Source organism: Sus scrofa, chromosome X (genome assembly GCF_000003025.6).
Source record: "Sus scrofa isolate TJ Tabasco breed Duroc chromosome X, Sscrofa11.1, whole genome shotgun sequence".
In the NCBI taxonomy this organism is placed as follows: Eukaryota; Metazoa; Chordata; class Mammalia; order Artiodactyla; family Suidae; genus Sus; species Sus scrofa.
Genome location: NC_010461.5, coordinates 98,955,919 through 99,028,007, shown reverse-complemented (window position 1 = coordinate 99,028,007; position 72,089 = coordinate 98,955,919). Strand labels below are relative to the sequence as shown.

At 40.7% G+C, this 72,089-nt stretch overlaps 1 protein-coding gene and 1 long non-coding RNA gene across 3 annotated transcripts; one reads left to right on the top strand and one right to left on the bottom strand.

Annotated features, from left to right (window-relative positions):
• On the bottom strand, window positions 16,872-37,580 carry LOC106507021. 2 transcript variants are annotated; one of them, XR_001302687.2, is made up of 4 exons: window positions 35,150-37,580; window positions 18,271-18,339; window positions 17,517-17,639; window positions 16,872-17,249 (listed from the first exon to the last, which is right to left on the bottom strand). It is a non-coding gene; the product is annotated as an uncharacterized LOC106507021 (long non-coding RNA). The 2 variants fall into 2 exon arrangements; XR_002340619.1 differs by lacking the exon at window positions 18,271-18,339 and having other exon boundaries at window positions 35,150-37,572.
• Window positions 43,268-49,372, top strand: LOC102165589 (cancer/testis antigen 47A-like). The gene has a single exon (XM_021079920.1). The coding sequence runs from the start codon at window positions 47,967-47,969 to the stop codon at window positions 48,873-48,875; it is 909 nt and encodes a 302-aa protein (XP_020935579.1). The 5' UTR covers window positions 43,268-47,966; the 3' UTR covers window positions 48,876-49,372.

Here is a 72,089-nt window from a genome sequence, read left to right as displayed (position 1 = left end):
GAGGAGTGGAAACAAACCCAACTAGTATCCAGGAGGACATAGGTTCAAGTCCCTGGCCTTGCTCAGTGGATCAGGTATCCGGCATTGCTGTGAGCTGTGGTGTAGTTCACAGATACAGCTCAGATTTGGTGTTGCTGTGGTGTAGGCCAGCAGCAGAAGCTCTGATTCTATCCCTAGCCTGGGAAGTTCCATATGCCAGGGGCAGCCCTAGAAAGCCAAAAAAAAAAAAAAAAAAAAAAAAAAAAAAAAAAAAAAAAACAAACAAAACAAAACAAAATTAAAAATACCCTAAAGTTCTACCTTAAGAAATTAATCATGAAACAACTCCTAAGGCAAGCAGAAGGAAGAAAATAAAAGAGTGAAGTCAATGAAATAAAAAAAAGAGAAAACAAATAAACCAAAACTGATTATTTAAGACCAATAAAATTGATCAAGCTCTAGCAAAACTGACAAGGAAAAAAAAAAGATATTTCACCAAAGAGAATAGACACATGAAAAGATATTCAACATCACTAGCAATTAGAGAAAGGCAAATTAAAATCACAATGAGATAGCACTACACATCTATTAGTATTCTAAAAACATTTAGTTGTACCCTTTAAATCAGTGAATTTTATGGTGTGTAAATTATTTCAATAAAGGGTTGAAAGTAAACAAAATCAAAACATCCACCTCCAAAATCATGCTAACTCCAAACACTAGTGAGAAGCTGAAACTGGTCTCTCTTCCTTCACTGCTGGGAATATAAAATGATATAGCTAACTCTACAAAAGAGTTGGCAGTTTCTTTAGGAAAAATAAAAAACCTAAGCCTATGTTTATCATACCACCCAGCAATCACATTCCTCAGCATTTATCTAAAAGAAGTGAAAACTTAAGTTCACATAAAAACCCATACATGATTATCCATAGTAGCTTTACTTGCAATTGTCAAAAAAAAACCAGAAAAACACAAGATTTCCCTCAATAAGCGAATGGTGACAAACCATGGTAAGTTCATACCATGGAATACTACTCAGCAATAAGAAATCAAGTAGATGAATGCTATAAATCTACAATCAGTAGACATTATTATTTCCTATTTTACAGATGAGAAAAGTGAATTTCAGAGAATATAAACTTATCCAAGATGATAGTATCAACAAGGGATAAATGCAGTATTTTCACCTAAATTTGACTCAAGTCTGATGTTCTTCCAAGTATCAGTGTGTCTTAACCATGGCTTTGCATGAGAATTATCTCAAGAAAATTTTTTAGAGTGTATTTTCCTGGGCTCACCCCAGACTCTGAGTCAATGTCTGGACTGAGATCGAGTACTTTGAACAAGCTCCCCAAGTAATGCTGATGTAAAGAACCATTGGGTTAAACCTTCATCAATCCTGGTATTTCAATCAGTAACCAACCTTCCAAATGTATATTATATAATCAATAATCATCTATCTTCTCCACAGAAGAGTCATGAAAGACTGTCCAATTCTCTATTGAGATCTGGGTCCATCACAGATAAATTACATCTACAGTAGTGGAATGAAGCAGAACCCTGCACACCCTCCCCCACCCCAACCCCACCCCCAAGTACAAAGCCCCCCCCCCCACCTCCATGTTCCCTGCCTCTTGTTTGTAATAAAAGCTGAAATCTCCCAGGCTGCCTTTGGTCACAAAAGAGCAGGTTCAGGCAGTTAAGGATTAGGACAATAGAGTTATGGACTCAGTGTGTGATGAACATTCCTGAGTCATTTCACAGATATTGTAACTGCCAAGAGAAGGAAAAAGCTAACATGATGACAAGACTACAGCCATGATATAAGCGGCTCCATCTTAAGCAGTACTAAATCTATGGTTACTACAGTTCCAAGAACTGGCCTTAAGAAAATGGGATTAACACTGTTGCTCACAATAATCTATCTTCGTGGGCATCAAAATAACTGCAGCTTGTTCTGCCCGTATATGTAAATGGGCAACTACAACTGTCAGAAAAGAGATGCTTTGAACCCATGTCAGTATCTTTTTACCTTAAGACCTTGATGCCCTTTCTCAGCATGAACAAGTTACATAAGATGGACTTTTGTCCCTAATCCCATAGAAATGGAATGATATCTGACAGAGGTGAGGGAGATTTGTAAACAGCTCTTTGCAGGAGAGAGACCACCCTGAGCAGGAAACGCCTTTTCTTGTAACTTTAGCAAAGCTGTGTTATAACTGAACTTAAACCAGGCACCCCATGCTCCGCCCACTTCCAGCCCTAGCACAGCTATCAAATCTTTTGATCACACAATACCTTGCCTAACTTGTCAGTTCCTTCTATAGATCAAATAAGGAGAAATGAAGAATAAGTAATTGACAGATTATGAGATCTCTTCCCTAGTTTCCCCTTCAGTAACCTCTCAAAGAAACTGAACTGTGTGAACAAGATAGCATCTGGAGAAAGATCATAAGGAATTGACAAGCCTGCATGCAATGGGGGATGGTGATGACTCCATCTCAATGATTTCACTGAAATGACTTCCCCATTTCTCTTTAAAAACTGCTAGGGTCAGAGTTCCTGTTATGGCTCAGTGGATTACGAACCTGACTAGTATCCATGAGGATGTGGGTTCAATCCCTGGCCTCGCTCAGTGCATTAAGGATCTGGCATTGCCATGAGCTGTGGTGTAGGTCACAGATGTGGTTCGGATCTGGCATTGCTGTGGCTGTAGTGTAGGCCAGCAGCTGTAGCTCCAATTGGACCCCTAGCCTGGGAATCTCCATATGCCGCAGGTGTGGCCCTAAAAAGCAAAAAAAAAAAAAAAAAAAAAACTGTTGGGGCCAGAGTTCCGGTTATGGCTCAGTGGGTTACAAACCTGACTAGTATGCATGAGGATGTGGGTTCAATCCCTGGCCTCGGCTCAGTGGGTTAAAGATCTGGCGTTGCCATGAGCTGAAGTGTACGTCGAAGATGCGGCTTGGATCCCACCTTACTGCGGCTATGGTATAGCCCAGCAATTTCAGCTCTGATTCTACCCCTAGCCTGGGAACTTCCATATGATGCAGGTACAGCCCAAACAAACAACTTTCATGGCTGAACAGAGTCTTTGGAGGTGGTTTTTGGGGGACATTGAGTCCACCATCTCCCCAGATTGCTAGAATTCTGAAAAAAGCAACTTTCCTTTCTACCAACATTTGCCTCTCCCTCAGGTATTGAGTTTCCAGGAGAGAGCAGCTGGACCTGAGTTCAGTAATAGTAGCATTTCCTTAACCCTCCAAGTCATAATTTAAAAATAAAACCATTCCATGATGAAATATGATTGAGAAACCCAGAAGACTCCCCTTTGGGAGTTTCATAGTTCATGGTAGCCTATCAAAGTCTCTGCAAAGTACTCTAAAGAAAAAACTTGGTTTAGCACAATATTTTATAACTTATTTGACCATAAACCCCTTTATTATGTGGAATCCCAATCCATGGAACACAGAAGTTTTGGCATACAGAGTCCCCCTTATCTAATTAACAGGGTCTAAAAACATTATCACCAAGTAAGAGGTATTATGTTGTGGCCTATTTCATGACTACTTGAATTCCTCCTCTTCTTCCCTTTCTCAATAAATGGCATCACCCTCCCTCTGACTAATCAAGGCAAACAGTTTAGCCATCCTTAACTTATCTTTTTTCCCCTCTTCTCACACAAATAATCAAAGAGACTTATTGATTCTTATCTACACATTATATGATAAATTTTTCTACTTTCTATCTCTTCCTCTGTCACCACCCTAAACTAAAACATCACCACTCACTTCAAAAGCCTAATTGGTCTCTCTCTTCAAGAGCCTCCACTCTTTTCGCACTACAACATATAGTTGACCCTTGAAAAAAATAGGTTTAAACTGCATGAGTCCACTTATACATGGATTGTTTTACAATACATACATAACATAGTACTATAAGATCTGTGACTGGTTAAATCTATGGTTTCAGAACCATGGACATGGAGGGTCAACTATAAATTATGTGCAGATTTGACTGTATAAAGATCAGTCCCCACTTATCCCCATGTTGTTCAAGGGTCAACTGTATTTTCCACTCAGTAACCACATTATGTCACTCCCCTGCTTAAAACTCAACAATGGCTTTCTATTAAATTTTCCAAACTACCTTCAATGCTGTTTCATGGTCACATAGTCCCATAACTGGCCCCAGCAAACCTCTCACCCCCTTACTCATTCTGCTCTGGTTACACTAACGTTGATTCTATTAAGTTAAACCATATAAAACTGCCATTTTTGTAGGCTCCTTAACTCTGTCCCATGTCTGTAAATAGTTCTTTCATTAAACTCTCTTCCCTCAATCCCCTTAAATGTGTCATCCATTTCCTGTTGGGACTCTGACTGATAAACTCTCCTCTTCATGAAACCAAGCAGGACCATGTGGGCCCTCCCAGACATAAAAGCCCTTCCATGTGCCCTGTTTCTTGTTTGTAGGAAAAGGACTTTCAGCCTCTTAGATTTGTCCTGAGTTCCAAAGGAAAGAGTCAAACAGTTTCTAATTAGGGGAGTAAAGGAATGCAGAAACAGAGGAGGAACAGTCAAGAAACAATAGTGCAGTGATAAAGCAGGGTCCTGGTTCCTCCTCAATGCATATACATAACCATCTCATACATAATTCCTGTGGAAGAACTTGGAGATAAGACCCCCACCCAGGTGGAGGCTGGTAACTTCAGGCTGAGCACCAACACATGGACCCCAAACTGGTCAAAACCAGAAGGCTCATGATTGATATTCCTGGAGCACCACCCTGTGACCTCACCACCAGCCAATCAGAGGACGGTCACACACTCCATCCCAAACTTGCCTATAAAAACTCTTCCCTGAAAACTATCAGAGTTTGGGTCTATTGAGCATGAGCTGCCCCTTCACCTTGCATGGCCCTTGAGATAAACCTTTCTCTGCTCCAAACTCTAATGTTTCAGTTCGTTTGGCCTCACTGTGCATCAGACACACAAAGTTGGGTTCGACAACATGAGTAATCTGTTCTAAAACATTACTTGCGAAGTTCTTGTGGCACAGCAGAAACAAATCCAACTAGTAACCATGAGGTTGCGTGTTCAATCCCGGGCCTCACCCAAATGGTTAGGATCCGGCACTGCCATGAGCTGTGGTATAGGTTGCAGACATGGCTTGGATCCTGCATTGCTGTAGCATAGGCTGACAGCTGTAGTTCCAATTTGACCCCTAGCCTGGGAACCTCCATATGCCGCAGGTGTGGCCCTAAAAAAAAAAAATAACATACTTCTTGCTATAGAAGTTGAGTTTACAAGCCTATATAGTTCATAGAATCGACCTTCTCTCCTTTGAAAATTCAGACAATATCTGTTCCTCTCAGTTTCTTTACAGACCTAGTCCACTTTTCATGATTCCTTAAAGATCACAACACAAGGCTATAATCCCATCTCAGATCAGCCCCCTGGGGTATAAAGTTAAAGTCACAAGCTCATCTTTTATCTTGACATTGGATTCCTTCTTACCAGGGTTAGTTCTACCTTTTGTAATGCAAACAGAAACCAAATGAAATTTGAGTAATACTTCTCTCTTACAACAATATTAGCCTTAACCACCAGACCCTTGCCTTCAGTGGCCCTCAGAGCAACTCTTTAAAGCACCAAGACTCTAGAAGATAGAAAATCATTGTACTAAACTATGCTGCCTCTTCTATAGCAATAGGAAAATCCAAGGCTCCATAAGCTCCACGTCCAGCAAGATTACCTTCTCATTGTCTGACCATAGACTATTAACTTGTGCCTAGGGTTTGCCCTCCTATTACAGTTGGCCCTCAATATCCATGGGTTCTGCAGCCATGGATTCAACCAACTACAGATCAAAAACATTTTTTTTAATTCCAGAAGGTTCCAAAAAGCAAAACTTGAATTTGCCACACGCTTGTAAATATAACGTAAATGCTATGTAAATAGTTGCCAACTATTTACATAGCATTTACATTGTATTATTATAAGTAATCTAGAGATGACTTAAAGTATATGGGAGGATGTGCATAGGTTATATACAAATACTATGCCATTTTATTTAAGAGTCTTAAACACAGATTTTGGTATCTGTGGTGGGGATGGGGGTCCTGGAACCAATCCCCCTAGGATATTAAGGGATGACTGTATATTCACTTGCCTGAACATCCTAATGAGTGACAGTGGAATCATCTTATCTTAACCCCCCAAAAATGTGATGTCATAATGATGCCAGGAAGATGTTACCAGCATCTGGGTTCTTGTTCATGCAGTCAAAGAATGAACTCTGAGAACACACAGGCAGCAAGCAAGCAAAGTCTTTATTATAGGAAAGCAAAGAGCTCCCAGCACAGCTGGGAGCGGGGAGAAGAGAACCCCCATCCCCCCACCCCGCTCTCTGTTGTCCTATAGGGGTTTTTATCCCTTAAAGATGGGGGGGTACCAATGTGGGGTCCAGAAAGATGTGGTTTTCTCCTATTGGCCTTGCTCAATTACTTTTATCAGTCCTTGTCCAATAGGGGTCTTAGGGGTGGAAATGTCCCATAAATCTCATAGTTTCTTTGCCCTTTTCTTCCCATAAACTGAGTCACAGAAGATTAGGGATTAATGTCCATCTGGGCATAGGTACAATTCCTATACTAAACAAGGCCTGTGGGGATGTTACTCCCTGGAGTCCATAAGCCACGAATTTTAATCCTAGCCATATCAAAGAATGTATCGAAGCTCATGCTCCTACACTGACTACCCGAGTTATTATTCTGCCTCAATCTCCCCTTCTAGAGTTGGAGACTCTAACTGCAGGGAAAAGGGGCAACGACCGCTCTGACTGCTTCCTGCTGAAAAGGGGTGTCGTTAGGCAAAAGCAGTTAGGTCTCCACTCATGGGATGGTCGAATGGGCTTCGATACATTACATGGGTACCCCTTATATCACCATTTGAATGTTGACAGCTTTTAATCAGGATGTAATGAAGTGAGAAATACAATTAATTAGACAGGGTCTGAATAAAAGGATCAAGATCACAATGAATATGGTGAGAAAATATTTTCACCAAGAGGTCAACCAGTTCCAGAGGGCAGCTCCAAAAGCTGGAGCTGGATCCAACATCTTATGAATCTGCTGCTGGAGATCTAGCAGGGAATCAGACACATTCTGTGAATAATCAGGAATATAGACACAACATTTAGATTTTATCATGTACAGGTACCTCCTTGAGCTGCAGTGAGTACATCTAAGGCCATTCAGTTTTGTAGCACTACTTTTCTTATTGTTATTGTTCCATATTTAGGGTTGAAATGGCTTCTGCAGTATCATTAAGAGCTTGTTGAGTAAAATTAGTTAAGGCTTCCACCTGCAGCATTATGTCAGTGGTGCCCAATGAAGACACAAATGTCGCTGCTAAGTAATCATACTGGCGGAACACTGATCTGGCCCATCTACCATGTAAATAGGGAAGGTTGGTTGGTGCTCAGCTCAGAATTTTTATAATGTTGCTATGAGCAAAAGCCAATCACAGAGTGTAGTGCCCTACCCATCGTGGGGGCAGTCAAGACAACAGATTAGTTCCACATATTCAATAAATTCCATTTGGGGCTAGCTAACGTACTCCAGGATTAAATCCCCAGTCTGTCTCAGGCCATACAGGAGTCTTATCTGGATTGTATGTGACCTGGATGATTTGTAACCAATGTTCAGTTGCTAAACATCCTAAAGGTTTTAGCTCATTAGAGGATAGGGGTCGCCCCTCAAATCCGACATAATGTTTATTTTGTTCCCAGCAAATAGATGAAGGCTGGGTTAAATAACCCTTTTAAGGAGTGTTCCACATATATTCATCCCATATTTGATAAAATTGATTAAAATACCTATAACCTGTATGATTTTTCTGATTTCTCTGGATGGTCATGAAATATTTGTATGTCATTTCTTTAGTCAGTGTGTAATTGAAAGTTACCTTATGTCCTTGTGAGGAGCATGATTTATGGCACCACCTGACATTTAAAATTAATGGTTTTTTTTTTTTTTTTTTTTTTTGCTTTTTAGGGCCGCACCTATGGCATATGGAAGTTTCCAGACTAGGGGTCAGATAGGAGCTGCAGCTGCTGGCCTACACCACAGCAACTCATGATCCAGGCCACATCTATGACATATACCACAGCTCATAACAACACTGGACCCTTAATCTTTAACCCACTGATCAAGGCTAGGAATCAAACCCACATCTCCATGATTACTAGTCAGGTTTGTAACCCACTGAGCCACAATAGGAACTCCCAACTCAATTTTAAATTTAAAAAAAATTGTACATAGTGGGGACTTACTTTTGCTTTTATTTTTATTATTATTAAATTTTTTTGTCTTTTTGTCATTTCTTGGGCCACTCCCACAGCATATGGAGGTTCCCAGGCTAGGGGTCTCATCAGAGCTGTAGCCACCGGTCTACGCCAGAGCCAGAGCAACGCGGGATCCGAGCTACGTATGCGACCTACACCACAGCTCACAGCAACACCAGATTGTTAACCCACTAAGCAAGGGCAGGGATCGAACCCTCAACCTCATGGTTCCTAGTTGGATTCGTTAACCACTGCGCCATGACGGGAACTCACAACAGGAACTCCCAACTCAATTTTAAACTTAAGTCCCCACCATGTACAAATTTTTTTTTCCAAATTTTTTTGCTTTTAGGGCCGCACCCACAGCATACAGAGGTTCCCAGGTTAGGGGTCTAATCAGCGTTACAGCTGCTGACCTACGCCACAGCCACACCGGATCCTTAACCCACTGAGCGAGGCCAGGGATTGAACCCACAACATCATAGTTTCTAGTCAGGTTCTTTTCCGCTGAGCCACAGTGGTAACTCCATAAAATTCTTTTCTCAGCATCCACTTCCCACACACTTTGCATCACTTTCTGTATCCATATTAGTCTGCTCCTTATTTTTTGATCCAGAGCAACAAGCTAAAGACAGTCTTTTTCCCTTAATAAAATAAATTCCATTCCTCATGCTTTCTTTACTGAAAGCACACACATTCTACTTTTCTAAAGTAACCATGGACTGTCTTTTATAATTTCTAAAAACACGTTTTTCTTATAGAGAACATCTCGGGTGGCACTAAATATATTGATCAATAGTCCTAAACACCTTTTGTTTCTCTGTTTAGTAACTGATGTCTCAGTAACTCATTTGATTTTTTACTAAACCCAGGTACAATAAGATATTATACTTCATGTTGTTAACTGTAACAACATGTCTGTATTAATTAGATCAAACTTCAATTTTAATATAAGATATTAATACTGAATATTTTCCAGTTTCCATGCTGCATGTGTATGGAGAACTAGATATACATATTTGGAGTCCGCGTAAACATTTATCCTTTTTCCTGACCCCAATTCCAATGCCCTAGTTAACGCTATTAATTCTGCTAATTGAGCACTTGTTCCTGGTTTCAAGGTCCACTTTCTAGGGTCTCATATAGACTTACAACTGCATATCCTGCCTTACATTCTCCCTTTTCAATAAATGAGCTGCCATCTATAATCATAATGAGACCAGGATTAGATAAGGGCTCATCCTTTAAGTCCTCCCTGGCTGCATAAGATCTGGTGACAATCATGTTTGACTTTCTGATCTAGCGAGTCAGGAAGAAAAGTTGCAGGATTTAAAGTTGAGCAGGTTTTCTCTTCCTATCTTTCCTCCTCTGGCCCAGACTTCTAGGTCAAAATCTACTTCCATCAAAGGCAGGCATAAACCTTGATTAGGCTCCATTGTCATGTGAATTGAGGCTTTAACCTTTGACGAAATCTCTCTTCCTAAAAGAGGAGTTAGACTCTCTGGAACAATCGGAAAAGCATGAGAGAAGAAAATGGACTCCCAGTCACAACTCAAAGCTGTGTAAAGAATTTTGTAACCAGCTTGCCAGAAATACTACAAATAGTGGCGGATTTATTTGAGGGGGGGCCAGGGTTAGAGAGGAGAACCGAAAAGGTGGCTCCTGTATCCAGCAGGAAGTCAATAGGCTGTCGTCCTACATTTAGAGTCAACCGGGGCTCCTGAGTGGTGATAAGGAAAGCCCCAGGTCCCACTGGTCTTGATCCTGGGCTTCAGGGGTCAACCCTGAGGACCTTCATCTTCAGGGGCAGTCCCTCTTCCAGTGATCACCCTGACATATGGGACATGGCCTAGGTGCTGTGGGAGCCTTGGGGCATTTCCATTTCAAGTGTCCCTATTTTCCACAGAGGAAACAGGCTCCAGGTTTAGGTCTCTGCCCTAGTCCTTTCACCTTAGAAGCCCCCAGGTTGACTCCCTGTAGCACAATAACTAGAGCCTCAGCCTTTGCTCTCTCCTCGTTCTCCTTTTGTTCTTCCTGGTCCCGATTATAACATACTTGAGTTGCTACTCTAAGGAGGTGCTCCAGGTCCTGGTCAGGGCCAAAATCCAATTTTTGGAGCTTTCTCCATATATCTCACACCGATTGAGTTATGAATTTGTCTTTAAGAATTATTTGGCCCTCCATTGATTCTGGGTCCATTGGTATATGTTTTCTCAATGCCTCTCTGAGTCTAAGAAAGCGATAGATTCTCTCTTTCCCCTTGACAAACCTCCAATAGTTTGGAGTAGTTAACGGGCTTTACTCATGTAGCTTTTAGTCTCTCAACTATACAAGTTATAAAATGATTTCAATGCCAATTGTCTTTATCCCCATCATCAGCAGACCAATTAGCATCACTCATAGGAACTGCCTAGACACCTGTGGGGAATCTTGTTCATTCCTCTTCTGATCTGCCTCTGGCATTTATAGCATACCACTTATCTCCCCAGCCTCGAGCATTTCCTAAGACTATATTTTTTTACTTATAGTCAATGTCTTGTTTAGTAATAATATGACATCCTTGCAGGCTAACTCAAAGGACTGTGTGAGACCCTGAAAGACCTCAATATATCTATCTGGGTCGTCAGCAAATTTTTCCAAATCTGTTTTTATCTGCCTTAAATCCTGTAGCGAAAAAGGCACATGGACTAGTATTGGTCCCCACTCTCCATTTGCTATCTCTTGCAAAGGAAGTAAAGAGGGATATAAATTTGGCACTGGAGTGGGGAGAGGAGGAGCTTTGGGCAGTATTGGAGAAGGCTGATTAACCTCAGGAGGTTCTGACCCAATTGTGCCAGAATACAGTGGGCACCTAGGTCCTCAGAGAGTTGGCACATGCACTGGGGAAGTCCACAAGACTTCCTCAGTTTAGTATCTTCCCTCACTGTAAAGAGGATCTGAAAATAAGGTACCTCTGGCCATTTCCCTTCTCATCTACAAAATAGATCTAATTGGAGAATAGCATTATAATCTCGAGAGCATTCAGAGGGCCATCGCTCCCCATCCGACAGGTTATGTAGTGGCCAGGCTTTCGTGCCAAAGAAAACTAAACGTTTTTTTTCCCCTCAGAGTCTGAGGGTCAAACTTTTCCCAGTTCTTTAAGGCACGTGTCAGAGGAGTTGCTATTGAGCCATGCAAGAGGCTCGAGGATGTGGCTCCCATCTGAAAAAGAGAGGACCAGCATCCAGTGCCTATTGTCCTTTCTCAGATATGTGAGGGCATCCCCTCTCTTGTACAGAACAGCTAGACATTAGTGGTAAAGTGTACCATCTGACCTTAGGCTGACTGGAATTAACCACTCTTTACCAGTGTAGCCTCTTTTCCTGTCGTCCCTGCCCATGACCTGCCTTTGGGCAGAGGTGAAGAAACCCAGACATGCAGGTATTGTCCTGAGTTTCAGAATTCTAGGATGTTCACTCTGATATGCCCTCTATTAATATTGAGGAAAATTCCTAAGCCACAGTTAATGGGTAAATTGGATGAACCAGCTATTGGTTTCTCCAACCAGGGTGAAAGTAAATAGCAAAAAGCAAAACTGAGCATGCCTGGGCTCTGAGACTAAACACTTGGCCTAATTCGGATCAATACTAGTTATGAACTCCTTCTCCCTCACAGACAGGCATGGTAGCAACTCAGGGTGGTCTTAACATCTAGAGGTCTGTTTCCTTTGCCTCCCGCAGCTCCATTAGAGGTAATAGCAAAGGAAATGATGAAGGATCAGATTAGCCCTTTAAAGGATTCCTAAGGAGATTGGGCATTATTTGATGAGAAGAATATAACAATGACTGAGCCCAGCATAAGGGACAAGGCTAAAGTCGTGTAAGAGGTGCTATCAATTGGCCTAAAGCCCAAGGGGTGATGAACTGGCTAAAAATAATAAGGGTTAGAAAACCAGAAATATGATATAATGGGATGGACTTATAATTCAAGGGCAACTCCCTAAACTTACAGAACTGGATTATGAGGACTTTTGTCCACATAGCCCTTAGCATTTTTTCCCCCTCAACATGTAAGGGGTTTCCTTGCATCTTGTCCTCTTAGGGACGCCACTAAAAGATTTTCATCACAACTTGGACTCCGGCTACTCAACCAACATCATTTACTGTAAAATGCTGGCTCCTAACATACTGTAGGAAGCAGGGAAGGTGGAGATGAGAGTCTCCTAAGGGGTTAGGGACAGCTATTTTAAGCCCTTTATCACCCTTCAAGAATTCATAAAAACAACATTTTTGTTCCTCACATGCCTTTCAACAATTGCTAACCTTCAGAAATATAGTAACCTGTGATTTCCCAAATTCCTTATAAAGGCTATAGAATACCTAGAGGAGATTTCAGGGTGGGGGGGGGGGAATGGGAAGGAAAACTTGCGTCGTGACTCGCTTCATCAGTCTCTGGCTGTCTCCCTCTCGGGACACCTTGTTTGGTGCCTCTTGGCATATAGCAGGATAGTATAAACCCGCAACCGGAATCCTGGCCTGACTGGACTCAGGAGGGCTCCCTGTTTAGGTGTATGAGGTCGCTTAGGAGCTTAAACGTAACAGCAGATTGGGACTCCACAGTCACTTCATGTCTGGGACACATCTCACTCTCACTCATTCACACATTTGCCCTCCTTTCAGAAGCAAACGAAACTGAAAAAAGTATAAATCGCAAGTTTGCTGCCACTTACTTTGTGAGCGCTAGCGTATTGGATTGGATCCCGGATGAGCCCCCAAAAGATGATGCCAGGAAGATGTTACCAGCATCTGGGTTCTTGTTCATTCAGTCAAAGAATGAACTCCGAGAACACACAGGCAGCAAGCAAGCAAAGTCTTTATTACAGGAAAGCAAAGAGCTCCCAGCACAACTGGGAGGGGGGAGAAGAGAACCCCCATCCCCCCACCCCGCTCTCTGCTGTCCTATAGGGGTTTTTATCCCTTAAAGATGGGGGGGGTACCAATGTGGGGTCCAGAAAGATGTGGTTTTCTCCTATTGGCCTTGCTCAATTACTTTTATCAGTCCTTGTCCAATAGGGGTCTTAGGGGTGGAAATGTCCCATAAATCTCATAGTTTCTTTGCCCTTTTCTTCCCATAAACTGAGTCACAGAAGATTAGGGATTAATGTCCATCTGGGCATAGGTACAATTCCTATACTAAACAAGGCCTGTGGGGATGTTACTCCCTGGAGTCCATAAGCCACGAATTTTAATCCTAGCCATATCAAAGAATGCATCAAAGCCTATGCTCCTACACTGACTACCTGAATTATTATTCTGCCTCAATAATTTTTAGCAGATCTCACTGCAATCTCTAGAATACTTTGGTGGTAGTGGTTCTTTGCCAAATAGCCTAGGAGTATACAGTTTCAGCAGGTAGATAAACTCCTTTAAGAGCAACAGCACATGAAATACCATCTTGGATAAAAAATATAAGAATAACAGCACTAAATAGATTTCTGAAGTATTTACTAAAACAGCAGCCAGTATCCAGTAATATATCATTGAATACCTTCCTGTAATGAGAATCTGAGTCCAAGAAGTTTTCATCCTCAAAGTATTTTTGGAACCTGTATTTATAAACCAAATCTGTGTTGTTCATTGAAAAGTAGTTGTTTGGGAATTTGCTATGCTCTACTAAATTAGACCATCAAGGGAAAAATAGGACTTCCCTTGGGGTGCAGTGGGTTAAGGAGCCGACACTGTCATCGCAGCAGCTAGGGTTGTTGCTGCAGCACGAGTTCCATCCCTGGCCTGGGAACTGCCACATGCCACAGGTGCAGCCAAAATAAAAATTTGTTTCTTAAAAATTAAGGGCAAAATATATGGTCTGTTATGAATATAAACACTCTTTTCCTGATTACTAAGTACTGGATAAGGCCCTTGGGAGATATAAAAATGTAAAGGAATGGGCCCTACCCTGAGGGAGTTTATGGTGTGGTTGAGGTAACAGACATGTCTGAGAAATAAAACAATGCAATAAATATGACAAGGTTGCTGATGAGTACTTTAAGAGCTTGGAGGCTGTGTATTCTTGTGTCAGAAAAGGCACCAAGAAAGAGATTAGATCTGAACTGGGACTTAAGGAACTGCTAAAATTTGGAGAGGCAGTGAGGAGATAAAGGGCATTTCAGCCAGATGGAACAGTGATCAAAGGCTCTAGAGTCAAGAATGTGTAAAGCATGTTTGAGGGACAATAGCTAGAATGGGGGGGTGTCTATATTCAAGAACAGGAAAGAGGCAGCTAGGCCAAGATCATGGGGGATATCCCATATTAAGGAACTTTGGCCTTAGCCCATTAACTACTAAAGTAGACCCTTCTGCATCAGAATCACCTGGACAAGACAGTTTAAAATGAATTACAAGCCTCAACTTCAGTAACTCATTCAGTAGGTTTAGGGCTGAGGCCAGGAAATCTGCATATTGAACAAGCACCCTCCCCCACTCCCCAAACTGATTCTGAAGCCTGATAGAATTAATAACTCTTTCAAGCAATGGAAAAACCACAAAGGAAAGCCAATTAAGAAGCTTTTAAAAAAGCAGAGTATATAGAGATAGAGCAGTAATTTGGGGAAAATAAATTTTCTAGTTGTATGCTGGGCAGAATGAAGGAGAAGGAGATAAGGAAAGGCAGACAGATGGCTTTACAATAGTCCAGGTGTTAAGTCTAATCACTAATTTATCCATCCCTTTGTTCCCAAGGCCTAGCATAGAGTCTGGTACATAGTAATTCATTCAGAGGCAGAGTTACTTGTGAAGCCAATGAAGCTTATGCCTTTTTTTTTGGGGGGGGGGTCTTTTTGCCTTTTCTAGGGCCGCTCCTGTGGCATATGGAGGTTCCCAGGCTAGGGGTCGAATCGGAGCTGTGGCCTCTGGCCTGTGCCAGAGCCACAGCAACACCAGATCTGAGCTGCATCTGCGACCTACACCACAGCTCAAAGAAACGCCGGATCCTTAAGTCACTGAGCGAGGCCAGGGATGGAACCTGCAACCTCATGGTTCCTAGCTGGATTTGCTAACCACTGCACCACAACGGAAACTGCAATGAAGCTTATGTTTTACAGTCCCTCACTTACACAGGCCCTTTACCAGTTCCCCTCCCTTTTTCATTATAACAACTCATGTTTCTATTTCTCAATTCTTTCACTTAAAGGTGGCTCCTAAAGTTGTATAAAAGCCTCACACCCAACACAAAATTGGACCCAGTCCTATATTCAGTGTTTATTGAATTCAAAAGATTTACCTCTTAGACAAGTCACTTACTGATTTCCTCCTTACTAGAACCCCTTTCCTCAGTTCATTCTCTGTATAATAGATATAGCTTTTGTTTTAACAGGATCAGTCTCCTCTGCCCAAATCCTATTCTCAGAGTAAAAGTCAAATCCTTACAATGGCTCTAAGGACCTATACAACCTGGACCCCCCCACCTTACCTCTCTCATCTCCTACTCTCCTTTCTGCTCCCTGTGCTCCAAATACATTAGCTTCTTTGATGTTCCCTGACCATGCCATGAATATTCCTGCATAAAGGCATTTGAGATTTCTCTTTGCCTGGAATTCTCCTCCCTACAGACAATTTTCATTGCTCACTCTCACCTCCTCCAAAGCTCTACTCCAATGTCACCTTCTCAATGACATTCTTTCTGATCACCTTCTCTAAATTGCAGTCCTACTCACATACCCCCATAACACTTTTCTCGGCTTTATGTTTCTCCTTAACATCACAGCTGATCCTTTGACAACACAGGGTTGTCAATCCTCCACACATAACTTTACAGCTGGCCCTCCCTATGTGTGGTTCTACATCCACAGATTCAACTAACCATGGATCGTGATCATGTAGTACTGTCCTATGTGTTTATTAAAAAAAAAAAAAAACCCATATAAGTACATTCATGCAATTCAAACCTATATTGTTCAAAGGTCAAGTGTATAATGTATATTTCAATTTTTGTCTTTTACCATTATAAATGTAAGCTGCAAGAGGGTAGACATGTTTGTCTCTTGTCTTAGCTGTGTGACCTTGGATAAATCACCTTGACATAAGCCTCAGTTTTTTTTCGTTTTTTTGTTTTGTTTTGTTTTGTTTTTAAATAGATATTTATTTATTTATTTATCTTTTTGCTATTTCTTTGGGCCACTCCCGCGGCATATGGCGGTTCCCAGGCTAGGGGTCTAATTGGAGCTGTTGCTGCCGATCTATGCCAGAGCCACAGCAACGCAGGATCCGAGCCGCGTCTGCAACCTACACCACAGCTCACAGCAATGCCAGATCCCCAACCCACTGAGCAAGGGCAGGGACCGAACCCACAACCTCATGGTTCCTAGTCGGATTCGTTAACCACTGCGCCACAACGGGAACTCCAAGCCTCAGTTTTCCTATCTAGAAAAGTGGATAATAATAGAAGCTATTTGATTTAGTGATAAAAACCAGATCTCTTTAGAGCGCTGTACTTTTAAGCCAACAATTTGTTCTCCAGGAGAGGTTTTATAGCTTTACAACTCATGAATAAAGATGGAAATAAAACAATTTTAAAAATAAATGCAAAACAAAATAGCATTTACTTCATAGTAGTCTTCTGAGGTTTAAAATTAGATCATTTATTTACATTCAGGGCAGAACATTGCACAGATGAACTGGCCAATAAACATTAATAGAGCCTTTAAGAGGCTAATCCAAAGAAACTCACCTACTCTACTTCCATGCAAGACCAGCCTAATCAGGTATAATCTATTTAACCAAGTCATTCACAGAGCTGCAATTGCAGAAGCTACTTTCATTTCTGCTCTTCCTTCCGCTGGTGGCTGGTGAACGTTGCTGACAAGTATAGAGGCAGATAGACACACACAGAGAGGCAGATGTGACACACCAGAAGCTCAGCCAGGATGTGGTCCCAAGCAAGAAGAACTGGAATCTGTCTCATTTCAGAGAGACATGAAAAGGGAGCCAAGCAACATTTTATTTGTGAGAAGTCAATCACAGCAGGAGCCCAGCTAAAATATACTCACACCACCCCAAAGTCCAACACATACACATCCTGGTATGCTTATCAAATAAGCCCTCTTTCTTCCTAAGGAGTCATGGGAATCACACAGAGAGCAGCAGGAGTCATGCCTATTGGCATAATATGATCATTACCCAATCACTATCACCCTTTAAAGTGAGAACCAGCCCTACTCACTTGAGCATAAGCCTATTGGGCTTCAGTCAGGACCTAACAGGACCAGTGCCATTTCCAACGTCTGCTCTTGAACTCCATCCTGACTCTTCATTGTCCAATTACAGCCTATAGGTGTGGGTCTTCCTGAAAGGAAAGGGGTAAGGGAAAGGGTCCTTCACACTGTCATGTTACAATTTGCTCCTGACAAATGTGTGGGGCTCCGGCTTTGAGATCAAAACTCTTGTTTCCCATTTTCTCTCCATATAAGAGTAATTTTCTGTACACACTTAACAATAATTACTAACTACCATTTACTTGGCAATTACTATGCATGAAGCACGATATTATGGCTTTTACACTCATTGTTCTTAATCCTTCAATAATGTGTTAGGTAGGTAGTATTGTCTCCATCTTACAAAGAGGGAAACTGATCTGACTCAGAAAGACTAATTTAGTTACATAAGGTAGTAACTGATAAAGCCAGTACTCAAATAGATAAACCTGGCTCCAAATGGATACATGTCACCATATAACATTTCCGTTCTAGAAAAAGATATTTAACCACATGCATGAAACTAACTACAGGATACAAAGTCTGTATCAGTGAGGCAATGTGAAAGGTATGAGCAAAGACAGAGCAGTTTCATCCAACTCGGAAAATAAAAGCAACAGCATTTGGTTCTGGATTGTAAACCTGCTACTGACTTAGCCTTTCCCTATCTATCAGGAAGGTAAATATTCACATTCCTATTTTAACTTGCTCCCTCTTGATTACCTAAGAAGAATCTGTCTCCTGGTCTTCAGGCTTTCTAAGCAGCCAGGTTCAGTATACTGGTGTATCAGCCTGGGTACACCCAGAAAAAAACAAATGATATAGTAATATTAACATGGAAAGTTTTTAATATAAAGAATTATTCATTCTAACAGGGTATTGGAGTAACTAGGGATTGGCTAGGAAGAAGTAAAGACAACTCTAGCTATAGAAATAGCACTTATAAAGAAGCCATCACTATCCCTAAGGGTAAGATAAGAACACCCAAGGTACAGTTCCTCCTTATCCCCATAACTCGCCTTCAGTAGGTCTGAGATCCAGACACTGATGGAGAGGAGCTAGCCATGGCTAAGCAGAAGGCAGAGAGGTTGCTGTGGTGCCACACCAGTAAAGTTTTCTAGAAATCTGTTCTTTTGGAACTTGTCAGAAACTCACTCTCATGGGGGCTCATGGGAAGTATCTCATCAGAGATACTTCACAACCAAACCACCTAAGAGGTGGTTACCAGAGGGAGAATACAGCAGCTGGGAGCTGCTGGATCCCATGCACTGCAGAAGCCACCTACACTGCAGGAGCTAGACACTGGGGAAGCCACTTGCCCTGCAGGAATCAACTGTGTGAGTTATACATCAACTAGAAAGTTAAAAAATTCTTCTACTATTTCTTTAGCATCTGTCGAGAAAACTTGCTATCATGATAAGGAAAACCATTTTAAAGGCCCATATTCATTTTCACAGATCTGTTAAGGATATATATGGAGATGGAAGTCAAAAACTCATACTGCCAGATCTGTTAATCCTTGGTAGGTTCCCGAGCAGGCTGTTTCTCTTGGTTCTAGCTTCCACCCAGTGCAATGCCTTCTCTCCTTTTCTGCTCTGCCTCCTGCCCAGGAAAAAACCTAAAATATCTTAGTGATTTTAATTTGGTCTAATTCTAGTTAGTAATAAACATGCATAATAGAAAAATTGGAAGTCATCATTTTCTAAAGAGCATTCCTCAGTTCAACCCAAGACATAACCACAATTAACATTTTAATGTATGTCCGTCTATACACATAGAAAAATACAGAGAGGAATTCTCATTGTAGGTCAGTGGTGTTAAGGACCAGGTGTTGTCTCCATGAGGATTCAGCTTCAATCCCTGGCCTCCATCAGGGGGTTAAGGATCAGGCTTTGCTGCAAGCTGCAGCACAGGTCACATGAGGCTCTGATCAGGTGTTACCTTGGCCGTGGCCTAGGCTGCCACTCCAATTCTACCCCTGGCCTGGGAACTTCCACATGCCACAGGTGCAGCCCTAAAAAGAAAAAAGAAAAATAGAGATGTGTGTGTATAATCCTAAATACATGCACACACCCCTGCATGCATCCACACCATCTATATATGTACATCTCTACATCTATGTACATACATTTATATGAATAAATGTATATGTAGGTATTTTTATAAACCAAAGGATGTTTTTATAAACCAAAGGATACAAATACTCAGTATCCTTTTGGTTTTTTATTCTGTAAGACTAAGGGCATTGTATATCTTCCACAGAAGAACAAGGAAAACACCTTGGTTAGTCATGAATTTTTAATCCATAATAACGTGAGAGTAGTTCCTGCTGGTTAAGGCAGAGTTCAACAAGCAATAGGACAAACAAGAGCCCACAGGCTACATCCTGCTCTACACCTGTTTTTATAAATAAAGTTTTATTGGAGCACAGCCATACCCTTTAATTTACATACTGTTTATGGCTGCTTTTATGCTACAACATCCAAGTTGAGTAGTTGCAACAGGGACCATATGGCTACAAAGCCTAAAACATCTACTATCTGGCCTTTTATAGAAAAATTTGCCAATCCCAGGGAATCTAGTTAGCCTGCCTGTGCTAAAATTCCAGCTCCAACATTGACTGTGTGCTTTGAATAAACACTTCAATGCTCTGAGGCTCAGTTTCCTCATCTTCATAGAATGGAAATAATAGCACTTACTTCACAGGGCTATTGGAAAGATTCAGTGAAATGTAAGGTTTTTACAACTGTTACAAAATTATAACCTAATGAAAGCTTGCTACTGTTGTTTTTTATAAGCACACCAAATAGCAACAAAAGCAATCAAACACAGTGAATCTTTGGCCCAGTTACAGACCTTGGAGGGATGGACCTAATCAGCTGTATCCTTTGTTTTTCTTTCAGTACACAAAGTAGATGTTTAGAGAAACAGAAAAATCAGTTTATTTATATAAAAATTTAAGTGTGCCATCTCTTAATCCCTTAGGAGAAGCCCTAGCACAGGAGGCTGAATCCCTCACCCATTCGGTTGGCAGAGTCTAAGAGAGAGTAGAAAAACGGGTTTGAAACAAACCTAGATCTGGACATAAATTTATAATGTGCTTCAGTACATACAAGCTGCAGATTTCCCCTAATCTCATATCACAGTTCCATTTCAGCATCAGTGAGGAGGCTTTGTGTGCCTCAAGATGACACCTTCCCACCAGTATCGTTTTACCCCAAGGTGTGGTGACCCACTCTTCACCTACCAACTAATTTAAAAGCATTAAAACAAAAGTGGTAATAATACCAGATAATAAAAAAAGTAGTTTGATTTAAAACCAGACATTAACACTATTTTCTTAACCCTCTTTAAGTTTTAAATACATGTTTTCTTAAAACAACATTTTTTCTGATGATATTACCACAGAAGTACAAGGAAGGTTCACCTGGATAAACAAAGTAAATTCAGGAAATCTAGAGACAATTATTTCCCTATTTTGAAGCTTTGGGGCTTCCTGTGGTTTGTTGTTGTTGTTTGTTTGAGCAGCTGAGGAGAAATGAACAGGAGTTTTATTCACTTTAGTAGTGTTTTCATTCTACCTTGACTGTTCTTACCAACAGAGATAGATGGGCAGATGGGTGGAGGTACCATGGAAAAGAACAGGACATAATTATGATACTGTGAGACAACATGATACTTTAGTGATCAGCCACACAAATTGGTGCTCATAATTTTTCTTGGTTTTGGTTTCTAGTTCAGATAAAAATAGGTACAATACTTAAAGAGAAAAATAACTTGTTTCATGAATTTTATGCAACTGAACTCATGTTCTCATGATTATTTTTTTCCAGAATTATTCCTCTCTGGAATATGGGGCTATCTCTTTGGGCCACTGCAGGCAGATGAAAATGTGAGAGAGCATGATGCAATAGGTTCATATCCCTACAGTACACTTAAGATAACTATATGGTCTGTTTCCCAAGCATGGGATACAAATAGCTCCAAGTCTCACAGCATAGTTCCATTTCTGCATCAAGGAATCTTGTGACCATCTAAATGATACCCTTAAAACATCACTATACTTCTAGAGGGGAACATGTTGACTTTTGCTCTTGGTTATGGCTCTTTCTGGAATGCCCTGCCTAACCATTTCTGCCTATAGAAATCTTGGCTATCTTTCTGATCCCAGCTCAGTTAGGACTACCTCCATGAAGTTTTCTAGGATTCAAGGACATACCTCTAAAAGATATGACTTCTCCTTTTGCTATGAGATAGAGGATATAAGACAACAAAAGAAATAGAGTGCATGCTAGTGCAGGGAACACTGAGATGGAGTTGCTGGGATAGAGATGGAAGCCTTCTTTGAATTTTACATTGAGTTTTTTCTCCCGAGTTTGAAAATTTTAGTTGAAGTTGTTACAAAAGCTGTAAACTAGTAAACCAAACAGGGTTTACTTAAGACTAGACTGAATCAAAACAGAGAACCACCCCAAGCACACAATCAGCACACAAGTAATAAGCAATGCTAGTTTACCACTGTGGGACAAGAAAGAATATGGAAAAAGACATTCTCCCAGTCCTCTGATGCAGGCATCCAGAAGTGACTCAAACACTGAGAACATCTGGTAATGTAGCCACTACTCTTAAGTATAAGATAGTAACAGCCCTCTCCTAGAAGAATTTCAATTTTATCTGATGGTAAAAATAAACATGAGAAAACCTAAACCCACTTTAACTCCTTACTACATTGACTCAATCACACATTAATGGCTTAACAGAAAGAGAATCCCATTCCCAGACATAAATAATATTTACCTCATCAGTCTCTATTCTTCTAAACATTAATGTCTACTATTTTCAACAAGCTGCTTTCCCCAGATTAAGCAATCAACATAGATGGCTCAGATGTGAAACAGAGATGCCTCAGATGTTGAAACTATCAGAGAGATACTTATAACTTTTTATGTTATGTTAAAGAATTCATTCTATTAAATCAAATATATACTTTGTTACATATATACTTAAATATTTATTTCACTATATATAAAGTGAAAATGATAACAAGCATGAAGAGATGAAGAATTTCAATAGAGATATGGAAACAAAGAAGTTCCAAAAAAAAAAAAATTGTTTTGCTAAACACCTAAACATGGACATCAGATGCATTTCAATAGTGCCCATGCTAGTGCCCCCATTTTAACTTGATTACCTCTGTGAAGATTCCATTTCAGACTTCTGGTGTCACATGTAAGGAAATGGAAGTTACCACTACATCCTAACAACAAAAAACTGAACAGGCTAAAAAAGCAATGACTCTTCTAGGGAAAACCTCAGCCTCCAAGACTAGAGAGACATAAGGCAAATACAGGGAGTTATAGCTTACTAGAGCAGACTTATGAATAGAAATCACCATAGGAACTAATGCCAGGGTAGGAAAAGTGGAACTACAACTGATGAACTGAAGTCTCAGTGTAGGAAACATTATAAATTCAAAATTCCAAGAGGTCTCAGTCATTGGGGGGGCACAATATTGTGAGGGTTATCTCCAGGAGGTCAAATAAGTTCTCACATAAGTACCAGGGCAGAAAAAAAAAAACCACTCAGACTTCTGGCAGGGGGAGCGCATAAAGAACCATCTTGAAATACCTAGAGAACTCTGTTCTTTTTTAAAAGACCTGCCCTCAAGGGAAAGTAACAAGAGTCTAAACTGCTTGGGTATTATCAGAGCTTAACTGACCTAGGGAAGGGAAATACCCAACTCCACCCCACTTCAGCCATCTTGCCCTACCTAAAGGGGTGGGGGGAAACCCTGAGAAGCTCCTATTTCAGAGACATAGGCATACGAGAAGACTGAGACCAAATCATAAAATTATAGAATGTGCCTCCCTCCAAACATCTCACCACATTACTAAAGGGCTATGTACAGTAGCTCCTTTTACCAAGTATATCATGTCTGATTACCATGGGGTGGGGAGGAAATCACAAAGCCTAACAAAAGGAAAAAAAAAACAAAACAGAATGTGAAGAACTATGGTGTCCATCAAAACTAGATATGGCAGGGATGGTAGAATTATCAGACTGGGAATTTAAGAAAACTATTATTAATATGCTAAGGGCTCTAATGGATAGAGTAAATAACATGCAAGAACAGATGGGCAATGTAAGCAGAGATGGAAATCCTAAGAACCAAAAGGAAATCCTACAGATCAAAAACACTAACAGGAATGAAAAATGCCTTGATGGGCTCATTAGTAGCTTGGACACAGGCAAGAAGACATCTCTGAGCTAGAGTATCCATCAATAGAATCCTCACAAACTGAAAATAAAAGTGAACAAAAACTGAAACTCAAGAACAAGACAGAATAACCAAAGACTATGGGACAACTACAAAAGGTAACATATCCATAACGGGAATACTAAATGGATAAAAAAAGAGAATGAAACTGAGGAATTAAAACAATAGTGCCTGAGAAGATTCCAAAATGTCAGACACCAAACCACAGATGCAGGAAGTTCACAACATCAAGAGAAATTTCCTAAATAACAAAGAACTACACCTTAGTTTCCAGTAGTTTGAAGACTATACACCTAAGACCAAAAAAAAAAAAAAAAAAATCATTAAAGAAGCTAGAGGAAAAAACTCATTACCCACAGAGGGGGGAAAAAAAAAAAAGATTTACATCTGCTTTCTCCTCAGAAACATGCAAGCAAAAAGAGTGAAGTGTTTAGAAGAAAAACAAACAAAACCACCAACCTAGAACTTTGTACCTTATACAATCATCCTTCTGAAGTGAAGAAGAAATACTTTGTCATATAAACCAAAAAAAAAAAAAAAAAAAAAAAAAAAAGGGATTCGTTGCCAGCAGACCTGCCTTGGAAGACCGATTAGAAGTTCTTTGGAGAGGAGGAGATCTATGTAAAGAAAGGAAGAGCACCAAAGAAAAAAGGTAAAGTAAGAATATCTTATTCTTACTGGTTACAGTTTGCTCAAAATTTTAATACCAGTAATGCTCAAAAGAATACCAACAATGTTGCTTATTTATAGACACAGGTGTAATACTGAGATATTGCATGTTTTTTTCAAGACCACTCCAATAAAATTGAAACAAAGCAAGTCACATGAATGTTTTAGTTTCCAAGTGCATGTGAAAGTTTATGTTCAAATTATACTGTAGTATGTTAAGTGTGCAACAGTAGGTTAAGCGTGCAACAGTATTTTGTCTAAAAAATGTACATACATTAAAATACATTTTATTGATAAAAAATGCTAATTATCTGAGCCTTCAGAAAGTGGTAATTTTTTGCTAGTGGAGGGACTTGCCTTGATGTTCATGTCTGCTGAATGATCAGGATGCTGGCTGCTGAAGGTTATGTTGGATATGACAATTTTTTAAACAAAGACAAAAAGCAAATCTGCCACACCAACTCCGTTTTACAAAGGATTTCTCTGTAGCATGCAAAGCTGTTTGATAGCAGTTACCCACAGTAAAACTTGTGTCAAAATTAAATTTAATCCTCTCAAATCCTGCCACTGCTTTATCAACTATGTAATATTCAAAATTCTTTGTTCACATTTGAACTGATTACAAAAATAACCAGAAAACAAATTTTAAATATCAAAAAGTATATACTTATTGCTAAGTACTTTAAATGTAAAATAAAACTAAATGCTCCAATCAAAAGGCATAGTGAAAGAATGTATGAAAAAAAACAAAAGACCGATCTATACACTGCCTAGAAGATATTCATTTCAGATCCAAAGACAGACACAGAGTAAGGGATGGAAAAAAGGTATTCAATGCAAATGGAAATAGAAGTATTGCTACCCCAGCTTTCATTAGGCACAATAGATTTTTTTTAAGTCTGTAACAAGAGACAAAGCACACTGCATAATGATAAAAACACCAATACAACAAAAATATATCATTTTAAATATATACGCACATAGAATACTAACAGACACAAGAAATTGACAGTAACACAATAATAGTAGGGGACTTTAACACCCTACTTACATCAGTGGCCAGATCATCCAGACGGCAAATAACCAAACACTTGTTTTAAACACATTAGACCAAATGGACTTAAAAAGATACATATAGAACATTCCATCCCAAAGCAGCTAAGTTTACATTCAAGTGCACATGGAATATTCTCCAGGATAGAGAATGTGATATACCATAAAATAAGGCTCAGTAAATCTAAGACTGAAATCACAAGCATCTTTTCTAACCACACACCATGAGACTAGAAGTCAACTACAAGAGAAACCCTGCAAAAACAAAACAAAAACAAAAAAACATGGAGGCTACACAATATGCTACTCAACAACAAATGGGTCACTGAAAAAAATCAAAGTAAAAAAAAAACAACAACCTAGAAACAAAGGAAAACAAACACAACGAACCAAAAATCTATGTGACCCAGCAAAAAGCAGTTTTAAGAAGGAAGTTTATAGCAATACAAGCCTACCTTGGGAAACAAGAAAATCTCAAACCACCTAACCTTACACCTAAAGGAACTAAAGAACATAACAAATCCCAAATACTAGAAGAAATCAAAAGATCAGAGCAGAAGTAAAATTGATACTAGAACAAAGAAGATGAAACAACAAAAAAAAAAATGGTGCTTTGAAAAGATAAAGCGGATGAAATTTTAGCCAGACATGTCAAGGAAAATAAAAAACGAGGGTCTAAATCAGTATTTCAGCAATGAAAATAAATTAAAATTGAGAACACATGGAATTCCCATTGTGGCTCAGCAGTAACGAATCTGACTAGAATCTATGAGAATGTGTGTTTGATCCCAGTAGGTTAAGGATCTGGTATTGCCATGAGATGTGATGTAGAGCACAGACATGGCTCAGTTCCTGCATTGCTGTGGCTGTGGTGTAGGCCAGCAGCTACAGCTCCAACTCGACCCCTAGCCTGGGAACTTATATGTGTGGCCCTAAAAGGCAAAAAAAAAAAAAAAAAAAAAAAAAAAAAACAAAGCGCGCACACACACACACACACACACACGGCAAAGCGCGCGCACACACACACACACACACACGGCAAAGCGCGCGCGCACACACACACACACGGCAAAGCGCGCGCGCACACACACACACACAAAGCGCGCACACACACACACACAAAGCGCGCACACACACACACAAAGCGCGCACACACACACACAAAGCGCGCACACACACACACAAAGCGCGCACACACACACACAAAGCGCAAAGCATAAAAGAAAAAAAGCAAAGCATAAAAGAAAAAAAAAGCAAAGCATAAAAGAAAAAAAAAACTGAGACCACAGATTTAACAGAATCAGGGATTATTATGAACACTTATGCACCAAGAAAATGGACTACCTAGAAGAAATGGATAAATTCTTAAGAACGTACAGTCTCCCAAATTAACATCTATCCTTCTCCAACTATTCCAAAATATTAAAGATGAAAGAACATGTTACTAACTCATTCTACCAAGCTAGCATCACCTGAATACCAAAACCAGACAAAGTCACCAAGAAAGAATTTTATAAGCCAATATCACTGATGAACATAGATGTAAAAATTGTAACAAAATATTAGCAAATATTAGCAAATAGAACTTAACAACACAACAAAAAGTATCACACATCATGATCAGGTGGGATTTATCCCAGGATGCAAGAATGGTTCAAAATCCACAAAAGAAAATAAGGAGTTCCCCCTGTGATGCAGTGGGTTAAGAATCAGATTGCAGTGGCTCAGGTCACTGCAGAGGCATGGATTTAGTCCTCAGCCCAGTGTAGTGGGTTAAAGGATCTGGTGTTGCCTCAGCTGGGTGTAGGTCATAGCTGTAGATCAGATTCAATCCCTAGTCCAGGAACGTCCATATGCTGTAGATGTGGCCATAAAGTAAATAAATTTTTTTAAAAATCAATGTGATACATCATATTAATAAACTGAATTTAAAAAAATCACATGAACATCTCAATAGATACGGGAAAACCTCTTGATAAAACTTAGCCATTTATGGTAAAAAAAAAAAACTCTCCACAAAATGCACATAAAGGGAACATACCTCAACATAATAAAGACTGTACATGACAAATGCACAGCTCAATGGTGAAAAGCTGGAAACATTTCCTCTAAGATCAAGAGCAAGATGAGGATGCCCACCCTCACCACTTTCATTCATTACAGTATCCTAGCCAAGAACAGACAAAAAAAAGAGAAATCTAAATTGGAAAGGAAGAAGTAAAACTGGCACTGTCTACTGATGACATGAGTCCTAAAGACACTACCAAAAAAAAAAAAAAAAAAAAAAAAACCCCAACTACTAGTACAAAATGAATTCAAAGTTTCAGAATACAAAGTTAATATACAGAAATTTATCCATTTCTATACACTAACAGACTACCCAAAGAGAAATTAAGAAAACAATCCCATTTACAACTGCATCAAAAAGTAAACTAATCTAGTAACAAATCTAATCAAAGAGGTAAAAGACTTGTACTCTGAAAACTAAGACATTAATGAAAGAAAGTGAAGATGACATAACAAATGGAAAGATACATTGTGCTCATGGTTGAAAAAGTTAATATTGTTAAAATGACCATACTACCAAAGAAATCTATATATTCAATGTGTTACCTTTCAAAACACTAAAGCCATCTTTCACAGACCTTCAATAAAAATATTTTAAAATTTCTAAAGACGCACAAAAGACTCCCAATAACCTAAGCAACCTTGAGAAAGAACAAAGCTGGAGGTATCACATGCCCTGATTTTAAACTGTACTACAAACCTATAGTCATCACAACAGTATGACATAGGAGATCCCCTGGTAGCACAATGGGATTGGCACAACAGGATTGGCAGCATCTTAGGAGCACTGGAACATGTCGCAAGACATGTTTCTACAATATTTTCTTAGCCTCTTTGCTGAAAACCCCATCTTGTCCTGCTTTACTTCATGCCATCTTCCTGCTTGAAAAACTGTCACAGTGCTGGTAAATGACTTTAGAACAAAGAGCTAAAGGCATAAGCTATTCATAGGGTCAGCTGAATGAGGACATAATGCATTGGTCTAGGCACGCCGTTTGCACAAGCATGATAGGTCCTCTAAGGAATAAGACAGAGGAACCTCATGACCAAGTGGTTTATGAGTGGTCGTTAGCAGAGTATACATTAGCAAAGAGAACCAAAGTGCAAACCTAGGCACACCGGGTTGCCGCAAACAGACATGCCATTTGCGGAAGCACAGTGAGGATTCTCTGGAATGCTATGCATAGATAGCTAACCCAAATGCTAGTGATTGTTATATGCCTAAGGGTCAGAGTAAAAGCTTAACCATCTACCAGCTAAGTGACTTTTAAAATAATAAAAGAACTTATACAATAATAAACCCTACATCCTCCACAACAGCCCCTTCCTCACTTGACTCATCCTAAAGAGCACAGTAAAAGCAGTGTGGTTTCTTGAGGTGGTGCTCTTGGTCCCTGAGACCTTGAGTCCCCTGGTTGCCACCTTTACTTAAGACAAATGTCTCTGTGTCTTGTTTTATGTTAACTTTTTTCCTTAAGTTTCACAGCACCCATTCTTCAGCCCCATCCTGCTGAGCTGGTCTCAGCAGGAACACAGGTTAGATCCCCAGCCCAGCACAGTGTGTTAAGGATCCGGCCTTGCCACTGCAGTTTAAATCTGATCCCTGGCCTGAGAATTCCCTATGCCACAGGGTGGCCATAAAAGGAAAAAGAAACAAAGGAAAAAAACAGTATGACACTGACACAGGAAGATATATGGATCAATGGAACAGAACAGCAAGCCCCAAAATAAACCCATACTTCTATTGTCAATTAATCTATGACAAAGGAGGAAAGACTATACAATGGGGAAAAGGCAGACTCTTCAAAAATGGTACTGGGAAAACTGGACAACTACATGCCAAAGAATCAAATTGGACTACTTTCCCACACCATATACAAATATAATCTCAAAATGTATTAAGGACTTAAAGACCCCAACCATAAAACCCAGGAAAAAAAAAAAAAACATAGGAAGTACTCTTTGACATTGGTCTTAGAATATTTTTTGGATTTCTTTGAGCAAGGGAAACAAAAGTCAATATAAACAAATGGAGCTATATCAAACTAAGAAACTTTTGCACAACAAAGGAAACTATAAACAAAATGGAAAGGCAGCCTACTGAATGGGAGAAAATATTTGCCAACAATATATCTGATAAGGTGTTAATATCTAAAGTATACAAAGAATTCACACGACTCAACAAAAAACAAACCTAATTTTAAAAAACAGACAGAAAACCTGAATAGACATTTTTCTGAAAATGACATACAGATGGCCAATAAGCACATGAAAAGATGCTCAACACCACTAATCATCAGGGAAATCAAAGTCAAAACCACAAGGAGATGCCACTTCATACTCATCAGAATGGCTATTGAAAATGACAATAAGTAAGTGTTAGTTAGGATGTGCAGAAAAGGGAACCCTGCTGGTGGGATCATAAATCAGTATGTCCACTATGGAAAACAGTATGGAAGTTCCTCAAAAAATTAAAAATAGAACTACCATATGATCCAGCAATTTCTTTTCTGGTATTTTCCTGAGGAAAACAAAAACACTATTTTGAGAAGACATAGGAATTGCAGCATTTTTTACAATAGCCAAGCTAGGGAAGCAACCAAGTAATCAATAGATGAATGGATAAAGAAGATGTGGTATACATATACAATGGAGTATTAATCAGCCATCAAAAAGGAATATTGCCATTTGCAACATGGATGGATATTGAGTATATTATGCTAAATGAAGTAAGTCTGAGAAAGACACCATATGATCTCATGTATATGTGGAATCTAAAAACTAAAACCAAAACCAGATTCACAGATATAGAGAGCAGGTGGTTGCAGATGGGAGAGGTCAGGGGGCAAAATAGGTGAGGGGATTAAGAGGTGCAAACCTTCAGTTATGAAACAAGCAACAACGATGTAACATACAGCATAAGGAATATGGTCAGTAATATTAAGTTTGTACAAAGATTACTAGATTTATGATGATCATTTCATAATGCATACAAATGTCAAATCACTATGTATTATACCTGAAATTAGCCTAATATTCCATGTCAACTGTAATTTTTTAAATTTTTATTAAAAAATACAATATCTCTGAAGTACAATAAAGCAAAGCATAATAAAACAAGGTATGCCTATACTCTTTCTTTTGCTTTCTTGGAATCAGGAATATGATCTTGAAGGTGAATCACCTTCAACCACATAAGCATGGAGTATACTCTAGAAGATGGTAGAGCAACAAGATGGAAGAAACCTAATTCCTTGAATGACTGTGAAGGAAAGTTGAGGGAGGAGGTAGATGGGCTCCTGAGCTGAGAATAGCTGAGACTTTTTAGGCTGAGTAAATCGGGCCTTGCTTATCTTTGACACCTCAAAGAGAAAGTTAATGGCAGGAGCTGAGCTTTGCTCAAGTATAAAGATGACCACTTTAATCACTCCTGGGGTCAAGGAGACCTCCCCAATCACATATGCACAGTAAGACTCCTAGGGGTCAAAAATGGAGGGAGCACAAGGCCGTAAAATAAGTCCCGATACCGTCCCAGAATCCTTTGCTCCAGAATGAAGCTTGGCCAAAGATGCACACACTTATTGGGGAGGGTCCTGTTTCCAGTCATATGTGAGAAATAACAAGATAACTGGCCAAAGGAAAACAGAGACCCAGAAGAAATGTCCTAAGTGATTTAAATCACCTCTCTGGTGTGCTCCTCATTGAGGAGGACGCCCACACCCATGCTCCTCTTTTGGGTATTTTACTGCCTTGCCTTTGTCTTAAACTAATTCTCTGTGTGCTCTCCCATATGTTGTACTGTGTTTTTAATAATAAACTTTATACCTGTTTTTAAAAGTCTTTGCCTCCTTGAAACATTCTGGCTTTTAATGGGGGACAAGCATCAGGGAAATTCTGATTCTAGCCTCTAGCTAGTCTCGTGGCTAGGATTCTGGTTTTCAACCAGGCTTCCCAGGTTCAAATCCTGAGCAGAGAATTAAGATCTCATTTTCAAGACATCAATCACTGCTGTCTCTCTGAGATCAAAGCCACCACGCCAGACCTGATCCACTCATCTCTGAACTATTCCATTAATGCAAATAAATTTCTATCTTAATTAAAATTTGATGGAAATCTTCATTACGACAGCATATTAGACTTTGCCCTAAAGGAAGAAATTAGATCCCATCTAACTGATCATACACATTTGAGAGGTGATTATCACACAGGATAGTATGGGAGTGCAAGTGAATGGGAACATGAGGAGGATTAGATTTTAAGTACAGTTAGTATATGTCAAAGCTTGACTTTGAAGTTCGCATGACTCTAAAGATCATGGCCTTAAATTCTAACCAATGGTTCTTAAATTCTTAATGCATCAAAATGAACCGAACCACTTGTTAAAGTACACATTCTCAGCATTTATCTCCAACAATTCTGATACTAGAAATCTAGTTTTTTGGCCATGCCCATCGCATGCAGAAACTCCCAGGCGAGGGGTTAAACCCATGCCACAGCAGTGACAACACTAGATCCTTAACCCACTAGGCCACCAGGAAACTCGAGAAATATAATTTTAAAGAAGTACCTTAGTTGATTCCTATCTATAGCCAAGTTAGAAAAGAATAGTCTATTACAGTGTTTCTCTTTCTAGATCACTCAAGCTCTCAGAAAACTCCAATTGTTGGATGGTTCCTGGTCACCTCAGGGAAGAAGGAAGGAAAAGCAGCAAGAACCTCATCTCTCTCACTGGCAACATTTGCTATACTTTTTTCCTCACAGGTCTGAAATTTGGCTAACAGTATGGGGGCCCAAAAAAGAGTACCTTTCAGTATATAACAGCAGGAAACCCATCCACATTCTAACTATGCAGACCTTGGCTTCGAAGACTTCTCCTTAGCAATTTACATTCTTTTCCCTGAAGGCCACTCTGTCTTTCAGAGTGAATACGTAAAGACAAGACCTGGTTAAAAAAAAAAATTTAAAGGGCCATACTACTCCATTATTTTCCCAAAGCTCCTAAAAGGCAGGGAACCCAAATTCCAAATACTGCCTGGCCTATGTAATTTATTCTTACAAGTTATATGGGGTTCATATTTGCAGAAAAAAGTTTGATAAATTTGATCTTTTGAAGGCGCCATGGGAACACATTTGGCAATTAATCCATATTCTTATTTTATCTGGATTAATGTTAGTGATTTCATGAACACACCTTCAGAATTAAAGACAGACTTATGTTTTTACATATATTCATGTTTATTAGATAACCTACGTAGACCATCTCTACAGTAATTTCTAACACTCTAGATTTCTGGACTGTAATGCAAATTTTGACAAGGCAGGCAAAACTGGGTCTTGAGAAGCTCAGTGCAAAGCAGCCTTCACTACAAGATGCTATCCTCCAATATCAGCCTTAAATAGGAGAGGGTTTGTTAAAGTATCAATAAATTTTTATGTATTATGTAAAAGGGATGGATTGTGATGGCTACTGATTAATGACAGTAATCTACCATAAGAATAGGATATTTGGGGAAATTTTCCATATTATTTTACCTTTTTTGAATGGTGGGATCTCACTTATAGGCCTAGAGTCAGCCAAAGTCCCTCTGGCCCTAAAATCTTAAGGTTCTATCAAGCAATGAAGTATAGTGAAAAGAACTCTCAAAAAGTTAGGCATTCCAAGGTCAAGTTCCGAGGAAGAAAATGCCTAGTTTGCATGGGTACAGACAGTGTAGCTGAACAGACTTATGGGGAAAGAAATAGAATATGAAGTTAGAGAAGTAACGAGGGTCCAGATCATGGAGGGCTCTAAGCCTGTTGGAATTACTTGGGTTTTAATGTGATATGGGATCATTGGAAAGAGGATTTTAGACATTATCCAAATTATGAATTAACAGAATCACTCTGACTGCTGTATTGGGAATAGACTGTATTGGTGTAAGCAGAAAGACCAGTTAGGAGGATATTGTAATCATCAAGATGAGAGAGCCTTACAGCTTGAATTAAGGAGGAAGAAACAGGGTAGAAGAGAAACAGATGAGGTTTTCTTCATCTTGTCACCAAACTGTACCAATGACAAAAGGCCATATGGCAACACTTTTACAATAACATCATTTTCCAATACAAAAAGCCATACCACCCCTTAAATGCTTGATGTTTTTATTCTCCATATTGTAAATATTTACTTCTTAGTTGTCCCTCAGGTATTACTTTCCTAATTATACAGTGCACTCAATGGCCTGCTGTCTCAATACTAATAGCACGTTTGTTAGCTGACAGAAATTCAGGCAAGAAGTCAGAAGATAAAATTTTTGTGAAACTGCTATAGATAAGGATAGATATTAAAAGCTCAGCCGGGACTGTATGTGAGTTAAGTAAAAGACGGATAAAAAGAAGGCACTAGTATGCAATTACTCTGTTTGCTTCCCTTAAAAGTCCAGCGCAGTTGTATTTCCTTTATCACATTAAGTTGATTATGGACCTTGTATTTTCATCACTCCAGGAACTATAACGAAGGCCATGTATTGGTCTAATCCTAGATTACAATTCAAATAAAAAAAACCAGAAAGCTAGCATTAATGCCATAAACTGATTCAAATAATCTAATTCAGCTGATCTCTTGCAGGAACACTAACACAAGTTTCTCTGCTAGATTAATTAGAGAAGAAAAGATATATAAGAAATAAGGAAATACTTCTTTTCTGACATTAGCTAAATGATCCATGTTTGGGATAGCTGGAACAGAAGCTAAGCTACAAATCCCATGGCAGTACCAAAAATACCTTTTTTAAAAAGGTTAAATATTAACAACACATGATCACATATAGGCTGCAAGTATACTGTGTTTAGTCCAAATAGTTTAAAGGTCAGGAGATTTCACAGTAAAAATATGGTCATTAGCATTTTTTGAAAGATTGAGGGATACAGGCTATATTCACACATGACAAAAACAATGAAGAGACATTAGTCAATCACCACCACTACAGTTAGATAAATAAGAAGCAAACCTATCTCAAAATTAAATTAGAAGTCAACAATCTTGGTGTGAGTCACAGCCTCTCCATTAAATAGTATGACCTTCAGAAAACCAGTTAGTTGCTCTGGGTTGCAGCTTTCCTACCTAAAAAAAAGGCTGGGGGTGGGGTTTGGACACAAATCTCACTCTCAGAAATGTTAAAGAACACACAGTCACACAACAAGGGCAAGTAAAGGATTACTCAACAAAGGATGCCAGAGATAAGCTGTTTAGAAAAAAGGAAAAATCAGCTGAGATCCAAACGTCATAACACATGCCAATATAACTTCAGAGAGATAAGGAGATACGTCGTAAAAATTCACAAGGAAAACAAGAAGAAAAGATATCCTTGGAGAGTCTCATCATCAGATGGTAAGGAATTTTGTATATTTAAAGAATATGGAAGAAACAGAAAAGGAAAACATTGGGAAATTTTCTACAGAGAAAAGGAAAACCAGGATACTTAGGAACAGTAACAAACACAGGAGGCAAATGCAAAATGAGAAAAACACAGCAAAAAGGACAAAAGGCTTATGTCCTACCCCAATTTGATGGCATCTCCCTCTCTCGGTCCTCAACAGAAGGGAAGGCAGGAAATAAACTCTGACCCAGTAACCGGAGGGGAGCTGTTTAAGTTCACGGGCCTGATAACCATGTGACTGCTCCACGCCAAATCAGAGGGTTGTTGCTAAAAGCCTGAGTAACCAACCACCCAATAGCAGCCACCTGTAACTAAGCTCCACGGGGTAGGCAGGACAGAGGTTAGTCCCCAATTTGGTAGATGAGAAAACTGAGGCCCAGAAAAGGTAAACTGAGATTGCAAAGTCGTAACAACTGGCAAGCATTTGAAGCAATTCTGGAACCCAGCTGGGGTTCTGCCTCAGTCGACCCATCTGTGACATGAGGAAGTTAGATCAGACCCGTGGTTCTCCAAGCGCAGTGCCCAGGCCAGCAGCATCGGCCTCCCAAGGGAACTTGCTGGAAATGCCAATTTTCAGGTCACCCCAGACCCCGGAATCCTGACCTCTGGGTGGGACCCAGCAATCTGTGAAGCAGCCGCTGTGAAGGATGGAGCGGGAGGAGGGGAAGGTGACACGACGGATGCCCAGGGGAGTAGGGAGACATTAACCTTCGTGTGGAGGAGGCAGCTGGTGAAGGCCAGGAGGAGGGATTGGGGGACCAAAGATGCTGAGGGACTATGGTGCTGAGGGACTGCCCATCATCCTTCACCACCCACACCCTCCTGGGCCTCCTGTCTTAATGAGGGGATGCAGGACACTTGAGCAACTTGGCCTCACAGCTACTGAGGGGGAAGATAAAGGCCCTGAGGTGGGAAAGCAAAAGCCCCTCAAGCTGTGCCCAGGAGGCTCATTTTCTGCCACAGAGGCTGTGGCACTGGCATCGGAATGTGTCACGAATGAGGGGGCCAACCATGTTGCTGAGGACAGGAAACAAGAAAAGAACTGTTGAGGGGAAGCAAATTCCTCAAGCTGATGAATCCTCCAAAAAAAAATGTGGTGATTCAGTTGGAGGGTGTTCAAACTTCTTTCAAGACTTGAATAATGTTATTGACTTAATGCCCTAAGAAAACTCTAGACAGAATAGGCAAAAATAAAATTCAAACATCATAAAGCAATTTGTGATACCAGGAGAAAATATGCCTGTCTCTATCAACCTGCTTGCTAAGAGATACAAAATCATCTTATGAGCCTACAGATGATGAAAATAAATAGAAACCAGGTGTTGAGGAGGCAGTTGTTGAGAAAACACAAAAGAAAAAACTTTAGAAAAAGTCTGAAGGTAAAAGCTACCCAAAAAGAATTTTTTATTTTAGGTTGAAAGTTTTGAAGAATGCAGAGTTACTCAGAAAATGTGGTTCAGAAACTCGATGAGCCTATTTTAGAACATCTGAAAGATATTTGGCTCAAATTCCCAGATGCTGGTGAGCCTATGAGTTTCACAGTAGAATTTCTCTGAACCCAGTGAATGTATCTCAAAGGAGGTGCTGACTAAAACATATATAATAAGGTCATACCCAGATGATTCTGATCCTTCTCTCGTGGACCACAAATTATAAGCTGCACTGGGTGCCAAGTACATTGAAGAAGAATGTCACTCAGAATGCATTAAGCAACCTGATAACAAAGGAAATGGAACTTCTAGAATAGGGGACAAAACAACTTTCAAAGACTCATACTTCAGTTACTTTTGAACTCCTGAAATGCCGAAGTTTGGAGTACAGTGGGGTTGTTACAGCTAAAATTCTTGAAGATCATCAATTGTGTTTTTTTTTTTCCATGAGCATACAAAATCAATATTATATGGGACAGGACAAGGCACATAGAATGACAATGACTATGACATAGGGGAAAAAATCAAGTGAAAAGAAAAAGAAAAGAAAGAGGAAGAAAAAGATTAACTAGAAGGAGAAGGAGAACCCTAAAACAAATGCACTTTTGCAGGGTGCAGGGTGCAAGGGGCAGTGAGCCACGGGTGATATGTATCATTAAAGAATAGCCTCAACAAACTGTGCTGCTAATAGCTTCTTTTTAAAAAAAATCTAGGTGGCTAAATAAGAAGTTTTAGAAGGTTTTAAGACCAGTGCTTTCTTAGAATTTCAGTGGTCCCCACTTTTCTGCCAAATGTAGAATTCACTGCATCCTTGAACTTCCATAGTTTGGTTCTTGTTAAGTACTTTTGTCAAAGCTATGAGCCTACTTCTGAAAAATATCAGAATCCATAATGGAAACCAAGAGTGCTTTAGAAAAACTTCCTGAGAAATCAACTGAAATAGTTTTCAAGCTAGCTTGTATGACTTGTACCTTCATCATTGTGTCATAGAAATCCAGTCTCTTGTACTAACAAATAAACAATGCACTTTTTTTTTTCTTAGGGCCACATCCACTGCATATGAAGGTTCCCAGGCTAGGGGTCCAATTAGAGCTACAGATGCCAGCCACAGTCACAGCAATGTGGGATCTGAGCCACGTCTGCAACCTATACCACAGCTCACAGCAACACCAGATCCTTAACCCACTGAGCAAGGCCAGGGATCGAACCCACAACCTCTTGGTTCCTAGTCAGATTCGTTTCCGCTATGCCACAATGACAACTCCAACAATGCACTTTTAACCTGACCATGTGCATAGTTAAGAGTTCCAGTAAGACCATCTTCAGTAACTGTTAGTTTACTTGAGGGTCTTTGTACTGATGATTCAAGTAAAAGAAACAGAGTCAGGTGATTCATCACTCAGGAGTTAAAAATGTCTTATCTTTATTTTATACCTGTCATGAAATACATTTAAACTTAACAAAGCAGTTTTGGTAGCATTCTACCTTCTAGGAATACTATCTTTTCACCTTTAGGTCAACTTGTATCAGATTATTTTGTTGAAGGAAGGCTAAAATACCAATGGGGAAAAGATGCTGTAGAGCAGTGGTTCTCAAGCGTGGCTCCCAATGTGATGATCTAGGAGACCACGTGGGGCAGCTGAACCCAGCCCTGCACCTTTGCTAAGGCAACACAGGAGAAGAAGCTCACTTTCACCTAAGGTAAGACCAGCCTTAATTCACTGGCTTGAAAGTATTGCAGGTAAAGTGACCAGGACAGCAAAGACTCACCTGGGGAGGAGACTAGAACTCCCTGGGCCTGAGCTACCTACCTCTCTGAGGGTAATGATTGGGTGGTGGTTTTGGAGAAAAGTGTTGCAAAGCTGGTGACAGAAAAATACAGATACTACAATGCCATTTACATAAAGTTTTACAACATGCAAAAAATACTATGTATTTTGGGCTATAAGGGTATATTTAACAATGTGTTTCATTCCCATAAATGTAGGCAAAGTAAAAATATGCATGGAAATGAAACAACAAATCCACGACACCACTTGTTCTTTGAGGAAAGGATGAGCAGAGCTTCAACTCCATTTCTAATGTTTCATTTCTTAAACTAGAGGGAGATTACCTGGGCACTGAGGAGGTTCGTGTTAGTGTTTGTATTAATGTTGCTATAGTTGGGGAGATCCCGTTGTGGCTCAGTGGTAACAGAACCCAACTAGTCTCCATAAGGATGCAGGTTCGATCCCAGGCCTCACTCAGTGGGTTAAGGATCCAGCATTGCCGTGAGCTGTGGTGTAGGTCGCAGATGTGACTTGGATCCTTCAGTGCTGTGGCTGTGCTGTAAGCAGGCAGCTGAGGGTCCAATTTAACTCCTACCCTGGGAACTTCCATATGCCGCACCTGCAGCCCTAAAAAGAAAATATATAGTCATATATATATGACTTTAAGTAGTAAATAGTCCTAAACTCTAGACTCTACATGAGAAAGTGGGTGCAAAGGTAGTTGATCAGAGAAAGGGAGTTTGAGAAGGCCCTGTTTCTCCAATTAGTTAAGGTTACTTAGATACGTAATCCAAATGCCATTAATGACTTTTCCCCCATATGTTGTAACAGCATACTTCCCAATCTGTTTCGTATAAGCCTCCTTATATCTTAAGCTCTTCACATTTGGAACCTCAAAGGGTCTTATTATCTTTCTGTCTTAAAGAACCAAGTACCTCCAGAGACAAGGTGACCTGAGATAAAGCTATGAAAATGAAACAAAACTTGCATCCCTAGTTCTTCTGCCTCTTTTCCCAGTGCCCTCCTCTTCATTCTCAGGCAGTGGCTTCTGCCCCATCCCCAACTCCATTATCGCCAGGCACTAGAACAGGGTCACCCACTGCCGCTCCCCATATAGACCTCCCTTTCCCTGGGAGCACCCCATGCCCCAGATCTTTCCTCCATTACATTACTCATGCCTTCTCTCAAATTTTCTGTTCCATTTCAAGACCCTGCCTTGAAGTAATACTTTCAGGTTGGTTGTGATACCACGTTAACTTACAAGGTACTTATCTCTGAAAGATTCTATAAAATGATGCTAGGATGAGCCATATCAGACCCTATGGCAAAGCAGGAGGAGAAAATGTTAGACAATTTGAACTTATATGCAGAGACAGCAAGTTGCCTAACATGTAACCTCTCTCATCTGCCCAAGTTGCAATTTAGAGTAAGTTAAGAACAAAGCAAACAAATATTAACACTGGTGCAACTCCCTGAAATCGTATATATACTTTCAATTGCCAAATTAAAAGACACTTTTGTCTACGAAGTTGCCCCCCTCAATCTAAAGATAGTTTTACCTTCTGGCAATGTGAGATGTATTGGTATCTAGAGAAATCAATACTTTACAGAAATTCAAGGCTCAACTCCAATCTCACCCATTGAGGGCTCTCCAAATTCATAAATGTGATCCTACAATATAATAACATTTGGTTTTATACTATGTACAATTAACCAATATAGAGAAGCAAGTTGTTTATAGTCATGTAATAAATGTTTGAGTATTTACTCTGTTCCAAGCACTGTTCTAGGTGTTTAGGGGACACATGAGTAAAGAAAACATACAATAAGCCATGACTTTGTGGCATTTAACTCTTGGTGGTAGTTGAGGAGGCAGAGGAGTGGGGATAGGGATAATAAAAACAAAGATTAAAATTTGTTAAATGGGAAAAGTTCGAAGCTGTGAAGGAAATAGACGGGGTGGTGATATGAGAGTGATTGGAGTGACAGTAGGTGACAGCTTTAGTTAGAGTAGTCAGGGACCATCCCCTGTGAGTGCTCTTTGACTAAAACCTGAATTCTGAGGAGGAGGTAGCCATGGGACAATTTGGGAGGAAGAGTCCCATGAAAACAACTAAGAACATAAAAAAGGGGGAGAGGGACATTTCTTCCATATAGGGGGCAAGCATTTACTGACAGAGGGTGGGCAAGAGGACTACATTAAAATTTTGCTTCCTCTGAAAAAAACTGCATGCTAAGAAAGTGAGGAGACCCTGACAAACCTCACTAATAACCCTTAATTCTGATAAAGTTTGTTGTATATTATCATGTTAAATATTCACAAACACCCTGAGGGGTGGTTACTATTATCTTTTTTTTTGTCTTTTTTAAAAATGATTTTTATTTTTTCCATTATACTTGGTTTATAGTATTCTGTCAATTTCTACTGTACAGCAAAGTGACCCAGTCACACACACATACATATATACATTATTTTTCTCACATTATTCCCCATCATAAGTGACTAGATATAGTTCCCAGTGCTATAAGCAAGATCTCATTGCTTATCCACTCCAAATGCAATAGTTTGCTTTGCATCTATTAACCCCAGATTCCCAGTCCATCCCACTCCCTCTCCCCCTTGACAACTACAAGTCTGTTTTCCAAGTCCAAGAGTTTTTTTTCTGTGGAAAGGTTCACTTGTGCCCTATATTAGATTCCAGTTATAAGTGATATCATATGGTATTTGTCTTGCTCTTTCTGACTTACTTCACTCAGTATGAGAGTCTCTAGTTCCGTCCATGTTGATGCAAATGGCATTCTTTTGTTCCTTTTTATGGCTGAGTAGTATTCCATTGTGTATATATACCACATCTTAATCCATTCATCTGTCAATGGACATTTAGGTAGTTTCATGTCTTAGCTATCGTGGATAGTGCTGCAATGAACATATGGGTACACGTACCTTTTTCAAGCAAAGTTTTGTCCTGATATATGCCCAAGAGTGGGATTGCTGGGTCATAAGGTAGTTCTGTAGTTAGTTTCCCATACTGTTTTCCACAGTAGTTGTACCAATTTAAATTCCCAACAGTGCAGGAGGGTACCCTTTTCTCCACACCCTCTCAAGCTTTTGTTATTTGTTAACTTGCTAACAATGGCCATTCTGACTGGTGTGAGGCGGTACCTCATGATAGTTTTCATCTGATTTCTCTAATAATTAGTGATGTTGAGCATTTTTTCATGTCTCTGTTGGCCATCTGTATATCTTCTTTTGAGAAATGTCTATTCAGGTCTTTAGGTGAAAGACTCATATGCTGAGACTATAAAACATTAATTAAGGAATTAAAGAGGATTCAAAGAAATGGAAAGGTATTCCATGCGCCTGGGTTGGAAGACGTAATACTGTAAAAATGGCCATACTACCCAAAGTAATCTACAGATTCAATGCAATCCTTATCAAGTTACCCATGACATTTTTCACAGAACTACAACAAACAGTCCAAAAATTTATATGGAACAACAAAAGACCCAGAATTGCCAAAGCAATCCTGAGGAACAAAAACCAAGCAGGAGGCATAACTCTCCCAGACTTCAGGCAATATTACAGAGCCACAGTAATCAAGACTGTGTGGTACTGGTACCAAAACAGATATACAGACCAATGGAACACAATAGAGAACCCAGAAATAAACCCAGGCACCTATGGTCAATTAACCTTCGACAAAGGAGGCAAGAATATAAAATGGGGAAAAAAACAGTCTTTTTAGCAAATGGTGCTGGGAAAACTGGACAGCTGCATGTAAATCAATGAAACTAGAACACACCCTCACACCATGCACAAAAATAAACTCAAAATGGCTTAAAGACTTAAATGTAAGATAAGACACCATCAAACTCCTGGAAGATAACATAGGCAAAACATTCTCTGACATCAACCTTACAAATGTTTTCTCAAGTCAGTCTCCCAAAGCAACAGAAATAAAAGCAAAAATAAACCAATGGGACCTAATCAAACTGAAAAGCTTTTGCACAGCAAAGGAAACCCAAAAGAAAACAAAAAGACAACTTTCAGAATGGGAGAAAATAGTTTCAAATGATGCAACTGACAAAGGCTTAATCTCTAAAATATGCAAAGAACTTATACAACTCAACAGCAAAAAAGCCAACAAACCAATGGAAAAATGGGCCAAAGACCTGAATAGACATTTCTCCGAAGAAGACATACAGATGGCCAACAGACACATGAAAAAATGCTCCACATTCCTGATTATTAGAGAAATGCAAATCAAAACTACCGTGAGGTACCACCTCACACCAGTCAGAATGGCCATCATTAATAAATCCACAAATAACAACTGCTGGAGGGGCTGTGGAGAAAAGGGAACCCTCCTGCACTATTGATGGGAATGTAAATTGGTACAATCAGTATGGAAAACAGTATGGAGGTACCTTAGTAAACTATACGTAGAACTACCATATGACCCAGCAGTCCCACTCTTGGGCATATATCTGGATAAAACTTTCCTTGAAAAAGACACATGAACCCACATGTTCATTGCAGCACTATTCACAATAGCCAAGACATGGAAACAACCTAAATGTCCATCAACAGAACAATTGGATTAGCAAGATGTGGTATATATACACAATGGAATACTACTCAGCCATAAAAAGGAACAAAAGAATGCCATCTGCAGCAACATGGATGGAACTAGAGACTCTCATACTGAGTGAAGTAAGTCAGAAAGAGCAAGACAAATACCATATGATATCACTTATACTGGAATCTAATATAGGGCACACATGAACCTTTCCACAGAAAAGAAAATCATGGACATGGAGAACAGACTTGTGGTTGCCAAGAGGGAAGGGAAAGGAGTAGGAGGGACTGGGAATTTGGGGTTAATAGATGCAAACTATAGCCTTTGGAATGGATAAGCAATACGAACCTGCTGTATAGCACTGGGAACTATGTCTGGTCACTTGTGATGGAGTATGATAATGTGAGAAAAAAGAATGTATACATATATGTGTGACTGGGTCACCTTGCTGTGTAGAAGAAAATTGACAGAACACTATAAATCAGCTATAATGGAAAAAATAAAAATCATTATAGTTAAAAAAAAAAGAATTGTAGTTTCTTACCAACCTGGAAAAAGAAAACCATGTACTAAATAGCAGAGTGATTATTTCTGGGTAGTGAAATTAAGGGTGCTTTTTATTTTCTTAATTCAAGTTCTGCTCCTTACTGGCTGTGTCTCCTTGGGAACATTGCTAAACCTCTCAGTGTTTTGGTTTCCTTATTTTCAAAAGATGGGTAATAATAGTACTCACATCATACAGTTGTTGCAAGGAGTAAATAAAATAATCTATGCAAGTGTTTAAAATAGTGCCCAACCTACAAGTACTTAATAAATGCTAATGATCATTACCTCAATATCATTTTAATTTGCATTGAGTGTGAGCATATGTCCATATGTTCAAAAGCCATTTGTCCATATGTTTAAAAACCATATGTATTTATCTATGATTTATCTACCCAAGTCCCTTGCTTATTTTTCAATTGGCTTATTTTCTTATTGATTTGTATGCACAAGATATACATGATTTTTGATTCCTTGTTTTGGCCTGTTTTATCATCTGTTGGACAAAGAATATATCTTATTTTTACAGAGAGAAAAGTGTGGATACTAAAACTTGCTGGAAAACCTTGGAGGGCCTTAGCAGACTTTTTCCTTGACTTTACTTGTTCCTAAATACACCACAAACTCATCTGCTAACTCTACCACCATCTCAATGGTTGTTTCTTTGGGAGGCCAACCTACTTTTAAGGACAAAGGGCAAATTCCATACTGAAGCATTCATGGCCCCAATCTGCTTTAAATTCCCACCTGCCACTCTTCCCAATACTCCAACCATTTAATTTCCTGGGTAGGTACACACCCACATACCTCTGCTTTCTTTACCTGTTGTAACCTCTGCCCCCCTTTTCATTGCCAGTTGAAATCTTCATTTCAGGATCCCCTCCTGAGCACTTTCCCAGATACCAGTCCAACTCCTTCATCTCTCTTCCTCCAACCCACCCCTGCGCCAGCTAATCATTCACTCTCCCATGCTTCCAAAGAACTTTGTTCTCAGCCCTGCTAGAGCACTTGACACCTTGTGTCATCATTGTCCAAGTGTTTGTCTAACACTCCAGACTATGAACTAGGACAAGCCATAGGTCTTAGGTACCTGTGAGTCCCTAAACCTTAACACAATTCCAAGCACACTGTACTCAGTGACATGTACTCGGTGCTTGATATGTACTTAGTGAAGGTTTGAATGACCAGGGTCTGGAGCGTTTGTCCTCTAGCTTCAAGTGCACAGCCCAGTTTTTCATGATGTAAAGAAAAACACTTACATGACTTTTGTTCTGTAACATGCTATTTCCTCCAAAGTAAATAATCATCACTTTCCTATTGAAAGTTCTGAAAAAAAAGAATGGATGGAGACATGAAGGAGGTAAAGAAAGCAGAAATACTCATAGGAAAAAAAAAAAAAAAACATCTACCTGGGAGTATGTGCTTCTGCTAAGGAAGAGTGGAGGCAGCCCTATCATAGTGTGCAATAGATTGGCACCCTCCTCACCACAGGACTTCCGTCACATCACCCAGGTCTGCCCTCTGGCCAGAAGCAACATCTGCTTCCTTTCCCTACCTCAAGGCTCAGGCTTTTCTTACAGCCAGGGACTCTATAGGGTTACGAGCACATTTTAATAGGGGCCATATGGAGATAACATCCTGCCTTTACTGTCCTCATTCAGGGCATGTTGCCATCTTTTCAGTCCAAGTCCTCCCTCCTCCAGGAAGCCTTTTCGGAAAAAAAGCCCAATTATGATGCCTCCTGACTCACTTGGTTGAGTCAATCTATTACAGTGTAAAGACAGAAATGATTTACATTGTCAGTGTCCTCTAGCCAAAGATCACAGGAACATGCCTGTAGTTGAGTAAGTTGGGTTTATTATTCATTACAGTGAGGGAGAACACACACCATGGGGGAACCATGTGATGTCTCAATAACAAGTGTCAGAGAATCTATTATATCAGTTGGGGGTTGGCTGAGTTATTTGGGGGAAGTTTTCAAGGAAACAGGGGTTTGCTATAGACTAGATGACTTTAGATAGCTGGGGTAATGCTGTGATCTGTATTTGAATAAATCTTATCTATAGGGAGAGGAAACTAGAACCGGGACAAAGCTGTAATTGGTAAAAAAAAAAAAAAAAGTGGTAGATCCTCATTTTAACCAAGAGAGGAGGATGTTTAGTAATGTGAGACCTTGTTTTTGTTCCTATGTAAACAAATTTAAAGTGGCCTTGTTTTGTATACTTTCATCATGGGCTCAGAGTGACCCATGTCTGATGCTGGTGTTCTATGACATTGTTCATGTCCAATAGGAAAATAAGATGACCTAGCCGTGAGTGCTAGTCCAGCTCTGAATGTCAAGGCTGCTGTTTTTTGTTTTTTCATTCTCAACATGCAGTCTTTTCTCCCAAATAGACAGTTACCAGAGATGATGGCACTTGCATCTCCATCCTTGGCAAAGTCCTACCTGAGGCATTATATGTTGGTGCTTAGTAAATACTTGCTGATTGACTAAGGATAGGGAAGTCTAGTCTGGGACTTTGAGAGGCCCTCAACTCATGGCTATTTACATTGTGCCTGATTAATGAAAATTTAGCTATCAAGTTTCTCCTGAAGCTGCATGCATAAGGTCTGTTTCAACTTTAAATTAAAGGTCAGGAGGTTGGTCCTAGACCTGGCTCTTCCATTAAGTGACGTGACCTTGGGGAAGCCAGTTAGCAGCTCTAGGTCTTTAGAGAAAGCATTTTAAAAACAGTCCTCGATTCAATATTTAAAGGCCTTTCCAGCTCTGAAATTTTGGAAGAATGTGTGCTTTTCTTGCATCTCTTCTACTTTTATAGAAAGTGCTAAAGGGCTACATATTATGGGGGGCATTACATAACAAATAGTGTTATAGGTGAGCTGTGTAAAATCAACTGGGATTTTAATCTTAACACTATTTGTCACTAGTAATTTCAAGTGGATTAAGGAGTTAAATGTAAACACTCAGAAGACCTCCAAAAAGAAGAAAGTGTAGAGTATATCTCTGGATGAGAAAATATTTCCAAACTTACAATGTTAAAGCCATGAAAAAGAAATTATTATTAGATTTTGCAACATAAGAATGAAAGCTAATACCTAGAAATACTAACCAACTTAGAAGACAAAAGTCAGACTAGGAAAACATTTTCAACTATTTGCTGAAATATCCTGATATAATCCCATCTCATTCCATCTACCTAATTCAAATCTTGACTAAATGCAGAGTATGAACTCCAATTATATAGATGATAAAACTGAGGCGTAGAAATGATAAGTAACTGTTCTGAGATCACATGGGGCCAGGGCAGGTTGGAGAAGGGATGTTAAAATCTACTCTAGACCTCAGATTGGGATTCTGCCTCATCTTTGTTGTCTTTATAGTGAGGATTATGGATTAGAGATTTTTGACATTGCTTTCCAAAGTTAAACAAATGCCTTCCAAATTTAAACCAGTGATGATACCATGCTCCATGCTTGAGGTGAAACCACAGGAAGAATAAAAACATTGAAATTTGGTTGGTTTTGTAATAGGAAAAAAAAATCTCCCCTTACCATCATAGATTAGTACTACTTTTACTAAATATAATACCTAGATATTATTTGCTGTTTTTTCAAAAAACATTTTTAGTGTTACAAAACTTTTTAAAGAATGAGTATAAAATAGCAGTTAATTTCTCCATAATTTTCAGAATTAGTTACATTTGAGGTTTTGATTAAACAGATCTTGAAATCAATAAAAAGGCTCAGACTGTTGCCTCAGAAACATCCTAGGAAGCCTGCCCTTTTAATGTCTGACAGACTGTCATGCTTAGCTCTTAGGAGATGATCTGGCCCTTTAAAAGAACGCTCTCTTTATTAAATCTTTGGAGGCTTTATGGGAATTTGTCCAGGTTCACTATACACCTTATAGCTCCTGACGTTTATTACTTCAACATTCAGTTCTGACTGCACCCGTTTCAATCTTGTCTATTCTTTCCCAAGTATCCTTAGCCAAATTAAATCATCCAAATTCTTCTCTTGAGAGGTTTTTACTACCGTTAATGTCTGAGCTATACAACCTTTATGACCCCGTCCCTATTCACATGACCCATTACCAGGTGGAAATTGGGGAGCCCCTCACAGTCAACATGGCCCAGGGTGCCTTCAGAAACAGTTTTTCAGAAAATCGCGAAATCGAAAGGACAAGAGCCTTTTAGAACCTTTAAAGACCTGAACAAAACATAGAGAACCCTAAGGTGTCAAAGAACCAGGAGTTGACCGTGAGTAACCCTAGAACCGTTGGGCCCTGGTTATCCATTGGACCCAGGGTATGTCAATCCTCACTTCTCAGCAAATGAGCTTGGACCTCGTGACGAGGGGGCGTGGCCCTTTGTCTACTCTTCTGGCCCGCCCCCACCTGTGGCCTGGCCATCTGCTGTCTGGTGCCCAGCCTCCCTGGGCCCTCCCTGTGTCAGCCTCCTGCCACCTGTGGTGGGGACTCCTCTTTTGGCCCTTCACCCGCCACCCGCTGCCCACAGCTTCCCCTCAGGGCAGCTACCTGGGTGGCCACCACCTTCGCCTGTCCCCACAGGCGATCGGCAGGCTCCCTGTTGACGTCGAGGTAACTGCCTGGTGCCATGTCGGCCGCGAGAGATGGAGACCCGGCCTTGAGCGCGGCGGGGGAGGCCAGAACCAGCGATGAGGTGGAGCGCGACACCGGGCCCAGTGGGGGCGACACGGCCCCGGGCCCTGGGGCGGCGGGAGTCGCGGGGGCGGAGGGAGGCCCAGGGGCGGTGGCCCTGGAGGGCGGGAGCGCTGAGGAGGACTCGGACATCGGGCCGGCCGAGGAGGAGGGGGAGGGGGAGGGAGAGGAGGGTCTGGACGTGGCCGTGGACGCGCACCAGTTCCCCATGGCGGGCTTCCGCATCATGTTTCTGGATCTGGTGCACTCCCTGCTGCACCGCATCTACTACAACGACCACATCCTCATCCGGCCTCGCGGCGGCCGCGTGACAGTGCACCCTCGGCCTCGCTCGCCTGGCAGAATGGCCCTGGAGCTCCAGGGGCCCGAGAGGCCGGAAGAGGGGCCCACGGAGGCCGAGGCCACGGAGGAGGCGGAGGAGGAGGCCTCAGCCTGGGAGGCCGCCGAGGAAGAGCTGGCCGAAGAGGCCCAGGACACGGCCAGCGTGTGGCAGCTGGCCATGGCGGCCCCTGACCCTGACGGTGAGCGGCGGGTGAAGGGCCAAAAGAGGAGTCCCCACCACAGATGGCGTCCCCTGCCGCCGACGGTGAGCGGCCGGCGGAGCCTGTGGGAACTGAAGGCCACAGGGGCCCAGGGGGAGCCCAGCCCCCTAAGGGCCTTCACGGGTTCGGGGAACCTGCTGCCCTCTGCCAGCCCCGTCAGGGTTCCGAGATTATCCGTGCCACTCATGAGCCCACAGGTCAATGTCAGTGGAGGTGGGTGTTCGGGAGGGAGCTTAGGAGGAAGCGAAGAAAAAGGAACCCATGCTGGGTTCGTGGCTTTAAAAAAATATCGGGAGTCTTAGAGTTGACCCCAAAACATGAGGAACTATGCGGGAGCCCCTGGTAAACGTGAAACATTCAGGGGATTGAGGAACTAATGAGCTGCACCATAGAATTTGTCTTCAAGGCAAAATATTTTTGCAAGAAAGTTCTGACCAAAACATACAGAGTGCATCAGACCCAGACAATTTGCTGCTTCTCTGAAGGGCCAGAAGTCATCAGCTGCACAGGGTGGCAGATTTACTGCAAAAAGAGAAATAATGTCACTGAAAACCATCAAGCAGCAGAAAAGTGAGGGCCAGGGAAGTGTTGTATCAGTGGGAAGGAGGGTGCCCAGCTACTCTTTCCTGGGCTGCTCCCATCCTCCTGCTTCTGAGGGTAGACTACTGGGTATCACTACTTGATGAATAGGGATTTTTCGTCCTGTGTCTGGTCTCAAAATCTGTATTCTTCTTCTTCACCCAAGAAACAACAAAATATCAGAATGGGAAATCCAATGAAGAGGCCCAAGGTGCTGAATCTGAAACAGAAAAAGGGAAGTTTAACAAAAACCAAGAAGAACCCGAAAAGAATCTGGGCCCAGCCGAGGGCAGGCCGTGAAGACCCAGGTATCTGTGTATAACTTTGAAAATCACCCAGCTGTTCCTGGCATCTACCAGTTTGGGGCTTTTGGCTTTTTAATTCTCCCAGTAAACTAAGAAAAAGTTTAAAACTAGTTTAACGATTCAATTTTGCCTGCTCAGAATGTTAATAAAATGCATTATGTACTGAAATACACTTCATGTCTACTCATTTGTTCTTGTGAGGTCTTTCATCTTCTACCTGTAAGACTACTAACAAGTTGTAAATGTATCAGTACCTCAAACCAGCATTTGTTTAGAAAACAGTTTCTAGAAGCAGCAGTGAAAGTACTGATGGGGCCTTCATTACCTGGCTACAGAAGTGCAGTCTCCTGTACTAAGAGAACACCTTTTAGAATGTGACACTTACAAATAGTAGAAAGCTAAGAATTTCGAGTAGGATCACATTTAGTGATACCTAAACATTTGTTCAGTTTAGATTTTTTATGTTATGTGACAGTCAAAATAAAAGAAACTTAGTCATCGTATGCCTATTGTTTACCACTGAATTGGTAATGAAGTCTTAAGGCCTATCTTGTCTTTGAGCATATTTAAATAACATTTTCTCTTCCTGCATTTTCACAGGTGTATTTCATAATAACAGCCGCCTTCTCATATACTAGATATGGAAACCGAGGGTCTAGGAGGGTGAGGGAGTATCATTTGTGCCATGGGCACAGGCTTTTAAGGTGGAGAAATTAATTTAAATCCCAGAATGGCCTCTCAAGGGGGAAAAAATATTTATGGTGTTAGGCAAGAGGGAGACAAGGTTGTTATGATCACATGATTGAAGCCATTGGTTGTACAAGCACCCAGAATCCAAGGTGCAAGAGGAAAACGTGTTATTCTTCTCTAGTAGTTGAGCTATAGCGCTCCAGTGCAGCAGGTGTGTACATGAGGCTAACCGTTTTCTTAGATTTAGAAAGTCCCCGGTGCGGGTTAATGCTGTATAATTGTGAATTTTTTCTCATTTCATCCTGCAGTTGAGAGGAATAGGAAGAAGATAGAGCAAGAAGAAAAGATCTGTTGCTCCCGACTTTTGCATTTATCATTTTTCAGAAGCCCATGAGAATTTTATTAACATGATTCCATTTCCAAAATTCAACACCCCAAAAAGCAATATCCACTCATGTATGACTTCCCTCTTTTACAGATGTATTTCATAGCATTTGTTCTAGTTAAAAGTAGGTTTTAAATTAATAAACTGAAATACAGGCAGTTTTTTTTTCCCACTGTACAGCAAGGAGATCAAGTTATCCTTACATGTATACATTACATTTTTTTCCCCACCCTTTGTTCTGTTGCAACATGAGTATCTAGACAAAGTTCTCAATGCTACTCAGCAGGATCTCCTTGTAAATCATTTCTCAGTTGTATCTGATAACCCCAAGCTCCTGATCCCTCCCACTCCCTCCCTCTCCTGTCGGGCAGCCACAAGTCTCTTCTCCAAGTCCACGATTTTCTTTTCTGAGATGTTCATTTGTGCTGGATACTAGATTCCAGTTATAAGTGATATCATATGGTATTTGTCTTTCTGGGTCATTTCACTCAGTATGGGTCTCTAGTTCCATCCATGTTGCTGCAAATGGCATTATGTCATTCTTTTTTATGGCTGAGTAGTATTCCATTGTGTATATATACCACTTCTTCTTAATCCAATCATCTGTTGATGGACATTTGGGTTGTTTCCATGTCCTGGCTATTGTGAATAGTGCTGCAATGAACATGCGGGTGCAAGTGTCTCTTTTAAGTAGAGTTTTGTCTGGATAGATGCCCAAGAGTGGGATTGTGGGGTCATATGGAAGTTCTATGTGTAGATTTCTAAGGTATCTCCAAACTGTTCTCCATAGTGGCTGCACCAGTTTACATTCCCACCAACAGTGCAGGAGGGTTCCCTTTTCTCCACAGCCCCTCCAGCACCTGTTATTTGTAGATTTATTAAGGATGGCCATTCTGACTGGTGTGAGGTGGTATCTCATGGTAGTTTTGATTTGCATTTCTCTTATAATCAGCGATGTTGAGCATTTTCTCATGTGTTTGCTGGCCATCTGTATATCTTCCTTGGAGAACAGTCTATTCAGGTCTTTTGCCCATTTTTCTATTGATTGACTGGCTTTTTTGCTGTTGGGTTGTATACGTTGCTTATATATTCTAGAGATAAGCCCTTGTCCATTGCATCATTTGAAACTATATTCTCCCATTCTGTAAGTTGTCTTTTTGTTTTCTTTTGGGTTTCCTTTGCTGTGCAAAACCTTGTCAGTTTGATGAGGTCCCATGGGTTTATTTTTGCTCTCATTTCTGTTGCTTTGGGAGACTGTCCTGAGAAAATATTGATGATGTTGAAGTCAGAGAGTGTTTTGCCTATGTTTTCTTCTAGGAGTTGGATGGTGTCCTGTCGTATATTTAAGTCTTTCAGCCATTTTGAGTTTATTTTTGTGCGTGGTGTGAGGGTGTGTTCTAGTTTCATTGCTTTGCATGCAGCTGTCCAGGTTTCCCAGCAATGCTTGCTGAATAGACTTTCTTTTCCCATTTTATGTTCTTGCCTCCCTTGTCAAAGATTAATTGACCATAGGTGTCAGGGTTTATTTCTGGGTTCTCTATTCTGTTCCATTGGTCTGTCTGTCTGTTTTGATACCAGTACCACACTGTTTTGATGACTGTGGCTTTGTAGTATTTCTTGAAGTCTGGGAGAGTTATGCCTCCTGCTTGGTTTTTGTTTCTCAGGATTGCTTTGGTGATTCTGGGTCTTTTGTTGTTCCATATAAATGTTTGGATTGTTTGTTCTAGTTCTATGAAAAATGTCATGGGTAATTTGATAGGGATTGCATTGAACCTGTAGATTGCTTTGGGTAGTATGGCCATTTTTACAATACTGATTTTTCCAATCCAGGAGCATGGAATATCTTTACTTTTTTTTTTTTTTTTTTTTTTGTCTTTTTGCTATTTCTTTGGGCCACTCCTACGGCATATGGAGGTTCCCAGGCTAGGGGTCCAATCGGAGCTGTCGCCACTGGCCTACGCCAGAGCCATAGCAACGCGGGATACGAGCCGTGTCTGCAACCTACACCACAGCTTACGGCAACACCGGATCCTTAACCCACTGAGCAAGGGCAGGGACCGAACCCGCAACCTCATGGTTCCTAGTCGGATTCGTTAACCACTGCACCATGACGGGAACTCCCATCTTTCCATTTCTTTACATCTTCTTTGATTTCTTTGACTAAAGTTTTATAGTTCTCGGCATATAGGTCCTTGACCTCTTTGGTCAGGTGTATTCCGAGGTATTCGATTTTGTGAGGTGCAATTTTAAAAGGTATCAGATTTTTGTATTCCTTTTCTAATATTTCATTGCTGGTATACAGAAATGCAAATGACTTCTGAATATTAATCTTATATCCTGCTACTTTGCTGAATTTATTAATCAGTTCAAGTAGTTTTGGGGTTGAGTCCTTAGGGTTTTCTATGTATAGTATCATGTCATCAGGCAGATTTTACTTAAATAATCCCGACTCAAATCTCTTTTACTTTTGTTTTGACCTACTTTTCCCTCATTGAACGGTATCACTTTCCACCATTTGGTGCCTGTTTTAAATTCTTTTATTGCAGCCCAACTATATTAAAATGTCAAGTTTAAGACAATTTTTGTAAAGAGAGATGTAGATCAAGCCTTTAGAGCTGTGCTGTGTACTACATTAGTCACTAGCCACGTGTGGCTGCTGAGATTCAAACTGGCTAGTCCGAGAGGTGCTGAAAGTGTAAGCAATAAAGTCTCATGAATAACTAATCACATGGTGAAATGATAATACAGTGTTAACAAAATGTAATATTAAAATTGCTTTCTCCAGCTTCTACTTTTTTAATGAGGCTACTAGAACATTTACAATTACACATGACTCGTTTTCTATGTATTTTTCCCAGTACTGCTGTGTGCTTTTGAAGGAAACTTCACGGATGGCCTGGCTTGCCTGGAGGCCAGATGGCACTGCTGAGCCTGAGCACAGACACTGATTTGGAGCAGTGGTTCTCTAAATTTGGTCCCCAAAATAGCATCATTAGCATCACCCAAGAATTCTTAGGCTCCACCCAAGACCTGTGAATCAGAAACTCAGGGAATGGGGCCCGGCAATCTGTATTTTAACAAGCCCTCTGGGGGATTCTGATGCAGCTAAGGTTTGGGGAGCATTGCTTTAGAGCCACAGGGGAAGAAGCTGAGACCCACCTATGGTAGGACCAGCCTTCGCTCACTGGCTTGGGACAGTTGTGGGTAAACTGAACAAGATGGCAAGGGCTGGGCTGGGGAGGAGATGAGAACTCACAGGGGCTGAGACCCAGAGGAGTAAGAATGGGTGGTGGCAGCAGAAAATAAGTAAGAGAAAGGCTGGTTCCAGAAGGATGCAAACACAATACCGTGTTTATGAAGTCTAAGAAAACATTCAATTCACCATGTATTGAGGTAAAAAGGATGCATGTGAAAGATGTCTGCAAGTGTAGCATCCAGAGAGGCTGCCATGGAAAGGTAAACACCACACTTAGGACGGCGGTTACTCCTTGGGGAAGGAAAAGGAGAGGGATCCTACTGGGGAGGGCTGCACAGTGGGCGTCAACTGTATTGGTAATGCTACATTTCCCGAGCTGCGTTGTGGGTAAATAGATGTTTATAGTAGTATTCCCTGTACCTTCATATAGGTCTGAAGTATCTCCTAATAAAAAGCGAGAAAAATTAAGAGAGGAAAGGGAGAAAATAAGCTTGATATTTAGACTCTATTTAAGAGGGAAAGAGGTGAAGTCATGTTTGATCTGAGCATCAGAAAAGGGGAAAGGCCTGGTGGTTTGAGACTAGACAGCCTCATTTCTGCATTTAGTTAAGGCTTCCCAAGTGCTCTCTTGGTAGTATTGATACCTTCTCTTATATTCTGTGGTAGCTCATACCATATTCTAAATTTTATCAGCATTATTTTTAAAATCGAGGTGAATTCACTTAAAATCAACCGTTTAAAAGTGAACAATTCAGTGACATTCACAATTTTGTGCAACCACCACCTCTTTAGTTCCAAACATTTCATCACCCCCAAACCCTGTACCCATTAAGCCGTCACCATTTCTCCACCCCCCAACTCCCTGGCAGCCACCAATCTGCTTTCCAACTCTATGAATTTACCCATTCTGGACATTTCCTATAAACGAAATCATACAATATGGGAACTTTTGTATCTGACTTCTTTCACTTAGCATAATGTTTTCAAGGCTCATCCACAGAGTAGCTGTACCAGTACTTCATTTTTATGGCTGGATAATATTTCTCTTTTATGAATACACCACAGTTTATTTATCCATTCCCCTGATGATGGACATTTGCATTGTTTCTATCTTTTGCCTATTGTGAATAGTGCTGCTCTGAACCTTCATGTCCAAATATTTGTGCAGTATGTGTGTGTGTGTGTGTGTGTCTACCGCCTTCACCCTACCACCCCTGGACTGTGTACTTCTGAATGGAGGGGACCTTAAAAGCTTTTCTTTCTTTCCCAAAGTGCTAGGCACTGTGTGTTCCACTTAGTAGGTGTTCCACTAATTCCTGTTAAAGTGAACTAAACTCTTCCACAATTTTTTTGGTCACCATTGTTGATATTTTAAAATGTATTATCATGTGTTCCTTATGGCAAGAATCACATGGTGAGACAAGCGGCACAGGCCCCTTGTCATCATTACTTAAAAAGAAAGGGCAAGCCAATAGACAGGTTTTGGTATAGGCTGATTTGAGGGGTTTCAAATTGCTTCTGATTGTTAGTATTTATGCTGTGCTCGTTGTTAATACAGCTTTGCTTCTAGACCCAGGCAAGAGGGACCTCTCTCTTGAGCTCCATGCTTTAGAGGTCCCACTTTGGTCCTCTTCCAACCATACCCCTCCCTACAGAGCCAGGAGCCCAGCCCACGGGAACAGGAGTGTGCCCTTGCTAGCCCATGCCCCAGGGACCCGGCACCCCTGAACCGTCCCAAGCCTGCTGCCAGGGCCTGCGTGCCCCTCTTAGAGCTGGCCTGGGGAGGGCTGACTGCACTGCCAGCGCATGTGCTCCCAGGCCCAAGGGGGCTTGTGTGCCCAGAACAGAGACTGGGGCCTGGTCTCAGAGCCAGGGCATGGGCAGGGGGAGGGGAGATGGGCAGCTCTTTCTGCACCATTGGAACAGAACCTAGAGGAGTTGGAGAATTCTAAATCCCAACCAACCTGGCCTTTCGGGTCATTATGAAGGTACCTTTGTCATGGAAGGAGTTAAACCATTAAATAAAACATGCTGTATAAGGTGACTGAAACATTTCGAGTATTTGTATATTATGTTATATGGATCCACAACTGAATGCTTTCTGAACCCTGCAAATGTTACAAGCAGGCCAGGTTAAATATCTGGTCCATCACCCCTTTCCTTCACTCATGTTACACTTTGTTACCTAAGCACAGTGGGCCCCTTGCTTCTGAAAATGCCTTGTTCTAACAGCCCATCTTGCTATAATGTTTGGATCTAGTCCCTGGTCCAGGCTGAAATACAACTACGAACCATTCTTGCCCCCTCTGTTCACCTGCAAATGCACTGTCCTCCCACTGGTCTTTCTTTGCTCCCCAGGTATTTATACACAAAACTTCTCTTCATTTCCACCCCTGCCCTAAACAAAGGACATCACCTGGAGGCCATCCATTTGGTCAGGCACACCTGAGGAGAGGCCCTTCATGTCCTGCACAACCTTTTAAGAACATTTTGCTTCTCTGACAACCTTCAGGTCTGAATTGTCAATTTCCTGTTTGATATCTTTGATATCCCTCCCCCTGTGGCAGACAAAGACTATGGGACAGGTTCTGTTGTATTTGTTTTCATATAGCAAAGATCAAAGAAGCTATAAAGAAGCTGAATACTTGTTAGAATGTGCCTCTTGGCATTAAAAATAACCTCTCTTTAAAAACAGTGTTGTTAACTGTGGGAAAAAATTAATAACAGTGAATTCTCAGAATAAGAGTAACCTAATAGAGTCCACACTGAGAAGAGAGAGAAGGGAGGTATAATAGCTAATCTACCAGGATTACCTGAGGAAAAGGCACCCACCTAAATGAACTGTTCATTATGGGAATACAAAGGAAATCAAATCCAATCAAACAAAAACCTAGCATGATCAAAAGATAGATACAGAATCAGGACAATAGGTGTTTTATAAAGAAAATGCAAAATCCAGCGTATGGCTATATGATATCACATTATACCATCATCAGCAAAACCAAGCAGCCATTGGTTTTTCCTCAGTCATTACACTCAGAATTTAAAGGCACAATTATGTCTAGGCCTGTATTTCTATTTAAGCAAAGTAATCCCAAGGTGACAGAGGCAGACACAGTGAAAGGTATACTGAAAAGACACTTCTGGGTTTTCTAAGGAAATGAGCTATGCACTGTCCAGGTAATCCAAAGGGAGATCATAGGAGTTCCCACTGTGGCTCAGTGAGTTACAAACCCGAGTAGTATCCATGAGGTTGCAGGTTCGATCCCTGGCCTTGCTTAGTAAGTTAAGGATCCGGCATGGCCGTGAGCTGTGTTGTAGGTCATAGATGCGGCTTGGATCCCGAGGTGCTGTGGCTGTGGCACAGGCTGGCAGCTGTAGTTCTGATTCGACCCCTGGTCCAGGAACTTCCATATGCCACAGGCGTGGCCCTGAAAAAAAAGGGGGGGAGGGGTAGCTCATCATATTTGATGTGTTTGAGGGATGGAAGAGAGGGGAAGGACTTAGAGAAGAAATTTCAACCAATTTCTAGTGAACCTAGGTGAAAATCTAGGGTAGCTGGTGCCTTGGAGATCCAGCCTATTAACCACTGACTCATGGTAAAGAGGCTTACGTATTTACTCTTCTGCCTAGAAGTTCTTATTAGAGGTGATACCACAAAATAAAGACTGGCAAGATGGGAATGGAAGAGTCAAAAATTGATGGTCTACTTGTCCCCTGCCCTCGCAGAAACCATCCCTCTCATCCTGACTCCTTTCCCACCCACGCCTTTTGGCATTCCCTCTTCTCTGTGGCTGGGGCTGTGTTCACTGGGGAGGTGGGTACTGCCCAGCCTAGTAACTATTGAGGTGTGTGCTTCTGGGAATGAGGGCAAGAAGAGACTGATTTAATCACTTTGGGCTTCCAATTAGCAGAAAGTTAGTTGTTTTGTGGCTTCAGGATTGCACCCTTGCTTTGGGCTAAAATCTTGTTAAGCAGAGGCTGCTGAGGGAAAGGGACAAGATACTGGGCTACTCGAAGGTCTCCACCTCAGGGCTGAAGCCGGGGTCTAAGAGAACTTTCTCCAGTGGCCCCAGACTTCCTTCACTGTGGTGAGCTTGCTGTCTCCATGATTGGAAGTACAGCTTTTAGCATCTGTAGAATTTTTGATTTTAATAAGGTCTTAAGTGCTTCGTCAATGGGATGTATATGATGTGCAGTACATTTCTGAGCAATCGGAGAGGGTCACAGTGGAATTGGGGCAAGATGCCAAGCACTAACAAACTAACCATCCAGAGGAATACAATAACCCCCAAGAAATGTTTTGCCTCATAGAGAGATGCTTACTGCTGCCAGACTGAGGCAGATTGACATGGGGTGTGTGTAAAGAAAAAGCTCTGTGGAAGTGTTCTACACATTACTATTACTCAATTTGTGGGCATGACAACCTCTTAGTAACTCCAAGAATACATTTTTTGCATCCTCCTTTCTAAAGCACGTTGTCCAAAGATAACCATTTTATAATAAGTCTACAACACTGCATCCAACATCACTGCATCATTTCTGCTTTCCTGAGAACAGAAATCTGATAGGCCATGGTGAGGATTCACATAAAGAGAGAATGTGAAGGCCACGTGTAGACAGTCAAGATCTAAGCAAGTTTAACAACAGTTAATGGCGATAGATCTACTAAATCTTCTGCCCGATTTTGCTGATAATAGAGATGATAAAACTTCCCTAAAAGATAGCCTATTAAAAATACTTGTATTCCCATATGCCTACATAATAACCCATGACCTTATTCTATTTCCCCTTCCCTCTCTTCCTCTTCCACATTTTAGTCATGTTATTCATACCTTATCGATATATATTTCAATTATGAATTGTTTATCACCTTTATCCCAAACTTTTAGTCTTTGGTCTATAATTAGATTCAATGCAAGAAAAAAAATGGACAGACAGAAAGCAGGTAAAGAAATAAGGAGTTCACTCTTTTGTATTTTTTTTAAAAAGTGTCTAGGATTATTTGCTTCTACTAAGGAAAAGTAGAGAGTGGAGGCAGCCCATGTCATAGCGGACAGTAAGAAATGGGGGTGCAGTATCAGGAAACTTCCTCCTCACAGGACCTCCATTCACAGCACCTATGTCTGTCCTCTGGCCAGAGGCAATATCCCGGTCCTTCCCCCAACCCTTGGGTCAGGCTTTACTTACAGCTTATGACCCCCTCAGGCCTTGTGTGAATTTTAACACAGGGCCTGTGGAGACAATTTTTTGCCTTTACTGCCCTAGCCTGGTAGAGGTGATACTACCATCTTTTGAGTTCAAGTCCTCTCTCTTCTATGAAACCTTTCCCAAGAAAAGCCCACACACTGTGGGGTCTTCTGACTCTTTACTGCAGAGATGAGTGAGTCAGTATAGTTGAGAGAGTAAAGATGGAAATATTTCACATGCAGTCTTTCTCTCAACTAGACTTGAACTTTTGTCACCAGAGATAGTTGCACCTGCTTCTCTGTCTCCAGCAGTGCCTATTTTGAGTCACTGAACATAGTTATGCAATAAATATTTGCTGGTTTCTCTGAGATGGGCAAGGAAGGCTGGTCCTTTCAGAGACCCTAGGCCATGCTCATTTACTTTATGAGTGGTTAGTTAACCTTCTACTGTCGAATGTCCCTGGAACTGGAAAGACAAGGAGCAGACCTATCTGAAATTCAGATTAGAAATCAGAGATTCTTGGTTTTAGTCATGGCTTCTCCATTAACTACCATGACCTTAGGAAAACCAATTGACTGGTTCCCCATCTAAAACAATAAAAATTTTAAAAAAAGAGCTTGAACACAAAAATCTCACTCTCATCTATTCTACATTCCTGGAGTGCTCAAGTCAAGAAACATTGTAAATCAACTCTACTCAAAAAAAATCAAAACAAAAAAAATTAAAAGAACGCACAGTCACACAACAAGGGCAAGTAAAGGATTACTCAACAAAGGATGCCAGAGATAAGCTGTTTAGAAAAAAGGAAAAATCAGCTGAGATCCAAACGTCATAACACATGCCAATATAACTTCAGAGAGATAAGGAGATACGTCGTAAAAATTCACAAGGAAAACAAGAAGAAAAGATATCCTTGGAGAGTCTCATCATCAGATGGTAAGGAATTTTGTATATTTAAAGAATATGGAAGAAACAGAAAAGGAAAACATTGGGAAATTTTCTACAGAGAAAAGGAAAACCAGGATACTTAGGAACAGTAACAAACACAGGAGGCAAATGCAAAATGAGAAAAACACAGCAAAAAGGACAAAAGGCTTATGTCCTACCCCAATTTGATGGCATCTCCCTCTCTCGGTCCTCAACAGGAGGGAAGGCAGGAAGTAAACTCTGACCCAGTAACCGGAGGGGAGCTGTTTAAGTTCACGGGCCTGATAACCATGTGACTGCTCCACGCCAAATCAGAGGGTTGTTGCTAAAAGCCTGAGTAACCAACCACCCAATAGCAGCCACCTGTAACTAAGCTCCACGGGGTAGGCAGGACAGAGGTTAGTCCCCAGTTTGGTAGATGAGAAAACTGAGGCTCAGAAAAGGTGAACTGAGATTGCAAAGTCGTAACAACTGGCAAGCATTTGAAGCAATTCTGGAACCCAGCTGGGGTTCTGCCTCAGTCGACCCATCTGTGACATGAGGAAGTTAGATCAGACCCGTGGTTCTCCAAGCGCAGTGCCCAGGCCAGCAGCATCGGCCTCCCAAGGGAACTTGCTGGAAATGCCAATTTTCAGGTCACCCCAGACCCCGGAATCCTGACCTCTGGGTGGGACCCAGCAATCTGTGAAGCAGCCGCTGTGAAGGATGGAGCGGGAGGAGGGGAAGGTGACACGACGGATGCCCAGGGGAGTAGGGAGACATTAACCTTCGTGTGGAGGAGGCAGCTGGTGAAGGCCAGGAGGAGGGATTGGGGGACCAAAGATGCTGAGGGACTATGGTGCTGAGGGACTGCCCATCATCCTTCACCACCCACACCCTCCTGGGCCTCCTGTCTTAATGAGGGGATGCAGGACACTTGAGCAACTTGGCCCCACAGCTACTGAGGGGGAAGATAAAGGCCCTGAGGTGGGAAAGCAAAAGCCCCTCAAGCTGTGCCCAGGAGGCTCGTTTTCTGCCACAGAGGCTGTGGCACTGGCATCAGAATGTGTCATGAATGAGGGGGCCAACCATGTTGCTGAGGAGAGAAATCAAGAAAAGAACTGTTGAGGGGAAGCAAATTCCTCAAGCTGATGGAGCTTCCCAAGAAAAATATGGAAGAACACACAAGCCCACATAGAATAAGCCAGGACTGCCAGCAGTTATTTAAGGCCCTCAAAAATGGTCAGTTTAAAATTGCTCAAAGAAAAGCTAAATTTCATTGAGAAGTTAATGATATTTTTTAAATGCTTCCCTCTACCATCCTCTATTTGTTAAGAGATTCACAATCATCAATACCATTTATGAGCTTACAGAAAATAAGCGCAAATGCAAACAAATGTTAAGGAGGCACTTAACAAAGAAATGGAGGAGTCCCCTGGTGGCCTAGTGGTCAAGGATCTGGCATTGTCACTGCTATGGCTTAGGTCACTGCAGTGGTGAGGGTTCGATCCCTGGCCTGGGAACTTCTGCATGCCGTGGGCATGGCCAAAAAAAAAAAAAAAAAAAAGGGCAGAAGAGACAGCTCCAGGAAACAAGTCTAAGGTAGAAAGCTACCCAAAAGGAATTCCTCATTTCTGGCAAACGTTTAAGAATATTCAGATGCTCCAAAACATACCTCAGAAACTATGAGCCTTTCTAGAGCATCTGAAGGATATTAGACTCAAATTTTCAGAGTGGTGAGACTGAGTTTCACAGAATATTTCTTTGAACCCAATGAGTATTGTGTATGTGTGTGTGTGTGTGTCTTTTTAGGGCCACACCCGCAGCATATGGAGGTTCCCAGGCCAGGGGTTGAATCAGAGCTGTAGCCACTGGCCTACACCACAGCCACAGCAAAGTCAGATCTGAGCAGTGTCTGCAACCTACACCACAGCTCAAGGCAACACCACATCCTTAACCCACTGAGCAAGGCCATGGGTCCAACCTGTGTCCTCATGTATGCTAGTAGATTCGTTTCCACTGAGCCACAACAACAACTCCCAATGAGTCTTTTCATTGCATCCTGACAGTCCACTCAATTAGCTATTTCTTTGGGTTAAGACATTGTATGTTAATCTAACGAGTGATTCAAAACAGCATCTGCACATGTTAAAAGCTATGTAAATATTAGTGATTATTATTATATCTATTGGGCTTAGAAACACAAATAAACAGAGATGGGAAAAGAAGATAGTGGCACACGGATGCAGATTTTGCTAAGAACTTTATCTTCCTCATTATTTTGCTGAAAAACACCTTAGCAAAGAAAGTGTAGGAGTTCCCATTGTGGCTCAGTGGTTTAAGGACCCTCCGTGAGGGTGCAGTTTCAATCCCTGGCTTCGCTCAGTTGGTTGGGGATCTAGCATTGCCTCAGGCTGCAGCACAGGTCTTACATGCAGCTTGGATCCGGTGTTGCAGTGGCTGTGGTGTAGACCTCAGCTGCCAGCTCTGATTCAACCCCTAGCCTGGGTCTAATCCACATGCCACAGATGCAGCCATAAAACGAAAAAATGATAATAAAAAAAAAGGAAGTGTAAATTACTCTTCTCCTCCATGGTGGTAACAACTGATGGCTTTATCATCCCTCACAATCTCCATCAACCATCCTAAACAAACGTATAGATATTGGGTGTTTCTTGCAAGTCACAACAGATTAAAATCAAATCACCTTCCCCAAGCCCCTTTTATAAAAAAAAAAATTATGGAGCCATTTCTTTTCCCTCCCCTTAGCAACTTTTATCTCTTATTCGAGGCTAAATCTAATGAAGAGATGCGTCCTAAGTAAGAACAAAGCCCATGATCTCAAGGAAGACCCACTCTTTTCTAATACTCAGGAATCCAATCTTGAAGACTTTACTAAATAATGTCAGATTCTCAAAGGCTTCCTCACCATTGACTCTTCAGTAGAGCCTTCAAGGGAAGATGATGACTTCTGTATAGACCAGCTAAACCAATGGTTTCCAAATTTTGTTTCACATTACGCTCACCTGGGGATCTTAAAAAAAAAAAAAAAAAAGGCCTAGCTCTCACCCCACCCCACCCCTGCCCCATTCTAATTTAATTGGAATGGAGGTGCAACCTGAGTATCAGCAGTTTTTAAATATCCTCAGGTGATTCTAATATGAAGCAAAATTTGGGAACCACTGGGTTATTAGGGCTTTTTTTGGTATATTTTCTGAAATTGTCCTGCTTTGGTTTTGGTAGTCATATGCAGTTAGGGTATGTGTGTGTGTGTGATTTCATATTTTTGACAGGAATATACTTTTTCATTCTTTGCAATATGATTAGCCTTGCATTAACTTCCTATTCTTTGGCATTTTCATTATCAATGTTAATAATTATCATACACCCAAAAAACAAGATACACTGATGAGCAAATTATCTGTCCAAAACCAGACATTTGCAAGCTGCAATAGCTCTCACATAACCTGAGAAGAGCAATCTGAATTTACTTTCCAGTGCCCCACTCCTTCTTGATGATATAAATGTCAGGGAAAACCTCTGGGATAGGATGGGCTGCAGTGAAGCCCTCTTTTAAGTCAGTAATCCTAAAGAGGCACTCTGCTCAGAGCCTTTGGCTGCCAGAAATATTCAATTATTCTCAGATAAAAGTAAGTCAGGCAGCTACTTATGCTTTTATCTCCTCATTAGTGTTAGCCCTAATACTGGTTTATAGAAGGACTGCTGTGGGGAGTGGGGCAGTGAATGAATATATCTATTTATGTAATGCAATGACTTTGTACTAATTCAAAGTAGAGAATCCTAGAATTTGAGAGAGAAAGGGATTTTAGAACTCATTTAGACCAGCTCCTCCCTCTCAGCTCTACTTCTAGCTGTGTGACCTTGGACAAACTGCCTAATGTACCTAGACCTCCGATTCTTCATTTATAGAATAGAAATGATAGTATCTACCTTACAGGATGGTTGTGAGCATCTTTAAATGAGATAATTTTGTAGAGCACTTAGAAGAGTTCCTAACTCACAAATTGATTCGCTATCCATATTATATCGGATCCTATGGTAAAAGCTCTATATACATCTAATTTATTTATTATAAGGACCCTGCAAGGAAGTTGTCATTGTACCATTTTATGGATGAGCAAACAACTGAAGCTAAGTTAACAACATAAAAGGTCATCCAGCCAGTAATGTGTAGAGTTGTGAGATGAACTCAAGTCCACCTCACACATGCTCTTTCTACTCCAGCCTGCTAATTGTATGTGAAAGGAATTCAGCTTGCAACATGGTCTCTATGCCTGGAGCTCAGACCTGTGAGGGGATGTCTTACAAACTGGTAAGGCTGGTCTGAAGAAAATGTGTCTGCATAGTGCCTGGGGAACCCCCGTGTAAGAAGTCAGGTTGTGTCCACTGCTTGTGTCCACTGCAGTGTAAGATAGGATGGACCAATAGAAACCTATTTTTAAGGCATGCTGGGGTGGAGGGATACTCATCCTAAGGGAAGAGGGATACAGGAATAAAGAGCTAGAGTTATTAAGTATACCTGAAGTCATCATAGAAGCATAATATTTCAGAGCAGCATGGTCTTTTACATGCATGTCTGTGTCCAAGTGGAAAGGAAAGAGTTTTATACTGAATTAAAAATCAGTGGCCCCAGCAACGCTACTTGGGGCTTCTCTGACAAAGGATAACATGATACAGAAAGATCTCCCCATCACCTACACACATCCTTAACTCTATCATAGGAATCTTTGGTAATGTATGGGAACCTATCAGAGCAATGGCACCCACCAACAGGGAACTTCTCAGTAAAGCAGCGGTGAAACCCACTGTGCCCATCAGTACACTATGGTGCCTGATGAAACAGCACTATGATATAAGCTGACACTACCATGCCAGCAGAGAAGTAACAGAATCCAGTGGGCCAGCAGATCTATGAAAAATACAATACTCAGAGAGAATGGCTCTGTCTAGTAAATCAATAAGAGTACCATCAGGCACAGAATAAAAGATACATGACACATCTCTTGGGTGTCTCAAATATAACAGATAATAGATTTTTTCCAAGCCTCCACCCCCACCCCCCAAATAAAATACACAAGTTAGACTTCAGGGAAATGTATTTATTCATTCATTCATTCATTCAATAAACACTGATTTTGTGTCTTCTATAAAGATACCAAGTACTCTGGCTGCTGTGGATTTAATGATGGTGGAAGCTTCCAATTTTGCCTGGCAAAATTACATTATTCAAATAATTATACAAATACAGAATTGCACTTATGGTGAATACTAAGATGAGATGGATCTAGTACTATAAACATCCATGACAAGAGAATTTTTACCTACTCAGTGAAAATGAACAAAAAAGTGAGATCCAAGGGATGAACAGGCATTCATGAAACAAAAAGAGGAGGGAAGAGCATTCCAGGTAGAGGAAATAGCATGTTCAAAGGCCCGTGGTAAGATAAGGACTGATAAGTACAAAGACTTAAAGGCATCATATGATATAAGGCTGAAGATTCAGATGGGGCACGACCTTACAAGGCCTTGTAGATCATGGTAACTAATTTGGTCTTAATCCCAAAATCCATGGGAAGCTTTCAAAAGCTTTTAAGGAGAGAGAATTCCATGATTAGTATTACGAAAAATCAGTCAGTCATGCCACCCCTCTGCTTAAAATCTTCTAAAGGCTTTCACCTACACTTAGGGGAGAAACCCAAGTCCTTGCACCATGGTCTGTGAAAGTCTAGCCCCTGACTAATTCTCCTACTCTCCCTTTGTTACCTCTGCTCCAGTCACAAAAGGCTTCCTTGCTATTCCTAGAAAATATCAACCTTTGTCCCCCCGCCAAGAGCCACTGGACTTGCTGTTAATGTTTTCCACAGGACACTTGCATGAATCACCCCCTTTCTTGGTTCAAGTCTCCAATACCATCTACTCAGAGAAGCATTCTCTGCCAAGACCATCTAAAATCACACCCTTGACGCTATTCCTTTGCTTGTTTATGTTTTCTTCATGGCATTATCACAACCTAATGTTTTATTAACTATCTGCTTATTGCTCATCTCTCCCAACAGAATATAATTCCATAAGTAGAGGGGCTTTGTTTTGTTCACTGCCATATTACCAACACATGAAATGTTGCCTGGCATGTGGTGGGTACTTGATAAATATAATTTTAAGGAATGAATGAATAAATTAATGACTGCAATGTAAAGAATGTATTGGAAGGGAGCTAAAGTGGAAGCAGGGAGGCTAGTTAGGAAAGAATTATAGCATTCCAGATGGGAGTTGAAGAGAGCTTGGACTGAGATGGTAATGAAGGAAGTAGTGAGAATAAGTTCTTAGAAAGATATTGGGGAGAGAGGGTAAAATTGATAAGACTTGATGATGGATTAGATGAAGCAGGTAAAAAGGGGGGATGAATGTCAAGGATGACTCCCAGGGTACATGCTAGAATCTTGTACAGTACTTCCCTACAAATTTCTAGCAAGCATACTATTTCAAATATGCTTTGCTAAGGACTTTAAGATGGCATTTCTATGTAATGGAATCATAACTATAGAGGTTACTAGGGAGCCACCATTAGAAAGACTAGACTTGACCCTATTCTAATGGGGAAAACTGCTCTAAAATGACTGTCACCTGGTGGGGGGAGGGGCACATTCCCTTCCTCCTTCCAACACCACCCACCAGAGCTAACCATACACATTTGCAGTAAAATACAGTCTGTCTCTGGAACAAAAGCAGATCAACCAGCCCACGTGAGGATGGCAGCTTCATACCACATTTGACCAACACAGAATCATCTCCTAAAACTACATTAGCCATTAAAAAGACAAACCACAAATTGAGGGGGATTTTACAAAATTTTGGACTTTACTCCTTAAAGTTGTCAGCTTGAAAGGGAGTAGAATTTGCCACTCCAAAATATACCTCTTTGGCATAAGGATTATCTTAAACTGGGTTTTTTGGGGGTTTTTGTTTTGTTTTGTTTTTTGTCTTTTTGCCATTTCTTAAGCGGCTTTCACGGCATATGGAGGTTCCCAGGCTAGGGGTCTAATCGGAGCTGTAGCCCCCGGCCTACACCAGAGCCACAGCAACGCGGGATCCGAGCCACGTCTGCAACCTACACCACAGCTCACGGCAACGCCAGATCGTTAACCCACTGAGCAAGGGAAGGGACCGAACCCGCAACCTCAGGGTTCCTAGTCGGATTCGTTAACCACTGCGCCACTACGGGAACTCCGTAAACTGGTTATTTTTAAGAAACAACATAGAAGAAGCTCTGAAAACCAAGTAGGAGGTACCCTTTTGTAAGAAACATTTATATTTACAAGGGAAATCTCCATTTGTAAGGGTATCTCCCTAGCTATACTAGGAAGAAAAAGATGATCAAATCTAGAAATTCTTATCAATGGAGAAGGTAGGGACTTAAATCTGCATAACAGCCATTGCCTTTGCTTAGTGTGCTCTTCATGAAAACCTATCATAACTGGCTGTGTCCCCCTCCCCCACCACCATCTTTTGCCTATAGCTGGAGACGGTATTAAGGTGGTGGCTTGGGCCATTTCAGGGAGCCACTCAGTTTTCTTGGATATCTCCCATGTGTACCGAAGTACACATGTTATTAAACTATTTGCTTTTCTCCTATTAATCTCTTTTATTACAGGGGAAGGGGCCTCAGCCAACAGCCTTATTAGGGGAGAAAGAAAATTATTTTTCCTCCCCTATAACACCATTAAAAACAAGGAAAGTCTGAGAAACTCTCAAACCATAAGGAGCCTAAGGAGCGTATGATGACTAAGTATAATGTGGAGTCCTGGATGGGATCCTGGAATAGAGAAAGAATATTAGGTAAAAACTAAGGACACCTGAATAGAGTATAAAATTTAGGTGATAGTAATGTATCGGGATTGGTTAATAAGTTGTAACCAATGTGCCATACTAATGAAAGATGTTGGTAACAGGGAAAACTAGGTGTGGAGCACATAGTAACTCTTCATACTATCTTTGCAATTTTTCTATAAATCTCAAACCTCTCAAATAAAAAGATGTTTAAACTTCACAAAAACACACACACTTACAATGCATTATCTCACGTCATTACATTGCTCCCCATGTGTACATAGATCAGAATGCTCTTGCAAGTGATTTCCTACAGGTGATGGTACTTATAAACACTTGATCTTTTCAGACACAGTACTTTCAAATCCTGAAAACCTTAAGGAAAAAAGCTGACCTCTCTCCATTGGTAGAAGAAAATTAGAGGGGAAAAAAGAATACAAAACAATTCCTACTTATTTCTCTAGAATTACAAGAATACTGAGCAGGATCAGGGCTATATATGGTTTTGTTTTACTTTGGGGAGATGGTTTATGAATTACTGCTTGTCTAGTATTTGTTCACTATTACCACATCTGTCCTCCAAGCAACAGCCTTCTCAATAAAAGTCATTCAGAATTCTTAGAAGTCTTTATGTTAAATTGTGACATACATAGGTAAGCAACACAGAACAGTAATTTCATTAAATTATTCCCTCATTACTTACACACCCCACACGTGTGGGTGCCTGCACATGCATGCACTCACACACACATACACACAACAATTTAATGGAAGAGGAAAATGATGCATCAAGGGAAAAGAATTTTAAAGTTTAGAGGAAAATCCCAAGGCTGCACAACTCACAGAAGCACAAAATTTCAAAGCTAGACTAAACTCTAAAGATCATCTGGTCCCAAATCCTCATGCAGACAGGAGCCTAAGACCCAGAGAGATTAACTGATTCACCCAGGATCAAAAACCTTAAATGTTCTTTTAACAACACCAGGCAGCCTCACTCCATTCATACTCGTTAGTTTTATCTAAATGCAGATCCAATAAATTATGTACAAGGTCAATAAAAAAGCTCATAGAGGTAATTTGACTTGTGTTTATTAAACAAATTAGGAATAACATTGTGTATAGTAGAAGGGTCCATAAAACTTTTTTTTTTACCCTGGTTATGACCAGCTGTGCTATCTGGTCTTTTTAATAAAACCTGACCTCACCATAAGAATCAGAAATGGATCCATGAAGGAAATACAGGGTCAAGTTCTAACTCAGAATTTGTATTTTATTCTATGTCTTGGACTGTATACAACTTAGACAACTGGGCCTCAGTTTCCTCCTTAAACAGGAACAACAATTTCCTATCTTACCAAGAAGCCGTGAGAATTAATAGAGCTTGAAAACTTCTTTCATCTTTCCCATCTGAAGAGTAATGGGATTCTTCTTAGTCTTGTGAAGTTCTAAGTTTGCTACTATGAGCAGCCTGGGCTACTATCTGCTCTTGTTAGTGACTGATCACCCATCACTCCAGGGGTCACACACTCTTACCGCACTTAAGGTCTTTGGAAAGTATAGCAAAAAGAGCAAAGGACAGACAGCTAAGAGAAAGTATTCTATACTCAGAGCTGCCACTGCCTTTCCTATGACCTTCAACAGGTTGCTTCCTCTATTTGGATAATGAAGGGATCGGACCCCAGTCTAAGGTTCTCTGTGGATCTGAGGATCTCTACAAGCCCTTTCAGTTTGGACAAATGACTCTAGAATTCTCTATTCAGGTAACACCAGGCAGGCTGAAAGTGTAGATGACATATGGCCTTTTGTGTCCATATCAAGTTTTCAAATCAGCTACAAAGCTAATCTCAGCATGGAGGCTTCAAGTGCCTTGACTACTCCATGATCCATACATGGTTGCTGAGATGACTCAAGGGGAAGAAGGCAGAATGTCCTTGTCTAGAGGCAATTAATTAACCTTGAAGTTATCTCTACCTCATAGTCTGTATTCCCTCAAATAGAAGGGTGGGAAAACCAATAATGACACTGTTTCTGCAATGGAGGTTGATAATTACAAAAAGGAATTCTCAGTTAGGTGAAAAGGGACATTGACCCTATTCATATTTATAATGAATTCTGGTATTTCTGTTTCACAGGTAAGAAGAAATGTACTTTCCCATTTTCTTACCTCAGCTACTTTCCCTACCCAATACACACTCCATGAAGAATACAGAACCACTTTAATTCTAACCTCAACAAAGGTTTAGAAAGCTGCTTTCAACAACAATCCCAACTAGAGACTCTCAGCTCCTTTCCCTGAGCAAAATAGCCAGGCCATGTGAATTGCAAAGGTGGAGACACTTCAAAATCAGCTTTTAAAGGACTGGAAAAGAATGTGGGAACCAGATTATTAAGAGTCTCAAAGGCAGTGATCAGGTTCTAGGTGTGTGGAAGATGGAGTCAGCACACCCCAACCTGCCTCTTACACCAAATGAAGCTGTAAAACCCAAACAGAAAGCATGAAATAGCCATTTGAGGAGAAAGTAAAACATAATAGGCAGTTGAAGAAGACCAGAGTCAAAAGTCAACTGACCCAGTGCTGAGTTTCACATTTTTCCTCTAATATGCTCTGATCTAAACCTGAAATCCAGACTTGGGCACCAGGTCAGGACAGAGAGAACTCTGAGAAGCCCTCTAATCCAGGTTCAAGGCATGGAAAAGGAGTCTCCTAACACCTGGACAAAATGGAAGAAATCCCTGCTTTCTTTTTTCTTTTCTTTTTTCCCCTCTCCCCTCCTCTTTTCTCTTCTGTGTTCACTCACGGCCAAGGCCCAAGGCAATTCCATAAAGAAGGCAGCAGTTGCAACAATAACGTGGGCCCAAGGACAGCTAAACATGGAGTCGAGGTCTGAAAAGTTGTGGTCCCCAGAGAGCAGAGAAAACCCCACTGTTTTTATTTCTCTCTGTCTTCCAAAACTTGGCCCCAGATGTGAGTACAGCTGCAGGAAGTGAACAGCAAAATGGAGTAACAGGGCCAATTTTCTGGCCAGAGGACCAATAGGAAAGCCTCAAAGAGCCAAAAAAAGTACGGAGATATGGTAGAGAAAGACAAGCTTGGCAAAGCAGCCTGGCCCCCAAACCTGGTTTATAAACTCCTGGGCTCACTACCAAGCTATGCATATGTGAATCTGACCCAAAAGTGCATAGCAAAGATTTTGAGAACTGAACTCCTGGTTAGACCACTGCCCAAGTCTCATACTAGCCACTGGGTAGGATAGATACAAATTGCATTACAAAGTTTTGAAAATGTACCTAATACTGAATGCAAAATCCATGAAAATCTGGTCAGAATTTAAAACCCAAAACCAACTGAGTAGATTGCCTGCTAAAACTCAACTTTCTCCATGGATTTAAACAAGACCCAGAAGCTCATAATATTCAAAATGTGCAAGATAGATTTCAAAATTACTCAACATATGAATTAGGAAAATCTCAACTTTCACACACACACACACACACAAAAAAACCCAAATCTTGAAATGAATGGAACTATTGAGGATCTTAGAAAAAATAGAAAATATAAATGAGTTCCTGTTGTAGCACAGCAGAAACAACCTAACTAGTACCCATGAGGACATGGGTTCAATCCCTGGCCTCGCTTAGTGGGTTAAGGATCCGGCATTGCTGTGATCTGTGGTGTAGGTCCTGGATGCAGCTCAGATCCTGTGTTGCTGTGGTGTAGGCTGGCAACAGCAGCTCCAATTAGACCCCTAGCCTGAGAACTTCCATATGCCACAAGTGTGGCCCTAAAAATCAGAAAAAGAAAAAGAAAATAAAACAAAAGAAAAGAAAATACAAAAACAAAATAGAAATCTTAGAATTAAAAAATACAAAAGTAAAAAAAAAATGTTTTAAAACAACTCACTAGATGGACTCAATAGTACAGTATTGTGCAGAACAAATATCCAAGAAACAATGGCTAAAAACTCCCAAAATTTGGCAAGTGATATAAACCTACAGGTTTAAGAAGCTCAGCAAATCATAAATAAGATAAATACAATGAAATCCATGCCCAAGCACATCATAATGAAACTGCTGAGAACTGCTTATAGTAAATCTTAAAACTGAGCAATGCGAATTATCCATTTTTTTTTTTTTTTTTTTTTTTTTTTTTTGCTTTTTAGGGCCGCACTCATGGCATATGGAAGTTCCCAGGCTAGGGGTCGAATTGGAGTGCAGCTGCCAGCCACGGCCACGGCCATGGCCATAGCCACAGCAATGCAGGATCCAAGCCATGTCTGCAACCTACACCACAGCTGTATTTAAATGAATTAAATATAAGACCTGAAACCATAAATCTCCTAGAAGAAAACACTGCAAATCATATGTGCAATATTATATATGCAAAATATACAAAGAACACATACAACTTAATATCAAA

What these genes read in the sequence shown, in the direction of transcription:
- LOC102165589 (XM_021079920.1), top strand. Translation starts at nt 47,967, where the DNA reads ATGTCGGCCGCGAGAGATGGAGACCCGGCCTTGAGCGCGGCGGGGGAG.